The 72,089-nt window shown below is 31.5% G+C and overlaps 2 protein-coding genes across 2 annotated transcripts; both read right to left on the reverse strand.

Moving 5' to 3' along the window:
• Window positions 1–4,077: 4,077 nt before the first annotated feature.
• On the reverse strand, window positions 4,078–9,556 carry LOC132759110 (uncharacterized). The gene is made up of 2 exons (XM_060750832.1): window positions 9,439–9,556; window positions 4,078–8,106 (listed from the first exon to the last, which is right to left on the reverse strand). Exon 2 carries the CDS (start codon window positions 8,103–8,105, stop codon window positions 6,006–6,008), a length of 2,100 nt encoding a protein of 699 aa, XP_060606815.1. The 5' UTR covers window position 8,106; window positions 9,439–9,556; the 3' UTR covers window positions 4,078–6,005.
• Window positions 9,557–21,673: 12,117 nt separating this feature from the next.
• LOC132759119 (uncharacterized) lies at window positions 21,674–26,639 on the reverse strand. The gene is made up of 2 exons (XM_060750842.1): window positions 26,488–26,639; window positions 21,674–23,582 (listed from the first exon to the last, which is right to left on the reverse strand). The coding sequence occupies exon 2, from the start codon at window positions 23,579–23,581 to the stop codon at window positions 21,674–21,676; it is 1,908 nt and encodes a 635-aa protein (XP_060606825.1). The 5' UTR covers window position 23,582; window positions 26,488–26,639.
• Between the last annotated feature and the right edge of the window lie 45,450 nt (window positions 26,640–72,089).

Here is a 72,089-nt window from a genome sequence, read left to right on the forward strand (position 1 = left end):
CCTAACCACATAATGTAGATGGGGCTATACTGTAATCACTTTATCACGTTGGTAAGTCAGGCGGTTTATTCCTCTGTATCCCCCGTGTCCGCTTTATAATTCCTTGACCCCTTGAGAGATGTTATTCAAATTTGACTCAAATATTCATCTCAACAAAGCGATTTGCAGACCTTATTCCACATATTTGCTGGCTTAAGGTAAAGGTCATGTTTTAAGGTCAAGTGACAGACATTTTCATGTCTGCTTTACAGTATATATATCGTTATACCAATATTCTTCAAATTTGGCTCAGATGGAAACATTAACCGTATGGTGATAATAGAAGACATTATATTTGTATATTTAGGACAGACGATGGAAAAAGAAAACGTTTCCAAAAAATGATGACTGACTGCCTGGATTTCCTGCTAAGTATTTAATATGTTCAGTACTTTTAAAGTAAGTCTTGTAATTCTAAATAATTTCTGAATCGGAAGTAAGGACAAATGACCATTAGCCTCAATGCCCAAGATCAATAATATCAGAGATATGTTCTCCTTGCCACACCTTGCCAGGTGATCGAACAAGCGACCCTTTGATTACAAATTAAAAAATAACAACGTAACACTACTTATTAAAAGTGATGAAACAATTTATTCTATAATGGATAAGACAGACTTTCAATATGTATGTAACATGATGAACATGTCATGATTATGTAACCATTATATTTGTTACCTGACCATTTTAAGTTTTTCAGCTTGATTATTTCGATAGATTCGGTAAACTGCTACTTGCTGTCATCTGTAATATTCATATTTTTTATTTCAGAACCAGCGGTATGGGTGATAGGGGAGACTCCACATAGAGAGGGAACTTTAATGATTCTACATGCTTTACAACAACCTAAACTTAACAAACAGGTATATACAGGACAATAAGTTACAACTGGGCAATGTTTGATGTTCTAAATCGTGTAATTATATTGAACATATTGTTGAATGAGTTATTGTCTACATTTGTACTTTAGAATGTGTATAAATTTAAATAAATTCAAATGAGGAGATAAAGCGTTGTTTATTTAGTGTTATGCAGTACATGTCATTAATAAATATACATGTGCATAAACTATTGTACATTAGATTGGGCATTTAAAAACATTTTTTGTTTATTCTGAAACGACATGTAGCGCAATGGAAGGGGGATTATTCAAACTTTTATCTAATTCTTGTTTAGAATTAACATTAGATTTTAAATGTATATGTTATTATTGTAAACCTGTATGGAGTCAATTGTTTATTTTTTTATAATTTCAGGTCAATATAATTTTCCACGGTTGAGCTAAAGTGAATTAGAGGAAAATTATTTTCCATTTGTCGAATATAGTATCCTATTACATAGTTTTGTGCACGAAGTTTTCATGTAATGTGTAGTATTGGTCATTCAGCTTTGGACGATCGACTAAGCAATATCAGCTTAAAAAATAAAAATTGGCAAGAATTGTGTTTTTCAACCATCTAGATGTGCTATATTTTGTAAGATGATTTTATTATCTGAATTAAAGATTATTGTCTATGAATGTGCTAAAATGAATATGTATGTTTTGATGCATTTATTATAGTAACTATGTATTGTTACATGTAATGATTGAAATGTGAATGTATTACACACTACACACTGATCGTCCAAGTGTTCCATACATATAATACTTTTTTTAAATACTTTTATATTGTTTGTTGTTTAAGGATATAGCATGAGTTTCGAGGAAGTTATTTGTTCCTAGATATTTTTTATGACAGAATTGCTTCAAGAGTTAAAGCAATGACCAAATAGAATCTTAACTGAATACTTGAAATTATTATTTGTTTTAAAGGACAATACCATTTTGTACGGTTGAATATCGGTTTTCATATTGTTCAAATATATTTATGATAAATATCTATTTTGAAAGTTATTTTCAAAATTTGTAAATGGTAACATTGCAGCCTCCAAGTCTGTGTTTGTGAATTGCTACCTAACATCAGTCCTCTACTCAATTGGAGGAATTTTCTTGCTAAACCAGTTGGATCAAGTGTCATTTTAGAAGATCAAAATAATTTTATTATAACAATTGTTCTGTAATCAAATTACTATTTAGATGATATTTGTACGAAAGACCGGTGGTGATATTTAAATCTCATGAATTCCTGATTTCAGCTGCACGAATTTACGATTACTAATTCATGAATGCAATTTCACGATTTCAACCGATATATGTTGTTTCATTCATGCAATATATTTTTATATGCTTATTAACTGTGATTAATTATGTAAAGAAATGAAATATTGATTGACTCGAATTCCTATCATAGACACAAAATGAGAAAAAAACTTAAAGTAGTTTAGAAATGGAAATGTCACTGATCCGCTGTTTATCGCGCTGAAACACAGTAGCTTTGAATGCTAATTGATTTTAATATTGAAATACCGTGGGAAGGCTGTATAAGATTTTAATTTATGTTTTGTATTTGCGTAGCTAAAACCCTGAAAGTTGAAATGAATTATTGATTTTAATTCCTATGACAGACACAAATAATGAAACATTAAAGAAGTTGATAAATTTTAAGGTCACCAACCTGTTCTCATTCGCACTGGACCTTTGTTATCAGTTTTTATTCTTAGGAGGAATTATTGTATGAACGTTTTAGAAGGTCACACTGGAAAAGTAGAAGTTTGATGCTGCAATCGACTTGTATCTTAACGAAATATATATTTCACTTAAAATGTTTTTATTCTTTATGGTGTTTTGTAGTTTTCTTCTCACATAAGGATTAATTCAATTAACACTCTATAGAAACAAATACTTTCTATTTTATATTCCAGTACAATATTTTCATTAAGTTTCAACTTTCATGGTTACACATAGAGCAAACATTAAAATTTGATATTGATGGTTTTAAACCAGAAATTGTTTTTTGTCTAACTTTTACAATCTCGTACTAAATATAACCTTAGTATTTCTGCTTGCCCTTGTAGCACTTGGTTGTTGCTGACTAAACATCATTCTAAAAACTTGAAACATTTCTGTACACAAACGATAAATTTTTACAATTCTAAAAAAAGTATTTTTTTTCTTTGTTTTTCATTGATGCATTACTTAACATTGTTTGAAATATGTCTAAAAATCTGCGTTTATTATAAATTGAGATTTAAAAAAGAATGTGAATGGATATATTTAACTCAAAGTAGTGTTCAGTGTAACATTTATCAATGATAACTCAAATGAATGATAATCTAAATAAATGTGCAATATTCATGCTTTATTTCTTTTCAAAGGAGCCCTAAATTAGTGTTGCCGAGGTGTATTCACTTTTAATCAACATGTATCCTGCTTCGAATTTCACTAATTTTCCCTGAACAAAGATCACAACAGTGTAGCCTCTCACTTTTGTTTCTACTTTTGGGAAAATGTTTTTCCTTCGTAATGACTTTTTAATAAAACATTAAACGTTGTTTTCAAATAAAATTGTTGTCATTCCTTTAAATACATTTTTTAACTTTGTTAGAGATGTCATGATTATGTACAGTTTCGTATATAATAATCATACTAACAATTGGTGTAATTCAGAGGTCATTTTCCTTCAACTGGACCCTGCTTTGCGGCATTTGTCTTTTTCCAACGCCAAGACTATTTTATATTTACAAATTAAAAAAGGAGCACAACAACACTTTATCAACGATGGATATTACACGATATATTGTCTGTGTATTACACCAGCAGAGCTGCATCAGTACTAAGGGTGTAGTACTTAAGTACCGGTACCAGTACTTGGCAAATTATGCAGTACCATTACCAGTACCAGTACTAGATTTTAGCTCGGTACTGCAGTACAAGTACTTTTTTGGTGAAGTAATTAAGTATCAGTACCATAACTTTTATATATTCATCAAAGTTTGAATAAATACAGTGGCAAACAAATAATTGCAAATATTATTCAGAAAAGAAATAAAATCATAATTTACTTTAAAGTTAACATAACATGTTTACAACTTTATAGTTTAAACATACTTTTTACAAACAATATTTACAACATATATTCATGTCATAATCTAATTGTTTAGTAACCAGTCAACTGTTTAAATACAATGCAAACATCTTTCATTTAAAACACAACAGTCTTTTGTTGCCTTTCACACCATCACACCTCTGTTCAATTTATACCAAAGTAAATAACAACTTTTTATGGTGCTAACAATATCACTTTTTTCACTTGAAATGGGTTTATTTAGAATAGAGGAAATTAATTAGTGTTGATTTTGCTCTTTTACTAGTAAAGTAATAAAAGATTTTAATAAGGATATTTTAGAGCAAATAGTTATTGAGTCTGTTTATCTTTATTTAATTTTTACTTAAAGTCTTTGGTGTTTTTTATGATGAATACTATGTTAACATTTGAAAGAATATTGCAGCAAATTATCACTTACTTTTCACAAAAATAAAATATAGTTCATGTAATTTACAGCTTTTTTTTTATAAGAAAAAATGATGCTTTTTTAAAATTTTTATCAAAACCAAAAGTACTGGGTAATGCAGTAGCAGTACCACTTTTTAAGACAGTTATGCAGTACCAGTACCAGTAGTAGCAAAATTGTGTAAGAGTAATTCAGTATCAGTACCAGTGCTTGCAAAATCGCTGCAGTACGGACTGCAGTACCAGTACCAGTAATGCAGCTATGTACACCAGCAGACGATGTTCCAACCTGAACTTAATGTCTGTAATAGATATAAATCATTTCGGTATAAATATGCCACTGAAATAGCTTTGCCTTAAACAAAAATGAAATTGCATCTCAAATAAACATGCTCTCAACATTCGTGATTCGAATTTGGGAGTGTCTCTGGATTTGTTCTTATCAAGACTCTTCACACATGTTTTAGATATTTACTTATATAGTTGACAGTGGTTAAAGGTACTAAAACTTGGATCAAATTGCATTTATTTATAATGTAAAGGTATGTCCATTTCCTTCTCAGTAGATAGTCAAAAGTTTCATTCTTTTAATGAATTTATTGTCTCAATTGAAGAGTACGGTGTTATATATATGAATACCAGAATCAAGAGTTCAGAATGAAAAGTAGCATGATGATTTTTTTAACGAGACTTTTACAGTCATGTCTAAGAAAAATGAATCAACTAGCTACATGTAAGTGACGCATTAATAAGTCCATGTATTTATTGTTAAAACTTAATGGTTTGCACATTATTCACAGTATTCGTCAATCTCTTCCATATCACCTAAAGTTTAATCATAGTCTTCACTTTGTTACTTGTTTTGATGAAATCAATAAAACTTTAAAATGAATTTGACAATTTTTGACAATTTCAATGTAAAAATTCAGTTTTTGAAGTACAATACCAGTATCTGGCTCTACTTCTTACTATCTGTATATAACAGGTAGTGTTTATTGCTACCTGAACAAGATGATACTTGATACTACATGTATGTCTCCCTGTTTACAACATCACTAAGAATGATAATATGGACAACTATATGTGTGCATCATACAGATGCATTGTTGACTTCTACTTGTATTATAGAATAATACTTAAGTATAGCATGCAGTGGTCATAGCTTCTTGCACAAAATTTAACCATTAACTACGTATTGCTGCTTTTTCGGAATAGTACGACTATTACATGTTCAATCATTGTATTCAAACTATTTTTTAAAAATGTGAATAAAGATCATCAAGGCAAGGCGAAGTTCCTTCTTACACAGAACTATACCATAGATTATAACTGTTAAACATCCAGTGTTTATTCCTTTTTCAAAGGAATGATACCATCACCTGGCACCTGTACATAACATGCAGAAATGTGATGCATTTTGCAAAGAGTGATTCCACAGACCTCAACTCTTACATCATGTAGTGGTTATTGCTTCTTGAATAATGGGAAGAAACTGAAAATCCGTTTCATACCGACAATTAGTACATAATGTTTTTTAAACTTAAGCCACCACGCTATCCAAGGGTTTTGTTTATTTTACTTGCCAACCAGCATTCCAGAGAGAAGACGACATATATGGTCGTTTGCCACATTGTTTCTTGGCCTTTGTCGGAGAGAAAGCAGGTAACATTTTAATGCCAGTTTTGGTCTGTGTTCTTGTTCCAGGCATTGTCCTAAAATATTTAGAGCTGTTTCTTTATGTGCAATATCTTTATCTTCTTCTATGGTTCTTATAAGTTTACATAGTGCATGTTGTGTGTCTTGATATCTTTGAAGACGCCTGTAGATCTTATATTGTAGGAAGTAGATGAATGGTAGAGAATCAACTACAACCCAGTCCATCCAATAATCCTCTTTTTCTTCTCTGTGTAACAACATGTCATCTTGTGTAGATCTGAACAATTCATATTGTAGCTCTTGAGGAATACATTTGACCTCCTGCTGTGTGAATATGACACAATCTGCTGTCATTTGTTTTACACAGTCCAAACTTTGCTCATTGCATACTTTTTTAAACTCCACTGTTGGTCGTTCTGGACACTTACAACAGCACCTACAGATATGAAAAAGAGGACAAGAGTTGTATTGTCTTTCAGTTTGTCTCAGGATTAGCTCAGTTCTTTTCATATCTCCTTCACTGTAGAACGCTGAAGCCAATTTCAGTCTACCAGATGAGACATCTGAATCCAAACCACTGGAAAGCCATACAAATGCTTGAGGTGATATTTGATTATTCAAACATATATCTGCTGAGGCCAGAGCAGATCCATATGTGCTAAAAAGAAAAGGTGCGAGAAACTTGTATGCATTCTTTTCTAATTTATTGCCACTTTCTCGGTAGGTCAAAAGTGTTTCTACAGATTGCTTCAATGTTCTGGTGTCTTTATCATGTAAGTCTTTTAACAGTACTCTATGATTTGAACTTACTTGACGTGCAAAGTTGACGTAAAGTTCAGCAGACAGATGCTCACTCATTTCAAGAGAAGAATCAAAACTGTACTCTCCTTGTCGTACTAAGTTCAGTTTAACTTGAAGTCTTTGTCCAAGATTATCTCTATTGATTGTAAGTAAACATTGTACATCATTCTGTATAAAATCACTTATATTTTCCAGAAGTTGATGTTTTGTCTCATCGGTAAATTGTCCTGCCATCAAATTGTTTTCTCGGATAATGAAATGTGACAAATATTCCTTTTGTACACAACTGTGCAATTCCATGAAACAGCGTCTTAAACATTCTGTTAAATTGCTCTCTTTCCAAAAACTTGGCTCTGTGCTTTCTATAGTGTGTAATAGAACTGTTTTGCACATGAAACTTGAAATGTTTATTTCCCCTCGAGGATTTAGACAGGATTTAAGAACCATCTTCATCAAGAAGTAGCACCTTAACTGTGTTATATTTGAATCAAACATAAGACATCTTTCTGTCAGGGATGTAGATATCCTCCATTCCAGTTCAGGATTTACACTGACCTTACTTCCAGTTGGAACAACAAAACACCCGCCACTGGCTGTTCCCATCCTTTGTGTTGGCCATCTGCATTTATCTTGTCTCTCTAACCAACATGATGCTAATTTAGGCCACGATTTACAGGGATATGCTATCACTCTGTCTGTGTCACTGAATCCTTGTTGCCCTTCCATTGCAAGTGATGGTCCATGTTGCGTGATATTTTGGAAGTTTTCGGTTTCTAGTGTGTTCTTACGCAGTATTCTTCCTCTCCTATCAACTATATGATTTGCATCAGGATTAACTGTAATAGGAAGAGGTGTATTAACATCAAACAGTTGTAGGAAACAATATCCAGGGGAAGTGTTAACATCCTGTATCATGAGATAGTTTACCTTGCCACGCTCCCATTCTGACATGTCTTGTATTATATTATACTCATTATTACAATACACCATGTCAGTGTCTGACTGTAGTCCCGGAGTTGTTGTTCCTTCACTCTGGCTTCCTAGACAATATAAAGAAAAATTGTCACCCTTTGACTTCCATGCCATATTACTCATGGTTTCTATCAACATGACTACTTTTCTCCTTTTCTTCACCATTCTTTCATTGATACAAATGTCATCTAAAACCTCTGATAACATCAGTGATAAATGTTCCCTCTCCTCGGGTTTTTGAAACATTCTGTAATGTATGTAAAGAGAAAAATGTGTTGAATCATTGATATCATTCAAGAGATTGCCTATCATAATGGTGACTGACCAAAAATAGAAAACGTAAAATGTTAAGGATAAAATATAAAAACTACCAAAATATTAATAAGACTGTCCCGCTCTTTCATAACTTGAACGTTACCGATAAATTCTTAATAATATCTATAGAAATATCCTTGGATTATTGATAACATATTATACATTGGGTAATATGAAATTGAATACAATTATGATAAAATGTCACTTTGACTTTTACCCGAGTACTTAACCTTTTAAGATGGGCAGAGTGTCACTTTAAATACTTTTACTTATCATTTTTGTCCACTATTTTCTAGGAAAGGGATCTGGTCATGATATTATGATAATTTAGTTGCATAATTAAGTTTGGGAAGTGTATTAATAAAAGATACAAATAAATGTATGTAAATGTAAATATATCATTGATGACTTTATTTTATCTATTTGTATCGATATTGTCCATCTTATTTCTTTGATTTTGGATTATGTATGAATTATGACAAAAGTGTTTTACAACAATCAGTTTAGTGATGTTTCATTGAGTGACAAAATAACTTTACATCTTGTCATTTTTTTCAATTTAGAAATTCACGTAAGTAATCAATAGCCCCCGGTAACCCACATAACTATCTATAAATATTCCAGGGAAAATAGAGGTTATGTTCAATTTCACATAAGAGTGGCCATGATTTGTCAGTCTCTTTACACATTAGGTAGCTTTTTTTATATTTTATCCTTAACATTTTGGTATTATTAATTATTGATCAAACACCATTAAAATAGTCAACCTTTTTAAATATGCCACTATAATTATATGATATAACTAGTGTTGTACAGAAAAAGATAACAAAATTCCTTATATTCCTTATATATGTATGATGAATTTATCACGTGATTTCCAGTAATTCGTATAGATTTTCTTTTAATGCATGTAAACTCTCGCATAACCTGTTGTATTCCCATGATAAACATATTTGTTATTTATACTTCCTGTTTGGTTTAAACAAAATAGTTTTGTTTAAAAAACTCATTTTGATGTTTTAATCAAGAATTGATTGAATTATGTCCAATGAAATATTGAAATCTATAGTTACGGAATAGTTTAAAGATTTTATTTATCAGTTTAAATGATTTGATTAATTTACAATGATTAATAATATACTGCATGAAGCAGCAAATTTATATGTAACTTTTTATGAGAACATCAATATAGTAGACACATTAACTAAACACTAAGCTAACATTCAATTTGAAAAAAAGTGTGAAAAATAAAATATTAACTTACTTTCAATGTTGGATTCATAAAAAAACAAGAACATGTACTTTTATCTATCTAGCTAGATGGTAGTCTGGTTCCCGGTCGTACTTTGCTAGGTAAAAGTACCGATAACGATAGTGGTAAGGGGCAGGTAATCCAGACTAGCTATAGATGGTATGTTTATGTCCTATGTAACTACAAATGGGAATAACTCTCTTCCTCTTCCTGTTATTCTAAAAGATTATTATTTCCCTTTACAAATCAGTAAATGATATACAGTTCTATCGATTTTTACAGGCACGGATTCACCGAATGGGTAAAGGCTTAAATGGCTAAAGCTCAAGCCCAAAGACGCTCTGGTCTGTTGATTTTTGCTTATGATGCGAAACTCGTACAAAACTGATTTAATTGGCTTAATTTTAGGCCAGTTGTGTATTTAAGGGGGAGGTAATACTTATATAAACTATTACACAAAATCGTATTCATTGTCTCGCTTTTTCTCTGTATTGTTAAAAAGACATTTCCAAAATTGATAGTCTGCATGAAAAAGACCCTTCTGCAAGTTTCTCTTCTTAGAGTCTCTGAAAGCATTTAATTGCAATTAGTTGATAATGCTTGAAAATGTTTACTTGAAAATTGTAAATATGAAGCTATTATGTACAAATAGAGCTAGGTTTAGAAATTCTTCTAGTCATATACGAGTAGTAGACAAGTTGCTATGCTTTATCAATTCGTGGTTTTTAAACAAATTTAACTGATGATACTCGTACATTACTGAATTTAACTTCTGATATTCTACATTAGTGATATAAATGGTCTAATTTTAGGTCAAAATGTCAAATGGATGTCAAATGAACTGATGAAAGAGTTCAATCGAGCGCTTTTTTGTTTTTCTTTGTTGATCTGAGTTTTAAGAGGGAGGTAATACTTATATAACATTCATTATCTCCCTTTGATGTTTTTCTAAAGGCATTTACAAAAGATCCCCTCTATTTATTTACACTCAATAGACCCTTCTGTAAGTTTGGACATTGTTCCCTGAAAAAAAATGATTGTATTTAGTTTGAAAATGTATGAAATTGTTAACTGATATTTTCTACAGAAAGGACAGAACCTTGAGATATTCTAGGCTTTGAGAGGAGTACTATTAACGCTTCAAAACCTCGACCTGGATAATAACTTACACCATTCCATTTACCCTTTGTACAATTTTCAATTCAAATAAGCTTTAAATCCTTTATATATTCTTTATACAGTTTTTCAATTCATATTTGCTTTTCCTTCATACAGTTTTAAATTCATATATGTATTTATTCTAAAAGGCACATTATATCTCAGAACCCAATTTTTTGGGCTTCTCCAGAAAGAGCAAACATTGTTTTATGGCGTTTAAATAATGTTCAAGAGCATGTTATATGTTAATCAACAGAAGAAAATAGTGCTGAATGTGGAATTATGAAAGTATCAAAATGTCAAGAAAGTCGTATTTTCACATCCATTAAAATACTAAATAACTGCAACAGTTACTGTACTAAACGTCAAAAGGCAACAGAAGAAAAAGATTGTTCAGGTAAATAGCCCATGAGTTACTTTATGAAAACAATAATTGGACATAAAAAAATAAAATATAGTTTTCAAATCAAATAATTATAATTAATCATTGAGAAATATGCCTAGTCTGGCCGGTATATATGATGATGGTGACTGAGGTTAAGGGTATATATTTTTAGCTTATCTGTTTCGGAGAAAAATCTGGCCATTATGATATCGTGTCGTCGTAGACAATAACTTTAACGCTGTCACTTCCTCAAATTATTTTAAGGCACGAAACGCGCTTATTATGACAAGGCGCGGATTGGAAACGGAAAACTTTACTTTTGGAGTTATGTCCCTTTTTCAATTAGAATATTCATTCGTAGGAACTATAAAGATCAGCATGAAACAGGAATACTTGCTTATCATGACATTGAACAGTTGTAAGATAAGGGGCATAATTCTAAAAGCTGTAGTAACAAAGTTATACCGCTTTTTTAAAATCCTGACTTACTTGATTATTAAATGAAATAATTTGAAAACTATCGAAGGTATCAACAAGAAAATTTGAATACTTGGTTTTTATGACATGGCGCATAAGTAACCTGGAAGCAACATTTTTAGGAATTATGTCCCTTTTTCAACTATTTCTAAAAACTGTTTGTCGGTATATTAAAGTGTAAACGTTACACTTAAACTGTACAATTTACACGTTTACACGTCAAAATCTAAATTTTACAGATTGAAGTGTAAATTTTACAGATTAAAGTATATTATTTACAGACTAAAGTATCAGAACAACACATTTTTATAGCTTAAAGTGTACAATTTTACAAAGAAATAGTGTCAATGTAGCACTAAATTGCTTTTGTCAAATAGAAATATGATTATGTTATGCCAAATAAAAATAAAGTACAACTCACATTTATCCTTAACCTCGATAAAATAGGATTGTGTGTGAGTGCGGTCCACATGACGTTGATGTCTAGCAAAAGATCTTGATGCACACTAAGGAGGGAATGTGTAAATTCTTTGTCATACATTGCGTGTTCAAAAGTGTCCTTTAACGATACATTGTTTGATTTTGAAGGAGCGTTACTATTAGTCCCATTTGTTTAAAGTTTACTCATATGAACTGTACACTCTATTTTATAATCATTATAGAAATAAATAGAGCACATTGAATGAGTGGAAGTTTAATACTAAATTTATTGAACGAGTTGAATAAAATTATGTAATGCGAGCCTCTGGCAAGCAAAATATTATATAATTCAACGAGTTCAATAACTTCACTATTTACCTCACACGAATTTAATATTCTTTTTATTACATACCAAAAATAAAGACCTTTTTTTTAAGTGAAAATAAGCCATTTTTTTATTGACGCGCCTGAAGTATTACGCTAACATTATGATATGTTAATATAACGCATATGATATCACGTCGAAATATATGCAAGGCCGTGCAATACCGCTATTACGGAGTCGCAAAACCGTTACTGGTATAAAACAAGTTTCGGATGAAACGGTACATCTCAATTACACTCAAACCAACACATGTAAGTCAAAGAGCTGAGCTTTTCGACATTGATTTGTTCAGAATCAGGTTTAAAAATAACAAATGTTTAAAAATAATTTAGAATACATGAAAATGAAATGAAAAAATATCCTCCAAGAATCTGTTTGGCATATATTTCGAGAGGGAATATGCTATATATATCGCACTGTGAAATGAGAAAGATGCAATATTTTCACGAGCGCGTATAAACAATTTTATACTTTATTTTATGCATCATAAGTAAAACAAGAGCAATTTTCGACTTTTTTTAATAAAGAGCCGGGGTAAAGACACACATAAAGGATGACGTCAGACGTTCAAAGGCTACGCGAACGCTGATAAAACAAAAGTAATTCAATATTGTAGTCATTATTGCAGAGTAACTTTTAACAATTTGAGAAAAAAATAATGATATTTGAATCGAGAAATACGCTTTTTAGAACAAAACGCAGCAATCAACTTTTAAGTAATTTACTAATTCGCGGAATCATAAAAATTAAAACGTAAGCCAAAAAAAGTTCGGCAGAGCTATACACTGTGGATGATACACTGTAGGTGATACGGACTTTGTATTTTTTTACTACGTATGTAATAATTTCAAAAATGATATTATAAAATCATCTTACCAACAATAATTATGTAACACGATAACAAGTATCATTATATTAACAACATAATCATTTTCGGGGGGAAATATGCTATATATCACACCGTCTGGTATATATTTCTTTGGGGGAATATGCTATATATCACAATGTCTGGTATATATTTCATGGGGGAATATGCTATATATCACGCTGTCTGGCATGTATTTCGAGAGGGGAATATGCTATATATCACACTGTTAAATGAGAATGATGCAATATTTTCACGAGCGCCTATCAACAAATTATTATTTAATTTTATGCGTAATAAGTAAAACAAAAGCATTTATCGACATTTTTGAATAAACGCGGGGTAAAGACACACAATGTAGTCATTATATTGCGGAAAAAATTTTTGAATCGAGAAATATGCCCTTTGGAACGAAACGCAACAATCATCTTTTATGTAATTTACAAATTCGTGGAATCATAAAATTAAAATGGATGCCAAAAATCGACAGTAAACACTGTGGATGATATACTGTATATGATACGGACTGTGCATTGTTAACTTCTTATGTAAAAATGTGACAAATGATATTATAAAATCAACCTATCAACTATATGTAACACGATTACAGTTATCATTATATTAGGTTGTAAAACGCCATTTGCTTTGTATAAGCGTAACGAATACATAAAAGTAAAATTGCTATATATGTCTGTTTTACAGTTCGTTGAACTTTAAAGAAATATGTAAATGATATCAAAAATTTGTTCTTTAAAGTGTTTGATAATTTTCTTCTTACATTAGGATTAATTTCACTGTTCACTCTATAGATAAAATATTTTCAGTCTTTGTTCAAGTATACTGTATTCATAAAGTTTTCATTTTTAAGGGTTACATATGAAACAAACGTTGAACACATTTTATGATCACTTTAATCAAGGAATTATTTGTGTTAAACATTTACACTTGCTTTTAAAAAAAACATAATTGTAAAATTTAAAAAAATGTCTCTGAACAAAAGATTTTTACAAAATTATTCGTTTCTTTTTATTGATGAATTGATGCTTTACTGTTCATTTTTAGCTTGACTAGATAGAAATGTTGAATTCGCCCCGGCGTCGGCGACGCACCTCCAAAATACACAAGAGAATTGGCTGAATTTTCAGACACTTATTTGAGAGCTTAATATGAGGTCACTATCTATACAGGACCCATAACTATAACATTATTTTTGCCCTTTTTGAACTTAAAGACAATTTCACATTATCTAGACTCTCGTTTTACTGCCAAGGACTGAGAGTAGTCGAGAACTCGGTCATCAGACAACTCTTGTTACTTTAAATTATCTGGACATTTCATAAGCTTAAACTTCAAGCTATTATGATTGCTGCGGCGTCTTTGTCAACTTTGTTGTTGCCTTTATCGCCGTGTGTAATGTTGCCCATTATTCCACTTCTCAACATAATACTTGCTCATCATGGCAAAGTGCAGTCGTTAGACAAGGAGAAAAGTCTAAAAGCTATATATATGTCTCTTTTGAACTTTAAATTTTTGGAAATTTCTTCTTCAGGTGAATGATGTTAAAATTGTGAAATTAATTAATATGTAAATTTGATTACTTGTTCATAATAACAAGGTCATTTGTCAGACAAGGGTATTATTCTTAAAGCTATTTCTTGTTTAGGTCATGTCCCTTCTTAGCTTAGAGGTTTTGTCAAATTGCTTACTAAACTAAATGATTTAAAAACTATTAAAATCTGTTTGATCATTATGACAATGCACTATTGTAAAACTAGCATTTTAATGACATCCATTACTAGTTTATAAGTTAGATTCATTTGCTCCAATCCAAAATAAGTTTGTATTGTGCTAGGGACAATAATTTTAAGTTATCTAGGAAGCAGTCAGGTAGCTTTATTTCCATTAGTTGCCTGATTTAGCCTGATTAAGTACAAATGTAGACATCTTGACTCTTCCCCCTTAAAGTGACATTATGCTCATTTTGTCATTGTCAATGTCAGCTGATTTGACTACATATTTCTAAAAAAATTTATTTTAGTGATTAACAGACAGTTAATATTAAAGAAAATTGGATAAAGTATAAATAAGCCTAAAATATAAAAAGACTGCCCACTATTTTTATCAATTGAACGAAACAGCTTAATTATGATGGATATTTACGGAAATTTTCTAGGGCCATGTGAGTTCCTTATCTATCATGTGGAGTAAATTATATACCTTGAGGGAATTATAACAAACATAAATTGAATTTGACTTTAACCTAAATATTTCACTAACTAGATCTATATACCTTTGGATGGGCATGATGTCGCTTTAACAATGGAAAAGCCAACTGAAAACTGGAGAAACATAACTATTCAACAGCTAGAGAAAAAAAAAACGCCTGAGTAGTGCAAAGTGAATGGTTTAATTTAGGTTGGAAATAGTTTCAAAATTTCATCTTTTGTATTGACTACATGAAGAATTTCGGTATGATAAAACGATAAAGATAAAGGTAGTGTTTAAAACTTCAGTAATGTAATACTTGTTGTATATTTTTAGTTATAGATGGTGTACTGAATGACATTTTTAAGTTACGTACATCTACACCAATGTTCCGGGTTTATGAACATGTATGAACATGTATATAATCTACTAAATAAAACATTCCTACCGTTATTTCATCAGAGTGAAGAGGTCAGTACTTGCCCAACCTAACTGTGGAATGGTAATGGCCCCAACATATTATTTATAATAGTCCATTATATGTATAAAATATTTCAATATAAAAATACACAAATTTAGCCACCATCAGTACATTCAGCCTAGGTGGATATGTATATAGCATGGGTAGACTACATGGGTTTTCAGACTGACTCTGTACTGATGGCAAAGGTTATTCACTTCTAGTTTTAGAAGGGTGAAGGTTGTAATATTTTACTATGATATAATAGTTAATGGAGTCTGTTTTGTTTCTTTTCATAATGGATATTTAAATATCATTGGTTGTATTGTCATAGTTAATGGTCACTACACCACTTAATTAATATAATGGACTTTTCCAGCATTGATTTTGGACCTGGCAATTTAAAAAATGAGGGATATCAATACCAAATTCTGAGATAAAAGCCATTTAAATTAAGTCTGTTTTAAAGATAGCAAAAAATTCCCCTTAATACCAGTCCTTAGCAATAACCATACTATAGCTTAGTGATTAACAGTTAGCATAGTTAGGTATTTCTGGCTGCATGGTTTTGAACCTAGCTATTTCTGGCTGCATATGTTCAAACCCTGTCAGGGGTAAGTTATTGGTTTCTTGAGCAAGAAACTTTACATAATAGTACTGGACTGTTTCGGGAAGGGATTCAAGGGTGTTTTTATAAGTCACCATTGAGCTAAAATAAATTATTCAGTATGAACGACAATGTCTTTACTTTTATTCTATACTTTCATTTTCATGATATGCTTTGTAAAGGCCTTGATTATTTGTTGGATATGAAAATAATTTACATACAACAATTAACCATGTATATTTGTTTTTTCAGTATTACACACTGTTTTTTGGAGATTGGTTAGCATCACAGTTCCACAAAAAGAATATAGTAAAATAAGTGAAAAGTAGTTCTTTTAACAATATATTTCCCTTTTATAGAAGATGCTATTCTTTTTAGTACAATTAAAACCCACAAAACCAGATCTCCTCAGTAAACCGGACAGGGCTCTGAATTTTCCCCATCTTTTTTCATTGTAAAACCGAAAACTTGATATTCTGGATACTGACAGAATTAATGATAATAATTCTAATAATTTGTCTACGAATTTTACGTAACGAAACCGGATATATTCATCAGGTGTTCAGTTTTTAATGAAACTCAAACAATACGCGTAATAAGATATAAAAGCTTACAAAAACTCGTGCAAAGCGATTAATTCATGTAAAGTAGTGTATCATACATATACGGTTATACCTATCGCATTTGAATTGAAAATTCAATATGATTAGACAAAAAAAAAATAATTTAGTTAAAGGTATAAGGACTTTTGAAGCAAAAAAATGTCCTACAGAAACATTGTTAAACAAGTAGAACAGATGGGACATAAGGTATCTGCTGCTACTGCATGTGCATTGCATTTAACATAATAAAGGTGCTAGTCAAAATAACATACACAAAACAGGTAAAAGTGGTTCTTTTACCAAAAGTCACACATCAGCTACTGCTGACGTCGTATGTAAAATCCGTCATATGATTATGTTGATGAATCCTCCTACACAAGGAGAAATAAAATCTAAGTGTGGGGTGTCTCTTGACAGCACTGTCAACAGAGTAACAGTAAAAATTCTTAAAGCAAAACTCAGGAAAAAGTGCTGTGTTCATAGGCTAAGTGAGGCCCAGACTTTAAAACGACGTGCTAGATAATGACGTCTATATCTCTGTCTTAACTGTGGAAAAGGAAGAATGTTGCCTTCACAGATGGGACTATTATTTAATTTGGGCGGTAGATACAGTCGACGTCATGTTTGCTACGTTCAAACTAGTAAGACAAACATTAACAACTCGAAGTTTGTAAAATGAGATGCATCTGCACCTGGGTTTATTTGATTTGAATCAAGTGATTTTGAATAAGTGTGACAACACAATAAAGATAAGTGTAATATAGTTCTTTTATTAATAACTTCATGTTTACATGTATTTTCCAGGCACACAAAAAGAAAGACTCGAGCATTGCAAGTTTTGGATCTAATTAAAGAATGTCGTTCAACAAACAATCAGGTTTTAATAACAAAATATTCTTGTTCTATTCTTTATATTATATTTTTTTTAGTTTTAGCTCTGGTAAGCACAATATGATCAGAAATGAGCTTTTGAGATGGCCTGAAGTCTTTTGTGCATTGGTACCCACAATTTTTTTCCTAAACTTCATCTTAGATTGTTACCAAACTTTGTACATGAGTATGATCACCTGTATATCACATCAGTAGCCCATGTTAAATCTAGAACAACAAAACATATAGTACTAAGTGCATATTTTTGTATCTCTATCTAAAATAAACTAATCAATATACAAAAAATGTAACATATATATTCCCCAATATAATACCTAGTTAGATTATTATTATTATTATAGAGTCTAGTTAATAATTTCCATAGGATCTAAGCATTAGATTTAAATAATTTCTGATAAGAAATATCAATGCAGCTCAAAATAGCTTTTTGAAATTCCATGTAATTTACATTATTACGCAAACAATATAGACTTTGTGAGAAATCAAAAATTGGGAATAAAAAATGTTTATATTTGGATAGTATTTCGTTTCTCATTAACTGTAAATGAATGGAATTTGCAATTCATTAATTTGTAAAATATGTTGCTGACATGATATATGGGGGACATAACCTCCATTGACCATGTAACACTAAGCTAACACTTCTCATTATATAAATCTCATTCTGGTTACATTCTCCTGTATATTTGATTAGCAATCTATAGAATACACAGAAAATAAGCCCGTAAGATTATCTTTTTTATCAGTAGGATGACCTCAACTGAAACAAGCATTGCATTATAATTAAAACTTTCATGATATATGTGTTTTTGTCAATTATCCTGGTTAACTAGTAAACTAGAGAGAAGCCGGCATATATGAATTCTTGCCACATTGTTTCTTGCTCTTTGTTGCAGAGAAAGCAGGTAACATTTTAATGCCTGTTTAGGGCTGTTTTCCTGTTCCATACATTGACCTAAAATGTTGAGAGCTGTTTCTTTATGCCTCAGGTTATTTATTTCTATGATGATTGCAAGTTTAATAAGTGCTTCTTGTCGATCCTGATACCTATGAAGATGCCTGTAGACTTTATATTGTAGGAAGTACAGGAAAGGTAGCGAATCAACTACAGCCCAATCCATCCAAAAGTCTAGATCTGTATCTCTGTGTTTTATGTCATCTTGTGTAGATCTGAACATTTCATATTGAAGTTCATGAGGAACACAGTTGATCTCTTGTTTTAAAAATCTGACACATAATGCTGTAATATTTTTTACACAGTCCTCAGTTTGTTCATTACATACCCTTTTAAATTCTGGTTTTACTTTTGGTGTAAGCTTCGAATACCAGCAGTTACAGAGAGAGACAACAGGATAAGAGTAAAACTGGCTTTCAGTGTGTTTCAGAATAAGTTCAGTTTTCTCTGTATCCCCTGAACTGTAAAATACTGAAGCTAATTTCAGTCTGCCAGATAAGACATCTGATTCCAAACCATTTAAAAGCCAAGCCAAGGCTTGAGGTGACACTTGATGTTTTGAACCTATACATTCTGAGGCCAGGGCAGATCCATATGTTGAACAGAGAAAAGGCGCTATGAACGTAAATGCAGCATGTTCTAATTGATTATCACTGTTATTGAATGCCATTAGCCTTTCTAAAGTTTGCTTCATTCTTCCAATATCTTTATTATGTGATTCAATTAAATAAAGAGAATGGTCATTGATACAGTCGTTTGAGAATGTTATGTAATTGAAAGTAGAAACACGTTCACAAATATCCAGTGAAGATAATAAATCGTATTGTCTTTTTGGTACTAAGTTCCGTTTAACTCGGAAGTCTTTGTCCAAGATCATCAATATTGATTCTAAGTAAACTTTGTACATCATTCTGTATAAAGTCATTTATATTTTTAAAAGTTGATGTTTTTGGTCAGCTGTAAATTGCCCTGCAATCAAATTGTTTTCCGGTATAATGAAATGTGACAAATGATCATTTTGTACACAACTGCTTTAATTTCATAAAGCAGTCTTTCAAACATTCTAATAAATTGTTCTCTTTCCAAACGCTTGGCTCTTTTTGTTCAATACAATGAAATAGAATTGTTTTACACATGAAACTTGATATGTTTATTTTCCCTTGAGGATTTAAAAGAGATTTAAGAATCATCTTCATTAAAACATAGCACTTTATTTGTGTTATATTTAAATCAAACATTAGACATCTTTCTGCAAGGCATGTTGATATTCTCCACTCCAATTCAGGGTATTCACTGACCTTACTCCCAGTTGGAACAACTAAACACACAGTACTGACTGCTTTTTTTCTCATCTCTTGTGTTGGCCATTTACCAATACATTGTCTCTCTAACCATTCTGATGCTGCTGACTTTGGCCATGATTTACAGGGAAAAGCTGTCACATGGTCTGAGTCGATGCATCCTTGTTGCCCCTTTATTGCAATTGATGGTCCATGAAATGTAGATTGTTCAATATAAAGAACTTCTTTTACTGTGTTTTTACACAATATTCTTCCTTTCCTATCACTTATATGGAATATATATGGAATAACATTGGCAGGAAGAGGATCATCAATGACAGGAAGAGGTTTATCACGTTGGGTATCTTGTAGAAAACAATACCCAGGGGTAGTGTTCTCATCCTGTATCATGAAGTAGTTTGCTTTGCCATGTTCCCATTCTGACCAGTTCTGTATTACATTCAAATCATTTAAAGGACGAAGCTCATCAATGTCTGACTTCAGTCCTAAAGTAGTTGTTCCTTCAATTTTACTCCCTAGAAAATATGTACCCACATTCCTTCCAAATGACTTATCCATGATGTTATGCATAGTCTCTATCAAGTTGAAAACTTTTCTTCCTCTCATCACCATTCTGTCGTTTACACCAACATCATCTAAAACCTCTGATAACATCAGTGATATATGTTTTCTGTTGTCGGGTGATTGACACATTCTGTAATGTAAGGAAAGTAATGTAAGGAAAGTAAACTTGAATTAGCAACACAGATTATTTTGTTAAATACTTATACTTATTACTTTTCCCAGTTTTTTTCACCTATGCATAGAACAGAACTGAACAGGAGATTCTGTCATTTTAATTGCATAATTAAGTTTAGAGAGTGTATGATATCGATTGATAAAAGACATGCTAGTATTTAGTTCAGTTAAGTTCATTTTTTGGGCAATCTGCTACAAGTTTGCTTTTGACCATTTACAATATTATCATCTTATTGCAAAAACAGTAAGTACACTGTTAACATATATATCAAACATTATTGTAACAAAGAAAATCATCAAATAGACCAGGAACTAAATAATATACAAACCAATACAAAACAAGCTCTTGGTGGAACATAGAACTGTTTAATTAGTAAAGTATTTCGTTACAGATCCAGTATTTTGTTTTGATTTCTTTATATATTTGTATTGAAATATTTGTTCTTTTTTCGTTGATTTGAATTGATTATATATTACGGTGTTGGGGTGAAATAAACCATATTTTGACTTACTTTGAATATATATTTTTCTATTTTCATTTTTGGTTTAAACAAAACTCTTTAAAACATAATTCTACTTTCTGTTTAATCTGTTATTAAGAGTTGATTAATCTTGTCCTTTGAAATATTGAATACTTTTTGAATTCCAATGTTACTATAAATTTGAATTATGTTGATTTTATAAAATTAATTTGTACTGACTCTTCAATGATGTGCCCTGAATATATTCAAGAAAATCTTATTACCTGACTAGATTGATTGAAATTTCGCTGTATGCTGTTTATTTTTACTTCCTGTTTTAGATGTGATGAAGATGCCTGTAGACTTTATATTGTAGGAAGTACAGGAAAGGTAGCGAATCAACTACAGCCCAATCCATCCAAAAGTCTAGATCTGTATCTCTGTGTTTTATGTCATCTTGTGTAGATCTGAACATTTCATATTGAAGTTCATGAGGAACACAGTTGATCTCTTGTTTTAAAAATCTGACACATAATGCTGTAATATTTTTTAACACAGTCCTCAGTTTGTTCATTACATACCCTTTTAAATTCTGGTTTACTTTTGGTGTAAGCTTCGAATACCAGCAGTTACAGAGAGAGACAACAGGATAAGAGTAAAACTGGCTTTCAGTGTGTTTCAGAATAAGTTCAGTTTTCTCTGTATCCCCTGAACTGTAAAATACTGAAGCTAATTTCAGTCTGCCAGATAAGACATCTGATTCCAAACCATTTAAAAGCCAAGCCAAGGCTTGAGGTGACACTTGATGTTTTGAACCTATACATTCTGAGGCCAGGGCAGATCCATATGTTGAACAGAGAAAAGGCGCTATGAACGTAAATGCAGCATGTTCTAATTGATTATCACTGTTATTGAATGCCATTAGCCTTTCTAAAGTTTGCTTCATTCTTCCAATATCTTTATTATGTGATTCAATTAAATAAAGAGAATGGTCATTGATACAGTCGTTTGAGAATGTTATGTAATTGAAAGTAGAAACACGTTCACAAATATCCAGTGAAGATAATAAATCGTATTGTCTTTTTGGTACTAAGTTCCGTTTAACTCGAAGTCTTTGTCCAAGATCATCAATATTGATTCTAAGTAAACTTTGTACATCATTCTGTATAAAGTCATTTATATTTTTTAAAAGTTGATGTTTTTGGTCAGCTGTAAATTGCCCTGCAATCAAATTGTTTTCCGGTATAATGAAATGTGACAAATGATCATTTTGTACACAACTGCTTAATTTCATAAAGCAGTCTTTCAAACATTCTAATAAATTGTTCTCTTTCCAAACGCTTGGCTCTTTTTGTTCAATACAATGAAATAGAATTGTTTTACACATGAAACTTGATATGTTTATTTTCCCTTGAGGATTTAAAAGAGATTTAAGAATCATCTTCATTAAAACATAGCACTTTATTTGTGTTATATTTAAATCAAACATTAGACATCTTTCTGCAAGGCATGTTGATATTCTCCACTCCAATTCAGGGTATTCACTGACCTTACTCCCAGTTGGAACAACTAAACACACAGTACTGACTGCTTTTTTTCTCATCTCTTGTGTTGGCCATTTACCAATACATTGTCTCTCTAACCATTCTGATGCTGCTGACTTTGGCCATGATTTACAGGGAAAAGCTGTCACATGGTCTGAGTCGATGCATCCTTGTTGCCCCTTTATTGCAATTGATGGTCCATGATATGTAGATTGTTCAATATAAAGAACTTCTTTTATTGTGTTCTTACACAATATTCTTCCTTTCCTATCACTTATATGGAATATATATGGAATAACATTGGCAGGAAGAGGATCATCAATGACAGGAAGAGGTTTATCACGTTGGGTATCTTGTAGAAAACAATACCCAGGGGTAGTGTTCTCATCCTGTATCATGAAGTAGTTTGCTTTGCCATGTTCCCATTCTGACCTGTTCTGTATTATATTGTAATCATTCATAGAAAGTAGCTCATCAATGTCTGACTTCAGTCCTGAAGTAGTTGTTCCCTCAGTCTTACTCCCTAGAAAATATGAAGTCATATTGTACCCAACTGACTTCGAAATGATGTTATGCATAGTCTCTATCAAGTTGAAAGTTTTTCTTCCTCTCATCACCATTCTGTCATTTACACCAATATCATCTAAAACCGCTGATAACATCAGTGATATATGTTTCCTGTTGTCAGGTGATTGACACATTCTGTAATGTAAGGAAAGTAAACTTGAATTAGCAACACAGATTCTTTTGTTAAATACTTATACTTATTACTTTTTCCAGTTTTTTTCACCTATGCATAGAACAGAACTGAACAGGATATTGTGTCATTTTAATTGCATAATTAAGTTTAGAGAGTGTATGATATCGATTGATAAAAGACAAGCTAGTATTTAGTTCAGTTAAGTTCATTTTTTGGGCAATCTGCTACAAGTTTGCTTTTGACCATTTACAATATTATCATTTTATTGCAAATACAGTAAGTACACTGTTAACATATATATCAAACATTATTGTAACAAAGAAAATCATAAAATAGACCAGGAACTAAATAATATACAAACCAATGCAAAGCAAGCTCTTGGTGGAACATAGAACAGTTTAATTAGTAAAGTATTTCGTTACAGATCCAGTATTTTGTTTTGATTTCTTTATATATTTGTATTGAAATATTTGTTCTTTATTTCGTTGATTTGAATTGATTATAGATTACGGTGTTAGGGTGTAATAAACCCAATTTCGACTTACTTTAAATATATTTTTCTATTTTCATTTTTGGTTTTAAACAAAACTCTTTAAAACATAATTCTACTTTCTGTTTAATCTGTTATTAAGAGTTGATTAATCTTGTCCTTTGAAATATTGAAAGCTTTTTGCATTCCAATTTTACTATAAATTTGAATTATGTTGATTTTATAAAATTAATTTGTACTGACTCTTCAATGATGTGCCCTGAATATATTCAAGAAAATCTTATTACCTGACTAGATTGTGTATATTTTTACTTCATGTTTTAGATGTGAATGGAGATACAGAGGGAAATGATTCACTTAATTTTTCTTCCTGTTTCACTTCATTTCTCTTCCTGTTATATCAAAAATTAATCAAATATTTCCCTTTTCAGTAGTGTACAATATTATACAGCTTTTGATATTATAAAAAGCATTTTATAAGACATCGTTGCATATAGTTTGTTATATCAAACTTGTTAAAAATTTATTAAGACATAACATAATCATATCCCCACCACAAAATGTCCATTGACTATTCTGTAATCACTTTGTCATATTTGTAAGTCAGCCAGTCCGACTTCTCCTTCATGTTCAGCTCTTTAATTCCTACGCCCCTTGTAATATATGGACCTAAATAAATTCCTTTGTCAAAGAGATAGTGGAGTAAACTGTCATTTCTGTGCCTGGTCTAGTAATATTCTCCCTGTAGTGATATTTTAATTTACAAGAAAGATTACTTTAAATAAGACTTGTTTTCATTTTACTCTGAAATTAGAATATATTTTGTAAAAGTTTGTTGCTGTTTCAAAGGTTTTATCGAAAGCTTTGATGTACTCTAATTCGCCCGTTTAAAAACAGGTAGTATTGTAGTCCCCCCCCCCACCGGCGGGTGGGTGAGCCGTGGGGGTGGGGGTTGGGGCGGTGTCCAATTTAGATCAGATAAAACTATGGAAATGTGTATTTGGATCTTTAAGTCATCATTTTGTGGGATTGAAACACAAATGGTCATTAATATGACTACGGTTGTGAAACATGAAATATAGGTTAACATATGAAATGGGAAGGTCACTGAAGGTAATAAAATACAGAGATTTTATCTAGAGAATATCTTCTAAACATATATAAAACTTCATGGAAATGTTCACAACTTTAATAGGCAGTGTCATGCGCATAAACGAGGTCTCTAGGTAAAAGGTCAAGGTCACACTTAGAGGCCATTGAAAAACGCTTGTTCGGAGCAAAAGTTCTATATGCATAGAGGGATTTCGATTTAACTTAGCACAAGTGTTCACCATTGTGACGCGGAGTTTCGCATGTAAAATTTAAGTTCATGTGGCCAAGGTCAAGGTCACACGTAGTGGTCAAAGTTCAGATAAAAATATGAAAATGTGTATTTGGACCATTTAGTCATCATTTATTGAAGGATTGAAACATAAATGGTCATTATCATGATAACGGGTGTCAAACATGTAATTTAGGATAATATATGCAAGGTCAAAGTCACTAAAGGTGATTAAATAAAGAGATTTTGTCCAGAGCATATCTCCTACACATATTAAGGGATACTAATGAAGCTTTATGGAAATATTCACCACTATAAGAGGTCATTGAAAAATGCTTGTACAGAGCAAAACTTCTACATGCATAGAGGGATTTCAATATAACTTGGAACAAATGTTCATCCTGGTGATGCAGAGTGTCGCGTGCAAAATTTAGGTCCTTGTGGCCAAGGTCAAGGTCACACATAGGGGTCAAATTCTGATAAATATATGAAAAAGTGTATTTGGACCATTTGGTCATCATATTAAGGGATCGAGACACATAAATGGTCATAATCATTGTGAAACTAAGTATTGTGCACATAATCCAGGTTCCTGCTAGCAAAGTCACATAGAGAGGTAAATTTGTGTATGAGGATTATTTAGTCATCATTTATTGATGGATTATAACACAAATGATAAACATCATCACTACAAGTGTGACACATGTAATTATGTAGATATTTGCAAGGTCAATGTCATTTGATATGATAAAATATTCAGATATTATCCCAATATTTTATATTGATATTGTTTAGTTTCAAAGTCAAATCATGTCCTTTGAAATATTGAAAGCTTTTGACTTCCAATGTTAAAGAATATTTAAAACGTTTTCATTTATCTGTTGTAATGAATTTCCTTTTTTGTCAGTGTGTTTTTATCTTCAATAATAGCACATTTAATTTCAATAAGAGCAGTTAGGGAGGCATTTGACCGTAACATTTTACTTATACTTACTTATGATTTTGCTATGAATGTTTGAATTATGTGTATAAAATTAACTTGTGACTCTTCAATGATATGTCATGAAAATAATAAAGAAAACGAATTTATAATTACCTGACTAAATGGATGAAAATTTTTATATCTATTTTTACTTCCTGATATGGTAATGAGTGGAGATACAAAGGGAAATTACTAACTTCCTCTTCCGGTTATAATAAAAGTTTATTGCATTATTTCCCTTTTCAGAAGTGTGCAATAGTATGCAGCAGCTTTTTATATTATAAAAAAATCATTTTATAAGACATCATTACATATACAGTAGATCTAGTTCTATTTATTAAACTTGTCAAAAATATTATTAACCCTTTCACTGCCATAGGGACGGCTTAAGCCGTCCCTTTTATTTTCGGCGTATTTGCCATATGGACGGCTTTAGCCGTTTCTATAATAATTATAGTAATAATAATAAAATAATAATAATAAAAATAATAATAAATATAAAGAAAATTGTACCATCGACAATAATTATTATTATACTGAAAGAATTGGAAACATATATAATTATCATAATACTAATAACAAATAATAATAATTATATTTATTAATAATACAGTAATTTCTTAGAAAATCCTCTGGCAAATAGGTGAACAATAAAACAATAACCCTCTGGCAGCGAAAGGGTTAAGACTTAACATAAGCATATCCCCACCACAAAATGTAGAATGGGCAGATCTGTAATCAATTTGTCATATTGTAAATCAGTTAGTCCGACTGTCTCCGCTGCGTCCGCTCTGTAATTCCTCCACTCCTTAAAATACATGGTCCTAAATAAACTCCTTTGTCTAAGAGAAAGGGGAGTTAAATGTCATTTCTGTGACAGCTTTAGTTATATTTTCCCTGAAGTTTGAGATATTCTAATTTACTACTAAGACTACGTAAGACTTGTTTTCATTTTACTCGATAAGTAGAATATTTTGTATAAGTTTGTTTCTATTCTAAAGGATGTATCGAAAGCTTTGATGTATATCTTTTTTTTCTTTTAATTTCATTTATATTGATATCGTTTAATTTCAATGCCACATGTTTTATTATTAATTGTAAGTCATTGTTATGCTCCCCAAAGGGTGATCATATAGTCGCAGCTTTGTCCGTCTGTCCGTCCGCTATTCTTGTACGGGACATAACATTGAAAATCAAGATGTATCAACGTGCAACTTGGGAGGTATATAGATCTCATTGGGTAGAAGTGCATACAAAAGAACCATAGCTCTATCTTGCCTATTTTTGGAGTTATTGCCCTTTGTTCATTTTTACACTTTGAAATTTGTCCAGGACGTTACTCTAACACTGTCTAAAACTATAAGAAATATCAGCATGAAACTTTGTAGGTAGATAAATCTCATTAAGTAGAAGTGCCGTGTAAAAGAACCATAACTCTGTCTGCGTTTATTTTGGAGTTATTGCCTTTTGTTCATTTTTACACTTTTAACTTTGTCTGGAACATAATTCTAAAACTATAAAAGATAGCAGCATGTAGGTAGAAACATTTAATTGGGTATAAGTGCATTTTAAAAGAACCATAACTCTGTCTTGTCTAGTATTGGAGTTTTTGCCCTTTGTTTATTTTTACACTTTGAACTTTGTCCGGGACATAATTCTAAAACTTTAAGAGATATTAACATGAAACTTTGTAGATAGATAGATCTAATTGGGTAAAAGTGCAGTGCAAAAGAACCATAACTCTGTCTTGCCTAATTTTAGAGATTTTGCCCTTTGTTAATTTTTTACACTTTGAACTTTGTCCGGGACATTTTTATAAAACTATTAGATATATCAGCATGAAACTTTGTGGGTAGATAGATCTCAATAAGCAAAAGTACAGTGTAAAAGAATTATAATTCTGTCTTGCCTTATTTTGGAGTTATTGCCCTTTGTTCATGTTTACACTTTGAACTTTGTCTGTGACATAATTCTAAAACTATAAAAGATATTAACATGAAACTTTGTAGGTAGATATATCACATTGGGTAAAAGTGCAGTGCAGAAAAAACATAACTCTGTCTTGCCTAATTTTGGAGTAATTGCCCTTTGTTTATTTTTTACACCTTGAACTTTGTCCGGGTCATATCTCTGAAACTATCAGAGGTATCAACATGAAACTTTCTAGGTAGATAGATCTCATTAGGTAGAAGTTCATTGCAAAAGAATCATAACTCTGTCTTGCCTAATTTTGGATTAATTTCCGTTGGTTCATTTTTTACATTTTGAACTTTGTCTGTGACATAACTCTGACACTACAAGAGGTATACTTTCCTGTGTCCATAACCTATTCAGGGAGCATCACATGGTTCAACCGGTTCTTGCTTAATACATTTACTAAAACGTCCATCATTATGATTTTTTATTTCAATCTTTAAACAGATCTTGGTTGCTATGATAACATAAAAAGTTAAAAAAGACACAGGATTATCCCAGAATAATTAGATATAGAAGAAAATTGGTGAACCATCTTCTGCACACAAAGTTATTGATGCCTTGTTATCAAGTACAGAATTGATTTGGTATATTGAGCGTCCATTTTCGGTTGGTTAAGGTTGTTGATTTCCAACAACTTGCCCCTCACCTCTCTAGGATTGAATTCCGCCAGGGACTTTTGCTGCTTCATGTTAGGAAACTATACAGTTTGCTCACAGAACTTTGGTTGTGCTAATAACGTTTCCACTCGTGGCTGAAATAATGCACGGGGACACCTGAGGTAAAGCTGAAAGGTTGTCATATAACCCCTCGTATGTAAACGCGTTGTAAAACCTAACCAAAACCAGTTTGTTACGAACTATTTTACAAATTTTATTCTTCCTGATAAAATTTTGCATCTTTCTGTCAGTTTGCCTTTTGTTTAAAAAATATATTTACTTTTGAATTTAAGTCAGCCAGTTCATTAGAAGATGATGTACAGTTTGACGATCTTGAGCACACGCTAGAACAGTTTACACCCCATGACCTTACAACATGGAGGGTCACAATACCAAGATTAGGAGCGAGACCTGACCCTGAAAATCCTAAAAAACAATTCTTTGTATTTATAGTGGAAATAAGACGTCTTGATGTTACAGATGGTAAGAATGATTAAAAGCTATGTTATTATATACTTAGTAACAAAATCTAGGATATTTCAAAGATATTATGGCATAATCGTAATCAACAAAGTTTAACATTGTAGATCTATATAGAAAAATATCCAATTACTGTGCTCAAGACAAAACATGACCTTTAGAAATTCCGTAAATGACTTCAGATTGACGATAGATCTACTGTATAGACATCAAAGAAGAAATTGTAAAGTCAATATTAAAGTGAAATAAAAATATCTGGTCGTGTATATCATGTTAATCTAGATACAACTACTGCTAAAATATTTTTTTTTAAAATATCGATAAAGTATTATTTAAATAGAAAAATGTTATAATTTTATTATTCTCAATGTGTTCATTCTCTTCGAAATAAAATAAAAGTCGGATCTATTGGTGTTATTCTGTTTCATATATAAGCGAAAACTCAGGGTGATCAGTTAGAACTTTTTGTTCAGTGTATATATATATATAGCTCGATGTGCTAAAATAAGGGATTTAGGGGACATCTAAACTAATTGTACTTCTATTGACTTTATCTATAGTTATGAAAATAACATCAAGTACATGCATTGAATGTAAGAGAAATTTCACGAAGTCTAACATTGACAATGTTTTAAAAAGTTCAAAAGTTATTTACTATTAGAAAAACAAAACATAGCAAGGTGTCACTCTATTGTAATTAAAATGTTTAAGAAGTTTTTTCTTTGTTATTGTTCTTTTGTTTCATCATAACTTAACATGAGATACAATCAAGGAAAAATTTGCTTTAAAATTATCTGTATGACTTTAATACAAACACAACAGCTTTAATGTTTAGTGTACAAAATTTAATCGTATTAATCAGCTAAGATGTAGTATTGTAAGATCATTTAGGTCCCTTAAAATATTTTTAAATGCGTATTATGTCAATGTTGAAGACAACAAATATTGTCTTTAACAGTTTTTATTCTCAACTCTACTCTTTCAGTTTCCATTCCAAATATTTAACGTATTTCATCAGGAAGTTAAATGACACACGCACATAAAAGGATGCTCGCCAACTCGTTATCTAAAGTTGTTGAATATAAAAGAATTGGGACGTACATAATGTGTCTTATATGGATATACATTGTTTTCGTTGTATATTTGTCTATGTTTAAAATATGTATAGATGAGACTATGTATATGTAAGAATATATAATATGTAATTGTTTGCACAAGTATGCAACATTTTTCTAAACACAATAAAATAATACAGTAGAAACATCTTTCTGTAGTGATATATTTTGGAAATACATGCATGTATTCATTTTAACGGTCAAATAAACAGAAGTTAAGTTCGGTTTGTAACGATAGATGCTTGCAAAGATCTGATTTATAGGGCCCAAACTATTCTACACAATTTGAAATGAATATAAGATGAACGAATGTTACTAAATTAACAAATAATATATAGAGGATATTGAATGAGTGTAGTTTAATACTAAATTTATTGAACGAGTTGAATGAAATCATATTATGCGAGCCTCTGGCGAGCATAATATTGTTTTATTCAACGAGTTCAATAAATTAAGTATTGAATCTGCACGAATATAATATTCTTTTTATCACATATATAAAATAAGAACAGTAAACTGTTAAAATGAGTAATTTTTTTTCAATGACGCGCCTATAGTGTAACGCTATCATTAGCGCGCTTTAACGCTATGTTTCTATATAGCGCAAATGACGTCACGTCAAAGTGTTATTACACAAGTGTAATATCGTTTTTATTTAAAGGCTTTATTACACTCCTGTGCCGCGTTTTATGTGATAAACTGACTTATAGCTACAGGATAAATTCCATAGAGCTAACTCCGCAAACTCCAAGTTGCAGACAATATCTTAGTTTTGCATATAGATGTAGACGTAACACATGAAATAAGTGTTTAGTTTTCACTGATTTTGATTCTTCTGAAAAAATGATTGTAATATTTTGACAAGGTTTATTAGCATTATAACATTGATTCTTTAAAGCTTAACTCAATCTGAAAAAAAGAGAAAATTCCAAGGAAAATTTTTATATCATATTTTTACATTGTCACTCCTAGTTTCTGTTGAAAGGCCGAATATTTTGTTTTCTGAGTTTCAAAGTCTCATCTTTCGCATAGGGTGGTATAAACTGAAATTTTAAAAATAATTCAAACCATACCCCCTTATAAACACTGATGTCTCGGATGCGAGACAGACACAACAATAGCATAATTCTCTCTTACATGGCTTCCCGTTGATATACACAAGCAATTGTTTTATTTTGATTTGCTCACATGTGCTTACTCCCTTTACTTATAATTGATATCTGATAGTTAACGTATATTCAAATAAGGTAACATCCTAAGCATACCTATAGACTCAATTAGTAGCTACGAATATGTTTATCAATCTATGCCCAAATTATTGATTTCATTTTTGATATTTTCGAAACTCTTTTCTTTTTATACGCCCGTGTGTATTAACGTATCGGTAGGTACGCCCCTGTTTTATATAGCAAAACATCGAACATTTTGTAATCATATTTTCATTTTTTATACAAAGATCTTTAAAATAAAACAGTTATACTATACCTTCTTTAATAATCAATGATCAATGCAAGTGTTAATTAAATCAGGTCTTTTGAAATAATGAAAGCTTTGTGTATTTCAATGTTACAAAATTGTTAAAAGAGTTTGAATTATCAGTTGTAATAAATATGATTTTTTATCGGTGTTTATATATACAGTAACAGCACATTAAATTACGAAAAATATTAGGGATATTACACTTAAACCCTATACTTTAACTTACATATTCATTTTACTCTAAATTTGAAATTGTGTGTATAACTACATTTCTACCGACTTTTTAATTATATGTCATGAAATTAATCAAGAAAACGTAGTTTTATCTACCTGACTAGATTGACGGAAAGTTTGTTTTTACTTCCTCTTTTCGTTTTGAATGGAGATACAAATGGAAATGACTCACTTCCTCTTCCTGTTATAATAAAGGATAATTTAATTATTTCCCTTTACAGTAGCGGACAGCTATATATTACTATATAGGAAAATATACTACTATACCGTAGATAATTTATATGTGATTCAGACTCAAAGATGTTCAATACCCAGAGTAAGAAATTAGTTCCGGACTATTTAAGCATTTACTGTCCATTGTTGTATATATAAGTCGTCATACTTTTGCACATATTCAGACAGACACACACACACACAAAAGTCACTAAAAACAACATTTGACAGGTTTTTTAATGAAATAAGTTACTAGATAAACTATCGAAATCGACTGTTATCGAAAAAAGCTGCAATGCAGGCGTACTGTGGCACAGAAAGAAATCCTGTATATGTATAATTATTAGTTTGCTCCAGGCAATCGTGCTTTTGTAAACCACAGTGTTCTGAATTGGAACACCCTTTTTCCAAATATTTTAAAGTAACAATCCTTTTTTATTGGCATCAAATCATAACGTGAAGTCAATAGTGAGAAACCAGTACATGTACTGGCTTCTCTTTATAGACATAGATTATGACATTTTATGACGAGACTATGTTGGGGAAAAGTAAACTTCGATATAGGTATAAAATATTTACATTAGTTCATTATTATTTAACCATTTTTCGTACTCGTGTTCATAATTTGGAAGCACAACAGTTTTTGTTACATTAACAGACAATTTCCAAATTTGTTGTATTTGAGTCTCAAATTCGAAATGGACAGTTACAGAATGGACACCTCTCGGGATGATATAGAATGCCTTTAACGAAGACATTTTGCTTGTAGCTGCACCTTGTTGTCCAATACAAAATTTAAATAAAGCATGATCATTTGATCAAAATTGACCTTTCCCGAAGGGTCACAAAGTTTTTTAGACATATATGGGAAAACACATTAAATCCTTTGTATCCAGAATTTTAGTTTGTTTTACATTTAGTATTACTTTGCAGAGCTAAAGATATTTTATAAACTATGTAGGGGGAATCTCAGATGACGGTTTTCATTTCTCTCGTTTTGTTATTTTTGAGCTTTACTCAATACAAAACTCATTGTAGTGTACAGAAAGACGTTGGATGTCGCAACAGATGTTATAACGTTTGTTGTCAAATTTTGAAGTAATTGCAGTTGTTTTTATCGTAAAAATATTATACTTCTTTAATTTCACAGTAAAGATATGGCCACTCAATTAAAAGATGGGTGTACAGCAATACAATGGTTTAAGATAGAACCTACATTTTGCGAACCATTGAGTAAAATCTTTAGAATATGCATGTAATAATTTGACCATATTTCAGCTTGGATTCCGTTAACTTTATTCTATAAGGTTTGGCAACGTTTTGTACATATGACGCCATGATTGACCACCAAAGCCCACTTTGGAACATCAATTGGGAGTTAAGACAGATCTTTGTATGCCAGTCAGCATTTTTGTTTGTTTTTACCACACTTTAGACTATTCTTTTATTTCTTTTTAAAAATATCTTCATGCCACTTATTTTAAACTGACGATACCTAACATGCATACCCAGTACACGAAGAGCCGTACAGGTAAAATATATTTAAAATCACCCATCTTAACACTATATGTGTTTCTTCATTAAGCTGATTGAAAGCATACAAATAATTTTCAATAAATCATCTTGTGAATTCTTAAATATTTAAATTAAAATTTATGACTAATAAATCACCTACTAAAGTCGAGAAAAAAGTATAATTATCCCCTATAGACAAAAGTTTGAATTAGCCTCATAAATATAAAATAACCATGAAATATTCTTTGACAAAAAACATTAGTGAATTTATTTATTACCTTTCTGTGTAGCTATCCGAAATAAATATCGTACTTTATTTGTAAGTCTGTATTCAAATATATTTGATTTTCACTGTTTTCAGAGTATTTCACAATAATTTGAGATAATGCTATCGTTTCATGTTACATGTTTTCGTGTGCGCTTTGAAAGCTTAAGCTATAGTATTGATTCATTACTTCCTGTACGCCACCTGTTATAATTATTTCTACTGACTTCCTTGCAATAATGGATTCCATTTTGAAATTTGTAGAATATTGAGTCTCAATTTATTTATCTAAAACGAAATATAACTTATTCTATAATATTGTTGTAGTTGCAACATAATAAATTCATTCTTCTTGTTGTTGTTTTTTTTGTCATTCCTTTGCCACAACCTCGACTTATTGCGTATATCCATGATTCAGCTTAAATCTATATTGATCTGGTCTACATGTTTTTCAGATTCGAAATGAGATTTCAGTACCATATTGTCCAAGGCTTTCTTATATAACTGGGGCGGGAACACTGTGAAAATAGTGCATATGTGATACAAACACCATAAAGACATCAAACACAAAGAGGATCGTATGTCCGCTCACTTAAGATAACCACCATTTTGAAAATGGCCGCCATGTAAATGTCACGTATATAAGTTTTACATTTCAATAATTCGTTACAGTGTACGTATACATGTACATTTAATGTTGGAAGTCTTACTAATAGCTTTTGAAAATTGATACAAAATTTTATAAAATAGATATCTTTAATCTTTTTGTAACAAAATGACATCAAATTTCAAAATATCCGGTCTTAAGTTAAAAAAAATTAAAGGTTTTGTAGTGGCAGTCTGCATTTCATTAAAACGTTTTATGTATTTTGATATTTATAGTGTATCCTAAATGTTATTGGATATTATTCTGTCATCATATAGCTACACATTGTTAAACGAAAATGTAGTCAACCAAGCATCGTTTTCAGCGGAATAAAATCTTCAAAATGTTTGTAAAATTTAGGTATAATACTCAATTATAGGAGGATATTCAGTACACATCCTATCTAATATAAATAAATTTCAATCATGACATGCCCTCATTTGTGGTGGGATATTTGGAAAATTTAAATAGTTATGTACCAAATCCACTTGTAATTTTATAATGGCCAGGCTTCTTCTTTTTTTTTTTTTGATTATTTATATGGCAAAAGTGTAAAAATGATTCAAAATTTGGTGATTTAAACCTATACTTTCTGAGGCAAGGGCTAACTGCCCTCCATTTGGCTGCAAACTACAAGTTGCGGACAAGATCTTAATTTTGCATATAGATCTAGATGTAAAACATGAAATAAATGTTTAGTTTTCACTGATTTTGATTCTTCTGAAAAAATGATTGTAATATATTAGACAATTTCTTATCGTTATTTTGATTTGACGATGTTTATTAGCATTATAACATTGATTCTTTAAAGCTTAACTCAACCTGAAAAAAAAGGAGAAAATTCCAAGGAAATTTTTTATTTCATATTTTTACATTGTCACTCCTAGTTTTTGTTACAAAGTATATTGTTGCCTTGTTGATGTGAAGTGACGCAACAGGGAAATGTTTTGTATATTTTTTATCACATTAATTTAATGATTACAGATATAGCTCTTATCTTTCTTGTTTTATTTAAAAAACAGCAACAACAAAACCACCAAGAAGCAAATCTGTTATTATTTGAATGCTTATGAAAACATTTCATCAAGAACAATGAATGTCGATCTTCAAATTTTTGGGAATTAAATATTTAAAATTAAAAATTATTTTTTTATGAAATTTTTTGACGTTTATATGTTTTTAGACGCCCTTATTCACCCAAATAAAAAGTTAATATTTACTTATAATAAGGAAAATTTTATGACTTTTTTTGCAAAAAAAGTAAATTTTTTTTTATTTTAAAAAAATTTATGCAAAAGTTAAAAAACCCCGGGGAAAAATAAAAAAAACTTTACTGGGGGAAAATACTTGGACAGACAAACCCTTTTTTCAATAATCTCAAAAAATCCTTTAAAATTTTAATTTTAAGATTTTTTTTAAAATTTTTTTTAAAAACCAAAGAAAAAACCAATCCAATTTTGGTTGAAAAAAAATGTAAATTTGGGGTGGGGATTTTTTAAAATTTCCCGAACGTTAAAAAGAAAGCGGCCCCCTTTGTTTAAAAGTAAACGGCCGCCAAATTTTTAAAATTGGGTTTTAATTTTTGGGGGGAAAAAAAATTGTGTTTGTTCAAAGGGGAATTCCAAAATTTTTGGGTTTGTTAGTCATTTTTAAAACCCTTTTTAAAGAAAAAAACTTTTTTGGGATTGGGAAGAGAAAATATTTGGGCTATTTTGCCAATGCGATTAACCCCCAAAGAATGGGCCTTGATAAAAAAACACTTTTGGGAAAAGGGGGTTTGGGGAAAAAACTTTGGGGACAAATAACTATACATAAAAAGAAAATTTTCTATGGGGGAAAAAAAAGACAAATTTAAAAGTAAAAAAGTATAAAAAAATTTTAAATTTCAAATTTATTTCGAAAAAAAATTTCAAAAAACCTTTCATTTTCCAAAAGTACTTAAAAAAAAAGGGATGAAAATTTAAAAAAATAAACATAATTAGACAAAGTAATTAAGAAACCCAAAAATTGCATTCAACTTACTTGTTCTGGGGGAAGAAAAATTAAAAGTAAAAAATTTAAATACTTAAAAAAGGATTAAAATTTTTTCCAAAATAAAAATACAAATTTTCCCCCTTTTTTGTTATTGGGAAATTGACCTGCAATATTTACTTGCGACCTTCGTATATATTTTAAGTTTTTAAAAAGATTTTTCTGTAAATATGTAGGAAAAAAAACAAGTACATGTTAAAATTTCAGAACATTTTTAAATCCCCTTTTTTTAACCCTTTAAGGTTGCATTTACCTTTAAATTGGCCCCGGGTAAGATGGGTTTTCACATTTCCCAAATTTGGGGGGAACAATTTTAAAAATTTTTTGAAGAAGTCCTTCCCCTTTAGTATAAGATTTTTAGAGCAGGCACGGTTTTAAATTTTCTAGTTAAAAGAGTGTATGTAAAATTTAAGGGTTTAAAAAGGGGGGTAACTTTTTTTCCAAACGCAAAAACAGAGTTTGAAATTGAACCCACATATCTTACTTATGTCCCCCAATAAACCTTTTTTTTGTTTTAAATAAAAAAACTATTTTAGTTCGAAAGATTCAAGGGACATAAATAAAATTTTAAGGGAAAATTTCCCAAGTTCAAATTTTTTCCTTCAAAAATGTGGCCTTACCCTTTAAACCGGCACAAAAAAAGGGGATGGGTTTTGCACATAAAATTGTTGAGGGGGAACAAATTTTTAGTAAAGGGTTTTAAGAAAAATTTTATATGGAATATAGAGCGGAAACGAATATTTCCCAATATTTTATTTTTATGTTTATTTGAAGACTAAAAGGGGCATAACTTTTCAATAATTTCAATACAGAGTTTTGACCTTTACTTGATTCTTTAAATTGGAAAACCCCCAAAATATTTTTCAAGGTTTTTAACCCAAAAACCTTTTTTAGTTTCCCAGAAATTATTCAAATACATGTTTAAAGTTGAAAGAACTTTTTAGGTCATTGTTTTGACCTTTCTAAAAGTATTAGACTTTTGAACCTTTAAGCGACACAAAAGGGTAAATGGGTTCTGCATCTTGTTGAGGTGAACATTTGAGTCAAGGGTTGAAGAATTAAATGTCTTTCAATTAGTGTTAAGGACGTTACAGAGCGACACGGCATACACTGTCTAAAAAATTTATGTTTGATTATTGAACCTTTCAATTTTGACCTTTTTGACCTTTGGAGCTGGACACTCGGACAAACATGAGTTCTGCACTTTTCCTTTGTTCAGGGTGAAAGCAGTTTAGCCAAGTTTGAAGAAAATCCTATACAACTGGATGGGATTATAGAGCGGACACGATACATGACGACGGACGGACCGACCAAACGACGCGACAGAATCGAAGCATATAGCCCCCCCCTCCTTACATTTTGTGGTGGGGGTATAATAAGTGTTGACAGAAGTGTAAACATTAAAAAAAGCGGCTAGTAAATTGCAAAACTTGGAATTGTGAAAGGATGCTAAACAGAACGCTGGCTGTTTACTTATTCTTGGGCTGATGACTGCTTTTTAATTTTCAAATAAAGCATACGGTCGGATAATAAATAGGCTCAAAAATAATATCCAAGAGGCAGTTTTACATGTGGAAGGAATGGTATTTTTTTCAGAACTGAAAAAATAAAAAAGAGACGATATTTGGTTGATTGGTAATTTAATGAAAATAGAAGTACGTTTTCTTCTATTTATTACATTTGACATTTAAAATTATTTATCAATTTCAGCTTTCCTTTTCTTTGAACAGCCTGACAGTGTCAGAATTGTCAGCAAAAATAAAATTGAGAGGTACCACACTATGGGGACAATCTTAAGAAAATAGTTTTGTCATGTTTGAAAAAAGTGTGAAATTTATATTTTGATAATTTTTCATTTGTGTAATTATCAAATATGAATTTTCAACGGATAAATCAGTTATTCACTGAAAAACATAAATTAATAATTATTTCCCTTTATCTCTTAATTCTATTCTGTATAGAGCTTCATTGATTTGAATATTATAGTAAAAAATAAATGATGTCAGTTGGTAATATACATGGTCTTAACTTTTTTTTTAACATATCACATGTATCGGGGGCATGCTATTTTTAAACAAGCTAAATATGTTTTACAAGATCAGCATCCGAGATAGCGACCTTCCAGCGAAACGGAAAAGTACATGAACATTGAAGTTTAACTGGTGATATTTTTCTTATTTATGAATATATTTTCTCGATTCGAAAACCATTTTAAGTGAAAATTTTATTTATATTTTTAAAATAAAAATTTAATAAGTTTAATAAGGATAATTTGATCAAAGCCAGAGACCCCCTACCAGTCCGCTATTTCTAAATCAGGATTATCGGTTTATCTGGGTTTTGCTACTTTTTAAGTTAAATGTTTTAGACAATTTTGTGTCCAGACATAAATGAACTTTTTTTGAATGATATTAACCTTTTTTAAAAATTACCCCACATAAATATCGTTTTAAAAGAGAAAGTGGAAAGGTAATTGTGCTTTTCTGAGACATCTCTTAGTTTCTATTCTTGTAATTTGAGATATTTTAATTTACAGACATTGATAGTAAGATTGTTAAGATTTTGAATTAAAACACAATATTTAGTTAGTTTAAAAGATAAAACATATATGCTCTTGAAACAAGAATAATTACGGATAGTACCTTAATATATGGATTTTGTTTTCATTTTTTAACCTGAAAGCAGAACTTTGTGTATGTAAATTTGTTGCTATTTTAAAGATTGTATCGAATGATCGAAAGTATTGTATTTCTGGTTGTTATGAATAGCATTAAAAAGTTAGATAAAACATATGTGAAGAAAAGAGAACACGTGAAGAAGTGTTCGCCTTATTGTTAAAAACAATAAAAAACTTTTTCAATGTGATTTTCTTCACCCGCTGCAGGTTTGAGCTTTTAATTAACGTTAATCAGAAAAATCAAAAATCTCTACATTGTCAATTCACTGGCTAAATTATGTTTAATTCGTATCACCACACACGATAGCGTCTACATTTATCGGTCAAACATTATGGTATAATGGGTTTGGCAAGTTTTCAGTTATTACATTTTGCACTTTTACTGCAATAAAAGAAGAATAAATAATTGATATAGACATCGTAATAATCCGAGTAGCGTAGTGGGGTTGAATGTATTTGATTTTTGAACATTCATCCAAACAACTGCACAAAATTAAATTGTCAATATTAATTCTATTTTTAAAATTCTGATTCAGTTTGCTTACATTTTTTACACCAAATTTCGGCTCATTAGTAATACAATATTTTATTTCCCTAAATTTCTATTCCATTTCAAATTGAATCACTATAAAAGCCCTTGCTCTAATTTGCTTTTTAAAAGCGATTGTTTGTTGGTAAAACGTAAATTTTCTGTAAAATAATTGTGTGATTATTGGAATTTAACTTGAGGAACTAAAATTCCCAGGTTTTTTTGAAAATATCTAAAACAAAAAGAAAAAAAGAAATAACGCCTTTTTTCCTAGAATCGAAACAGACGTCCCTACACTGACAAACCAACACCAACGAATTCTATTAACTCCTGAACCCGGTTAAAAAAAATTAATTGTTTAGGTAAGTTAAAAATTTTAGACAATAAAAGGTTTAATGATTTTAATATAAGAATTAATCGAGACTATTGGAAATTCGAGCTTAAACAATAGAGCTCTGTAACACCGCAACTTTACGGGGTCAAAGCACATTGGGGTCGCGGCCAAGATTGCGTTATTCACTTTTGGGTCCAATTTTGAACCCAAATTCTTGTTTTGACCCCAAATTTTGACTATTTTTTATTTGTCCAAATAAATTTCACAATTCATCGATACTTTAAATTCAGGTAAAAGCATTGCTTAAATATTTATCTGAATCATTTTTTAAACAATTATAGAAGATTTAAATTTGGCTCTTTCTAAGAATAGAGGTAAGATTTCCCCTTAAAAAAAGCCATGGCGGAAGCGATATTACGGAGCTAACAAAAAATCCCCTTAATTTTTAAGTTTATTTTTATTTCCGATCGAAAAAAGAACTTGAATGTCACCAGAACATTGCAATGAGTATATTTATAGTTCTTTGAAAAAATATATTAACTGCATTTTATTTCATCCCCATCACATTTTAAATGGGGCTCAATGTGGCACCAAAAGTTATCAAGTAAATGACTGACAGAAACGGGATATTTTTAGCGGCATCTTTTAATTTTAGGAATACATCCACAATTTATGTACTAGAGTACTTTGTTTATATGAATACAATTTTTGAATATTTCAAATGGTAAAATTAATGAAAACTTTTATCACTTAAGCATCAAACAAGGTATCGACCGCCATCTTGAACTTCACCTCAAATATTTCAATGTCGCAGATCGAAAATAAGTCAGTACTCAGATTTAAGCAGAACTCAGATGACACTTTTAGACCTTTGGAACCCAAAGTGCGTTGATATGTAAGCATACTTTTTACGACTAAGGTAATTTTTTTCGAATTTTACCCAAAAATGCGTTGGGGCCCCAAAAATGCGAGCAATTTAAAGCACTTTTTGGGTCGGCCCAAAATGAATTGTATCCCATAACGTAGATGTTACAGAGCTCCATAAACAACTAGTTGATCGGTTATCCGAAACAATGATGACCGACTCATAAGCAATACATGAATACGATATATCAAATAATTACAAATAAGCAAACATATTACAATCATTGCAAATCAAAGTTAATATCCATTTAAGGTATTACAACCCAAACGGGCAATATATGGAACTGAAAAAATTATATCATAGGTCAGATATATACCTTAAAGTACACCTGTATGCAAAATTGAAACAAACTTTACCGTACGGAAATCGAGTTATGGCCACTTTTATGAACTAAAGCTAGGGTGTATGAGGGCCTTTTTCAGAAATAAGTAACCTTTAAATTATCTGCAATAACATTCTAATAATTAATTTTTGGTAAGAAACAAAAAGTACTATTCAGCTAACAATCAACATATTAAACAAAATTATGGTTTCTACTCAAAATTTAAAAAAATTTCCTACTTAGGGAGCCTTATTGAAAAAATCCTTAAAATTTACCAAAATGAGTGCCTGCTTTTCAAAGTTTCCATAAATTTTTAAAAAAATATATTGGTTGATCTTGTAAAATATTCAATACATCTACCGTCTAGTTATGATTTTATTACACTTGAAAATATCAGGTACCATATTTATTACTAGATTTAGCTTTATTTAGCCAATAAATACCTATATAAATTAAATAATAAAAAATAAACACTTTTTCTACCCAAAATGGATGGAGAGATACATAAATAATGTTAAAAGAAAAAAAAGAAAGAAAAAAAAGTTGACCCATCTGAGGTTTGAACCCATGGCCCTCAATTTTAATGTATCTAGCCTTTTTGAAAACTCTTCAAAGCGGAAGTAAGGCATAAGGATGGTTATACCTTAACACAAAACAAAAATATTTGTCTCTTGACAAAAAATATAGTAAAATATTCTATAAATATTTGATTTATGTCATAAACATTGAAATAATATTGTAATTTAGCAAAAGAATAAAATATAAACTTACTTTTCACTGCTTTCTTATCGCAAACAATTTAAAGTAAAAGTATCAATTTTAACAATAAAAAGTTGAACGTGCTTCGTTTACTAAGTCGTCCTCTCGAATGGGTAAACGGAAAAAAGGATTGCCTTGATGTGTAATTTGAATATTTGACACGCCTACGTAATTCATTTCCGAATATCAAAACCGTCGTCCTCGTCCTCGTCATCACATCGCACCTTACCACAACAACACATGGACCAATATGGCCGACCATGCTCCTAACCCTCCGCCATGGGAGAAATATTTTATTTCTACAACTTCTCCGTTCAATGGAGGATTTCAAGATTTTAGATAATTTCCACTCTTTCGTTTGTAAGCTATCGTAAAGAGGGCAATTTTGGAAACAACACCGGTTAGATTTAATATGTTGGTAGATCATAGAATAGATGATTTGTTAGTAATTTTACAATTCATTATGCTCCCCTTCAAAGAATTGGGGTTATATTGCTTTGCATTTGTCTGTCGGTTCGTAGAACAAATGTTTTCCGATCAATATTGTTCATGATTTTTGATAAAGATGTCAAAGATGATGGTCACATTGCGGGTTTTTCCAAGGATTTTGGCAACATGACCCATACCCATGAAATTGGGAATTTTAGCAATGTTTTGTTAAAAATTGGGGAAAAATGCATGACTTAAATTTTGCAGTGATTAAATGAATGCCATGAATCACTGTCTGGGATAGCATCTTCAAACATTTGAGCAAAATAACAGTGAAAAACTTCAAGAAGCCCTTATTTTAAAATTTTTAGAATTTGTTATTCGATAGATTTACTTTTTTTAACTTTCAATATGGAATTTTGTCCTGTGGATTGGGAAGATTATATACTATTTTCAATTGGGAATATGATCGAATATCGGCTATAAAATCAGCAAAAAATCCCAGCATTAACCTTGCAGGTTAAAACAGTTTGCGATTAGCATTACAACCCATGGGCACTTGGCGCTGAAACTGATAACCCCCATTGATTTTGGGGTCAAGAGGGCAAAGGTCGATGTAACATTGACATTGTTGGTGAAAATGGTTTCCCATCCATAACTTGACAACCCATGGACCCTTGGTCCTCAAATTGCAAAGGTGCGTTGGCCTTGGACAGCAAATGACCCCTATTGATTTTGGGGTCAATGGGTCAAAGGTCAAGGTCACATTAACCTAGAAGGTAAAAACGGTTTCCTATCAATAACTTAACAACTCATCGGAACTTGGCCCTCAAACTGCATAGGTGAATTGGTCATGGACATTAGACCATTTTGAGTCAGGGATTCAAAGGTTAAGGTCACATTGACCTTGTATGAACATTTACCTTGTATGCCAAAACAGTTTCCTATCAATAACTCGGCAACCCATGGACCCTTGACCTTCAAACTTCACAAATGCATTGCTTTTGGTCAATAGATGACCTCAATGGATTTTTGGGGTGAAGGGTGAAAGGTGAAGATCGCATTGACCTTACAGGTAAAAACGGTTTCTGATCAATATCTAAACAACTCATGGGTACCTTCAAACTTCACAGATGCATTGGTCCTGGCCAGTAGAAAACCCCTATTGATTTATGGGTCAAAGGTCTTGGTCACATTGACCTTGTACATAAAAATGGTTTCTGACAAATAATTCATCAACCCAAGGTGCCTTGTTTGAACTAAAAATGCTATTGGTTAACACATTTCAAGGTTTAATTTAATATAACAAATTGACTGTCATTAAGGAGGGCTACATTATTCATACAATTCATGCATATATTATTTGGTAAGATTTGCGATGAACTTTGTCATGAAATTTCTACACACAGTTTTTATGGTCACAATGACCTAGTGACTAGTCATGACCAGTAGATAACCCTTATTGATATTTTGGTCAGTGCTTAAAAATTAGTCACAATAACTTGGCCACATGATTATTTTGCTGCCGCTAGTTGGCATACATGTTTTACAAACATATATTGTTTAATAAGAAAAGGAAGAGCGCTTGATATACTAAGTGCATAATGGGGAAAATATACCTTTTCGGGCTAGGGAAAACAGTCTGTATTCGGCTTAAAATCACATTTTACAAATGCAATTTTGTTTTCAACAGAAAAGGTTAATTCCTGTTATTTAAATTTTACTCATCTGTTTCTGAATACTTATGCATTAAAACTTGTAATAGCTTTTTGTATAATGTGGGAAATAAAAGTAATAGACAACATAAGTGTAAATAACGGTATTATAAAGAACGGGCTGACTTGACATAGGGCTGAGATGACCCAAGTTATTTTAGCACGAGTTGACTCTTAATCCGAAAAAAATGCCCAGGGCTGATCAGCACTGCTCTAAAAGTAAGAGTTAAAATATTTTTTTTAAACAAAATTAAAACGAAATTTACCATGCTCCTTCTTTACTTTAGAACTAAAATAGAATTACAAAATCTGTTTCCTTGAAACCACTGGCACCAATCCGTTTTGGAATCTCCTTTGTTATACAAGCAACCTATGAAAGAGCTTATATGTTTGGGCCAAAAAAACATAAGAAACAGAAAAAATGAAAGGGAAAAACAGCGCCAGTTATTACTTCTGGTGATATTTTTATGAATAAAACATTATTTCCAAAAAGTTGTTAGTTACAAATGATGTAGAAGGCTATGTCCATATGTCCTCTCAAAAGAGAGGGGTCATATTTATGTATGTATTCTATCCAGAGGATAAAAATTTGAAGTGACAGGGTATCAATTAAAGTTGGATCTTTGGTGTACATATAGCAGAACAAGATTTATTTACATCATCATTACATAACCTGAAGTAAAAAGGATATACAGATGTATATGCATGTTGTATTATATAACGTAACGTGTAGGATGAAACTAAATGGATAGTATAAGCTATCATATATACGTACAGCTAAGAATATACTATCAAGCAGTAAAGAGGGGATTACCGAAATGGGTGTACTAGGGGATCATATATATGTTCAATAGAGAACATACTATCAAACACACAGGAGGGAATCATATGGGTGTACTAGAGGATCATACAGATGTACAATAGAGAACATACTATCAAACACACAGGAGGGAATCATATGGGTGTACTAGGGGATCATATAGATGTACAATAGAGAACATACTATCAAACACACAGGAGGGAATCATATGGGTGTACTAGGGGATCATACAGATGTACAAAAGAGAATACATTATCAAATATATCACAGAGGATCAAATAGATGGACTAGGGGTCATATAGATGTACAACAGAAAACATACTATCAAGCATGCAGGAGGGGATCAATTTGGTGGACTAGGGGATCCTATCAAACACATAAGAGGCGATCAAAAGGGTCTACTGGGGGATCGTTATAGATGAACATGCAGATAATTTACTATAAAGCATCATATACCGGTATATGAACTCAAGTCCCAGAGCTTTTAATGCCTTTAGAAAATCTAAGAGGATATTGTAATCATTATGAGATGCTGCTCATTCATTAAACAATCCCTTATGAAAGAAATCATAATAGTTGTTAAAAATTTGCAGTGTGGCTACCAGAAACCGTCTAAAAATAGAAACATGTACAAAAAAGCTGCTCTGCCAAAATTATTGTGAAAGAGGTCCTATGCTTTCCTGATTTTTGGGTAGGTAGGTGCAAGACTCTTTAACAGAATTCTTTTAATATAATAAAGGATAGTGAATGTAAATGGATGTGATACGTACCGCACCAATGATTACAATGGCGTACCTGACGATATGCACGCACGTATTTAATAAATAGAGTTTTAAAAAAAATTAAATTTAAAAAAATGACGTGAAAAAAATGATGTAGATCGATCTATATTTGCGTAGCTGCTTATTGATTCCATAGATATGCTAACGATGTAACCTTTGTCAAATATATGTTCATACAATCATAGAAGAGTAAAGCACATACATGTAAGAAAAAAGAAAACGGGGAGAAATTTTAGCGAGAAATTTTCTATTGTGTTTTTTATTTCTAATACAAAAAATCAGTTATTAAGTAGGTTATGTTTGAATTAACAAAAATTCAATTTCTACAACCCTATGCGGATTTTATTAAGGATAATCGTCTTTAAAACCTAAAAAAATGTTTTTATGCTTATAAACCTCATTGAACTTTACGTTTGTCTGGAACCTTTGTTGTACAAAGGAATACGTGTCAGCCTTTTCATATTTTATCCTGTAGTTGTTTGTCAATGTATTAGTCTGTCACATTCATTTCATTGGCGATGCCGGTGAGCGGCGTCGTCTCTTATGGAATGCTTTTTATTTTGGCCTATGGAAGGAGCTGTTATTATAAGCAGTTGATGTCATGTTGTGTTAATTAGTTTTATTTTGATTCGTGAAAATCAAGTAAACAAATACGTTGTTATATTTGTATTTAATAACTTTATGTAAAAAACATGTGAATTGTGATATTATTTTAACGAAATCGCAGGCTCAGATTAACAGCTTGTCCCTTAGCTTTATTGGCAATACTAAAACCCGGATTTCGAATATCGTTGTGGTCTACATTGATGCCGTATTATATATATTTTCAAAACTTTCCTACAAGGAGAACGTTCACTTGCAAATGAGTGTTATGATAAGAATGGAACTGTTTTTAAACGATTATCCTATTGATTTTATCCATATTACGTTAATCTATTGCACAGAATGATTATTTTTACAAAGTGTACCAGTATCCGGATGTTGAAAGCTATCCGATTTTCTGCAATTACTGCAGTCACTGACTCACTTCCATCTAACTTTTTATGAATACTTACTATCATTACTATACATGGCTTAATAAAACTGAGCCTGCAACATTTCATAATTTTGCTGTTTAGGGTGTTCTTTTGGGTTTCAGGTTGTCTTTATTTTAAGGGGAAGTAATTTCATGTTTTTTACTAAAATTATTTGTACTTTTCTGTCTAACTTAGGTAGAACTTACTATTTTTGTTGTATAAAATTTACCAGTTGTAAGGTCAAAAGCATAGAGACCCTGAGGAGTAAATATTGATATATTTTTAATTTTACTGGCTTATAGACTGGATTTTTCTAGTTTATTCAGTTAGAACATACCTACAGGTATTCTGCTACAGGAGTCTTCTAATCACTATGTGAAACTAATTATAATGTGTTTGTATATAAATTGTTTATAAAATAGCCTTTGGTAAAAAAATGTAGAAAATTAAAGCTATGCATACAGGTACTCATGTCCATATATTAAGGCATTAATTTTTACTGCGTAATATATAACTAAAATATATCGGATTAATTTTAAAGAGTAAAATCGAGGAAAAATTGTCAAAAAAAAATTATTCTTTAATATTGACATAATACACTTCTAAAATTATCAATTTTTTATGTACCTAAGTGATCGCGTATCAATGAATTTTAAGGTGTGGTTTTGATGCTATATAGATTATTGTTACACTAAAACAGTTTATCTGTTGTGTTCGTTTTATTGTCATACAGAGCGTTTTAAAAGCGATATTTTCCTTGTTCCTTGATTATATTTCATGTTTAGGTATGTTGAAATAAAGAAAAAATGAAACAAAAAAAAAAGAGATGTCTGGCTATGTTTTGTTTTTCTAATGGCAAATACGTTTTAAAACAATATTTTCCTTGATGATATCTCATGTCATCCTCGGTAACCCAGGTGTTTTACAGTATACATGTAGTATATTCGGAATGTGTACCGTGGTTTTCGACGATGACCTCATGTCTAGGTATATTGAAAAAAAGGTTAACAATCTTGATTACAATAGAGGTATCTGGCTATATTTTGTTTTCCTAATGATAAATAACTTTTTTTAGAAATTATTTAATAAAAGCAAGTCTTCACGTCAGACTTCATGCAAATAGGACACTTTGGTCAAAGGGGATGTAATTGGCATATACTCAAAATAAGCCAAGGTATACGGTGTTCCGTTTGGACACGTTTGGACAATCGTGACATTTTATTTATTCTGTACCCGCGATGCACGATGGTACGATGGTGAAAACGCGATGGCACGATGGTACGATGGTGAAAACACGATGGTACGATGGTGAAATCACGATGGTACGATGATGAAATCGCGATGGCGCGATAGTACGATGATGAAAACACGATGTTACATCGCGTTTTCACCATCGTACCATCGTGATTTCACCATCGTACCATCGTGTTTTCACCATCGTACCATCGCACCATCGCGCTATCGTGTTTTCACCATCGTGCCATCGCGCTTTCACCATCGTGCCATCGCGATTTCACCATCGTACCATCGCGATTTCACCATCGTACCATCGCGATTTCACCATCGTACCATCGCGTTTTCACCATCGTACCATCGTGTTTTCACCATCGTACCATCGTGCCATCGCGTTTTCTGTATTCTGTACCCGCGATGCACGATGGTACGATGGTGAAAACGCGATGGTACGATGGTGAAATCACGATGGTACGATGGTGAAATCGCGATGGTACGATGGTGAAAGCGCGATGGTACGACAGTGAAAACGCGATGGTGAAATTGCGATGGCACGATGGCGAAGGTGGAAATGCGATGGAACGATGGTGAAAGCGCGATGGCACGATGGTGAAAACGCGATGGCACGATGGTGAAAACACGATGGCGCGATGGTGCGATGGTACGATGGTGAAAACGCGATGGTACGATGGTGAAATCACGATGGTACGATGGTGAAAACGCGATGTAACATCGCGTTTTCACCATCGTACTATCGCGCCATCGCGATTTCACCATCGTACCATCGTGATTTCACCATCGTACCATCGTGTTTTCACCATCGTACCATCGTGCCATCGCGTTTTCACCATCGTACCATCGTGCATCGCGGGTACAGAATAAATAAAATGTCACGATTGTCCAAACGTGTCCAAACGGAACACCGTAAAGGTACGCCCCTGACCAACATGCTGTTTGAGCATATATCAGCAGGCAGGGCAATATACACCCAAATGAAAATTTGTTGGACTAATCTAGTCAATTTGATTAATTCATATTGCTTTATTAGAGGTCTACAAGGCAATGATACACATGTTTACTTATACATCAATCTACATAAGGCATTATGACCCCAAGTTTGATGTCAGGGTCATTGTTAATGTAATTAATGTAACTTTTGAAGAAATCTACAAATTGATGCTATATGCAATATAAAAGTTCTAGGCTTAAGCATTTAGCCAAAGTTTCACACAATAAGACTTATGAGTGTTTTCCAATATAATTTCAATAAAGATGTTTTTCATTTATATGGAATTATCTGCCTAATAAAATAACACAGTCCATTGTGGTGACTGTCTCCCTTTTGTCAATGTATGCTGATTATTCTTCTACCTGCATCACATAATGTGACCCACAATTATCAAGTCACTAAATGATCACTCAATAATAAGAAACTTTATATTTATCATATTTGTTTTAAATCTTATATAATTAAAATCACCTGAGAAATCATTAATCTCTGTGGCCAACATAAATGTCTAAACATAAGTAGTAACTTTCAATCTATCAAAAGATTGAATTGATTTGAAATTGAATTGTCAGGATATCTGTATACAAATGTATATTTTTAAGCAGATTTGGTATTTAAATTGTCCTTAATTTTAGTCATTACCAATTCTTTGTCAATGACATTATTATAGTCAATCTTTTTAAATATATAGGTATTTTGTCTCAACTTGACAGTGAAACAATTAGCATAAGGCCACTTAAATGGTGACCCAAACTAGATAAAAAGCTCAGCATTAAAATACTCTGGAAATTGAGAGAGACAAATATTAAATCAAAGGGCTGCAGCTCTATGGTATTTTCTGATCTTTGCAATCTAAAGCATACTGACTATCTGTATGTACTTTCCTGTATAAGTTTATTTTTATATACTATATTACATCTTACGCAGCGACAGCGTTTTGATTTGCTTCTATAACAGTTTGAGATTTACATATGGAATTTTGCATGAAAAAAATAGAATTACCTCAACTAGGATTTGAACCATATGCCTCTCACACCCTCAACGAGACCGCTTACCTCTGCACTATACATATGAACCTTGAATAAAAACGAATACATTATGTAATTCTAAATTGAGAATTTCCATTTCGTGTTTGTAATCCTTATTAATTCCGAGGTATTTTGTTCACGATAAACGTGTTGTTTAACACTGATGAAAATAATTTATCGAAAATCTTCTCGCCAAAACAGTCCGACATGTATATATTCCACTACTCGACAGTCAGATTTATTTGTGTACTACGCTCTGGAGTATTCGGTAATCGGCATAGCTAAAAATAGCATTTCATTGATTAAAATGATATTCATGATAATCCGAAGCTTTACGGAAATAGCCGAACATTTTTCATTGGGTAAAAAAGATATTCATCCGCGAAATTTGTGATTGTAACCTCATATTTCTATTGACTAATCTAAACTTTTAATGCACTGTAATTCGTTAAATGCCTACATTTAAAATTATTCTTTCTTTTAAATTGCTGGTTTTTAAGCAGTTTTGAGTGAGAACTACTTTGCGTTGTTAGGACTGTTAGGAAATTTTGTGTTAGACCGTGGATGTAAGCTATGTATTTACTGATCTTACGATCAGAAAATACAAAAAGGACTAAGACTATGCATAGAAACATAATAAAACAAGAATTTCAGGCAGTTTACAGGCAGTTTACAGGCTTGCATTTCTGCATCAAACATTTCACTACTCCCTCTCCCCAAATTTTACAGTAATACAAGAATTTATACATGACTTGCCTTTGCTTATAAACAAATAAACCCACTTCCTGGTTTACAAAGTTGAAAAATCTAATACAGTGAACTTAACAGTTCCGGGTCAGTAACGAAATTACCGAAGAGTGACTTTTTTGAAACGAAAGTTGAGAGAAACTAAACTGCATAAATTGTGCAACAAATACTTCATACTGTGATATAATTCAACAATTCTAATAATTTGGTAAACTTTTTTTTCAGTGTCTATATCTGCTTGCTGTATATTTGTCAGTTTCGGGTCGCACGTGCCATTTCCGGGTCACGTGACAAATGTTTATATTTGTCTTCGGGGAGCATCTCAAGCGATGTAATATTCAACAAAACAGCTGTCATAATAACAACACTTTTATTGAGCATTTTTTTTTGTTCAATATAAAAAATAATATGTAAATAAAAGTACTAGAATATATCACTGGCAATGAAAGAACAAAAATCACCTGCAATTACTTATTGCATATAAAAATACAAAATATTGCATACAAAAACATGGACTGTAAGACATGTAATAAAACCATGAGTGGAAAAATGAAAGAACAAAAATCACCTGCAATTACTTATTGCACATTAAAACATAAAATATTGCATATAAAAGCATGAAAAGAAAAAATAGACTGTAAGACATGTATTAAACCATGAGTGGAAAAAATGAAAAATCACAGTAAAAACAACTGATACTGCTGGTAAACTTCTGTCCTTTTTATGTTTGGGGTCCGCCTGGGCTCCTTGCCATTGGTTCTTGTTGCTGGGTCATATTGGGGTTGTGTTCATTGAACGCCGCCTTTCCTTGTTGATCTTGTTTATCATATTCTATCCTTTCAATTGATTATGAAGGTTATATATATTGTGATTTTGTCTGAAGATTTTGTGATTCAAGTACTGTCTAGTTTCAAGATTTAAATTTTGATGGTACCTATAATTATAACTCATGAATAATCTTTCCCGCTTAAAAAAAACCTTGTACTATATTCTTTACACTTGGTAGTAGATGACATAATGAGTTAATTGATACAACTATAACAGTGTTCTTACATGTATAAATATATATTAAATACAACTGTTGTAATAATTTATTTTATGATACTTAATTTAAGCAAATTACAATTGATAGCACACGAAAGATTAAAATGCAAATTAAAGACTGAAGATAATTAAATAAAATATTACTCATTAGTCAGATGGGCATAAAACAATATTTAAAAGCTTAGTTATTATATTTCACCAACATCATGGAGAACTCCATATTTTTCTATTCAAAAAAATCTAGAGACAATTTTCTATCAGGGACACACAACAACAGACTAGGACTACTGTAGTAGTACAGTATGTTATAACAACAACAACTTTTATATTGTAATGGTGAAATACAAACAAATAGACCATCCTCATGAATAAAGCATGTAAGCAATGATTATAAGAATATTCACAATGGAGACCACCCCACACTTAAGAACACTTAAGTTCAGGACCAATGTTGGTCTTAATTGAAGTTGTTTACTGTAATAAATACCAGTTCTAATGCAATCTTATAAATCATTACTCAGATAGGAAAACTATTATACACATTATAGCCATATAGATTTGTTCAATTAATGTAACCATACAATTAAAAAAAATTAACACAACCCTATTCATGTAGCCTTATACTTCATATATGTATACATTTTCACAAATTAAATCCAAAAATGGTGATTGTATTGGTTAAAATTTAAGAGTGAAAAGATAAAGTACTGAGTTATCAGTTAAGCTTAATATAATTTTACTAAAGATATATTAGGACACTATAATATAACCAATTTAAAACACAGAAAACAAATGTTTATATTCATAATTATGTATATTAAATTAATCATTAACATCCCCAATGATGAAAATAATATTTGAAATTAGATCTGTAAAAAAAGGAACATTTAATGGTTAAAATTTTGCATGCAACATCATATTTCATCAACCACTAATGATTTTTGCTTTTTAAAATTCTTTGTTAAAGTGTTGCATTTCAAATCTATCTTTGAAAGAGCTGTAACATTAGATACCCAATGCAGATACACCTCCTTTAAGAAGAGTTTATATGATGGGTGACTGGGTTCAAGCCCTCTTTGTTGCAATTTTAGAAAAAAAAATGTACATTAATTTTTTATACGTTTTGTTTGGTCAAATTATCTTATCTTTTACTGCTGAAAAGACATGTGTTGTTGTTGTTCAATATACCATTAACTAATACAAAAATTCATCTTAAATCATCAATATTTAAAATAAAAGAAGGTGGTAAACTTTTGTTATTTTTGTGTATGTGTCAGGAATAATATTGATAAAGTTTATTTAAATGTAAAGTTTAAGATGATGTTTTGAAACATTGTCAATTATACATCTAATGCCTTGATGCAAGTTTGAGGGATCTTAGTTGCAAGTCACTATCCAAGGCCCATTACATGTATTCCTATTTGGGTTTTGTTTGAATAACTTTGTCATGTTCATTATTTATACTTTGGTAAAAATATATTAATTTTTACTTTGACTTCTTCTATTTCTTTTTTTTCTATGACCAACAATGGCTTGAAACGTTCTTCCAACAACAAATTGCTAGTGCATGCATTATTCTAGTTACAGAATATATTTTTCCTAATTTGATCCTTCATGTTTTTCTGGGGACGGAGTATCTGGGGACATGTTGAATTCAGTGCTCCTCTTTAGAGTAAAGGGACTCCAATGAGTTTGAAAATGGAAATAATTTTTCAGTATTATTGTTCAATAAGATCACGCGAATATAAAGTGATTTACAGTAAACAAAAATCAACAACATGCAATTACAACAAAATTGCAGAATATTAAGCCGCAGAAATAAGTACTTATACGGTACACTTCATGATCATATCTAAAATTTGAATTCATTTACTAGTAATAAGGTCATTGCATTTTTTAATGTCCCTGACTCATATTAACAATGCTTCTATGTCAGCTTAAACTTTATCCTCCAAATATTTTTTATGCATCAACGAGAGTTGAAATGGTAAGATTTCCTTTCTCCTAATAGGCCTTCATTTAAAAGTAGAGCTTGTTAAGGCAAAAATCAAAAGGCAGTGACTTTACAAATTTCGTGTACAATCAGTTTGGTAACAACTGAAGATACATTACTAAAGCTCTATATTGATTGAATACCTATAAATTTCTTACCACAAAAGTACATTGTTCTGTACCTTGTTATGTGATACTTATTTAAATCTTCAGTTGCAGTTTTAAAAGTCAAATCATCAATGCCATCATTTGTTTATTTAAAACAATTCTTATACTTTCAAAAACACTATTACAACTCGTCTATAAATTCTGAAAGATGGTGAGATGGAAAGATGGTAATTTGAAAAGTTGCGATGTGTCAATTCGGTACTTCTGACAAAAGTTTTCAAAACCATCACTATCTAGCTGGAACTCGCGTAACCATAAAGCTCGCTTTTGGAGGCGGCCCTTAGACCAAGTTTTAAAATTTAATTTTCAGAATGAGGATAGGGTCTAGCGAGCATTTTTGGTGAATAATAGCGAGCTCGAATATCTGGCCCGAAGGACCTGCTCGCAAAGCGAGCTTTAAGGTAATGCGAGTACCTGCTAGTGATGGTTTTGAAAACATTCGTCCAAAGTATCGAATTGTCACATCGCCACTTTTCGAATTTAAAATAACGATAACAGCCGAGGTATTCTGACTGAAAACGGAAGCGTAGAGACTGGTGTCCTGCACACTTATATGGGAACTATAATACGACAGTGAACCAGAATAAACGGAAGCAGTGTATAAAATACCAAATCACATTTTAAAACGGAAAATGTAAAATAAAATTTAACGATTATTTTATCAATCGCAACTACTCGGCCCTTTCCGTCAGTCTTCGGATTAGGACCTTGAACACAATAGTATGAATACACAGAACAGATGCGGTATTCCGGTCTAACCTCCGCTAAGAAACTAAACATGTAAACAAAGAGTAATTTAATGCTGGGAGTTGTTGATTTAGTTTATTTCCAATATATGTAGTTAAAGTCCACCTAAAATAAGTGAATTTATAAATACAAAAGCAAACAATACATTATTTATATATTTACTAATATTGCTGTAGAAACCGAAAGTACAAAAAAGACCAACCTGTTGACATTTACTAGTAGTCGGATTTGTTTAAAATTGAATATCAGTGGGCATATTTAAATTCCAAATTGTTGTGAGGCATATTTTCAAGCAGAAGAGTACCGGATCTGACATAAGATGTCTAATTAATACATTCGTTTTACCTTATCTCTGTTACTGTTTACATATTGTTATATTGTTTCCGAGGTTATTATAGATAATAGCCGAGGCAGTTCCGAATGTTATTTTATACTATTTCACGGTAAAAGAAAATCGAGCTTGCTTTGAGGCTCTGCCTTTTTCATATTATATAAACAAGAGAGCAATTACTCTTGTCAAGCGTCGTGATGGATTTTACACTTTTTTATTGTCCCTCATATATAGATTTAATATTTAATAGAGAGAAAAAGAATATCTAAAGAAAGTACAATACAGCAAAATTTAAATGGTTGCAGGCTTGATTAAACCTGTTTATGGACAGTACTGGCAATCGCAAATAACTGCAACCGAGTCTGCAATTTTAATGTAATTTTGTTGATTTAATGCTTCCGAGAGATCACCCATTTTCCAGATTTGTTTTCTCTGACCATAACACGGGAGTCCTTCCTTTGCATCCTCCAAACTTCACAAGTACATATATTTTGATGCGATCTACCAGTTTGAGAGGTTACAGGGTAAAATTGTTAATGTCACCCGATGTAGATACGGTTTTCATTAGGATGTAGCTCTTGTTTTAAAATAAAACCTTAAACGATTATTACACTGTGTTCCCTTAACCTTTTCCCTCATATAAGCGTGTTTCGACGGCTTTTTGCCCCCCCCCCCTTTTGAGGCCTCAAATAGTAAAACAAATGCCCTATTTAGACCCCAAACACTGGTTTTCGATTGAGCAATGTTGCATTCTTGCATTTACTTACAAGCACATTTTCTCTATACTACATATGGATCTGTCCTGGCCTCAACGAGTATAGGTTTGAAAAATCAAGTGTCACCTCAGGCATTGGTTTGGCTACTAGATGGTTTGGGTTCAGACGTCTCATCTGGCAGATTGAAATTGGATTCAGTATTCTACAGTGCAGGAGATATGGAGAAAACTGAACTAGTTCTGAGACAAACCGAAAGTCAGTATTACTCTTATCCTGATGTCCCGATTTGTGTCTGCTGGTATTCAAAGCCTAGACCACAAATAACAGCAGAATTTGCGAGGGTATGTAATGAAGGCATAGCATACTGTGTCAGATTTTTAAAACAAGAGATCAACTGTGTTCCTTATGAACTACAATACGAAATGGTCAGATCTTCACAAGGTGAAATGAAACACAGAGATCAAGATGTAGATTTTTGGATGGACTGGGCTATAGTTGAATCTCTACCTTTCCTCTACTTCTTGCAATATAAAGTCTACCGGTATCTTCAAAGGTATCAGGATCAACAACAAGCACTAAGTAAACTTTCAAACATTATAAAAACAGATAAAAACTTAAGACATCGAGAAACAGCTCTTAACATTTTAGGGCAATGTATTGAACAGGAAAACAGACATTAACAGGCATTAAAATGTTACCTGCTTTCACTGCAGCAAAGAACAAGAAACAATGTGGCAAACATTCATACATGCCGCCTTCTGTCTAGTTTACTAGTTTGCAAAATGACAAAAAATCCCACAAACATTGCAGCATGAAATGTTTAATCTTAATGCTATATTTGAGAGATAGGGTTTATATGACTGAAAGTGCTGGCTGATGAATGAATTTAATCAGATTGAGATTAATATGATTTAGCATGCTAGCTTTTGTAAGAATATCACCAGAATGAGATCTATATGACAGGGCGTGCTGGCTGATGAAACAATTTAATCAGATTTAAATCTTTATGACTGGAGGTGCTTGTTGAAATGTATAATGATAACAGATTAATATTTATGATGGTTAGGATTTATGATATTGTAAATTTCTAACATTGGTTTTTAAAACAATACAAATAAGAAATCATTGAACATTTAATTAAACTATTTTGAGTTTTCATTTTTAGTGATTATTAAATTCTAATTTTTATATCATTTAAAAATAATTTTCTAACTTAACTCATTACTTCATGAACATTTTGTGAAAAAATGGCTGTTTGCATGGAAAAGTCTCACGTTACAAGTTCAAATTGCTATAGGACTATAAAAACTGCTTCAATACAAATCAAACGTGACACAAATGTTGACTGGACCATTGCCTTTGTAACAACATGCTCAGTCTTAAATTTGCTGTTACCATGACAACGAGGGGACATCTCAAAATTGCCAAATATCACTATTTTGCGGTGATTTTTTTCCAAAGTGGTGCAACTTCTTAATGGATGGAGATATAGTAAAAGACTTTTCAAAGGTGGTTACACGTTACTTATGTATCTTTTGGATAGAGACGGCACCGAAAAAATGGTCACTTTTTTAAACAACATTTCTCAAACAAAAACAAGTGTTGGGCGCCTAAATAACGCATTTTTTTCACCATTTGAAACAACAAAGGGGGTGAAAAGGGCGTTAAAAAGGCGTGTTTATATTGTAATGGGTTAATACAAGAATAATTATCTAGATCGGTATTGTATTGCGGAATATGTCTTAACATGTTTCCTATTGTTTTTTTTTACATATAATACCAATTTTATTGCATCAAATGATTTAAATGTTATTATATGTATTCTGGTTTTTGGTGCATGGGCTAGTGGCTTTATTTTTCTCAATTGTTTCGAACTGGAATGTACAAATAATAGAATTCTTATTGCATTAGATGATTGTAATGTTATTATTCGTATTCTGTTTTTTTGTGCATGGGCTAGCTTTATTGTCGATCGAGATTGAATGAGGTCCATTTTTGGTACTGCTTCTCTATCAAGAAGATATGGAGAAATACCAGCACGTTTAAATCCAGACTGGTGATTTTCAGATGTTAATACTTGAAGATGTTCCGTACAAGCAAGAAAACAAATGTTGTATCTTGTGATAGATGCAGCAGTTTCACGCATTAATTTGTGACACGCATTTTTGTACATGCGTTGAAATGGACCATCTAAAGCTAAGTCGAAAGGTTGAATTATATGACTTGCATGGGCTAGGAGTATGAAAAATACAATATTATCTTGTTTTTCCCCAGTCAACTAGTCCTACAGATAACTGTGATCGATGTTCATCTAAGATCAAAAGAACTTTTTCCGCATTGCAGCCAGGAATGTACTTTACAAAGTGTTTCTACAAGAAATCCTTGAAAATAGTGTCATTCGACCAACCAGTCTCACTTATAGTGCCTGTAAGACCAGGGGCAGAACTATTAAGAAGCTCCAGCATAACTTTCTTATCAGGGAAGACAAAGTATGGTGGCAAATCATGACCACTTGCACTTCCACGACTATTAATTGTGCTTGTCTTTCCTATTCCTGATATCACTGCAGGAGGAGGATGGTCAGATCTTGCAAAAACAGAGGGAGGTGTATGGTCACATGTAAGGCCCTTTTCATCAACTTTGAGAATAAGATGAGGCTTATCAAGAAGGTTATGTTTCTTTACACAAATTTTCAAGATGATAAAAATAATCCATGACAATGTACTCCTTAGTCATTTTGGCACGGGCGTATTCTAAAGATCTAGGATTCAACATCTTCATTTCAGGCTACCTACTTCTGAAACCCTCCAACCAATGAAATGATAAGGCCTGAGACTAGTACCTTTTGCCTTGGACAAAAGCATATTCGGTTGCAATATAAATACATTCCTGGCATGTGTAAAGATACCCATAATCAGCCATAGTCTGAAAATGTTTTACTAGACTTTTTTTCCAACTCAACTCTTTTATTTCATAATCAAAGGCCTCCGGGCCAAAATATATATCAAACAATAAAATAGCATTTGAATCAGGTTATGTCAATATGATATAAGTATTTATGACATTAATTTAAACATAATAGCAGTATCTATTTATTTCAATATAATAATATTACATATATCGTTATACCAATAGTCTTCGAATTTGGCTCAGATGTAAACATAAACCGTATGGTGATAACAGAAGAAATAATATTCGTATATTTTTGACAGACGATGATAAAATAAAACGTTTCCAAAAAGTGATGACTGACTGCCTTGATTTCCTGCTAAGTATTCAACATAGTTAATATGTTCAGTACTTTTAAAGTAGGTCTTGTAATTCTAAATAATTTCTGAATCGGAGGTAAGGACAAATGACCATAAGCCTCAATGTCCAAGATCAATGATCTCAGAGATTTCTTCTCCTTGCCACACCTTGCCAGGTGATCGAACAAGCGATCCTTAGATTACAAATTAAAAAATAACAACATAACACTACTAATTAAAAGTGATGAAGCAATTTATTCTATAATAGATAAGACATACTTTTAAAAAGTATGTAACATGATGAACATATCATAATTATGCAACAATTATTTTTGTAACATCATTTTAAGTTTTTCTGCTTGTTAATTTCGATAAAAGGATTTCGTCACCGCCTTGGCATTGGTGATTGTGTTCTTAGGGATTCGGTAAACTGCTACTTGATGTCATCTTTAATGTTCATTGTTTTATTTCAGAACCAGTTGCATGGGTGATAGGTGAGACTCCACAAAGAGAGGGAACTTTCATGATTCTACATGCTTTACAACAATCTAAAGTAAACAAAAAAGGTACATATAGGACAATAAGTTACAACTGGGCAATGTTTGATGTTCTAACTCGTGTAATTATATTGAAAAAATTGTTGAATGAGTTATTGTCTACATTTGTGCTTTAGAATGTGTACAGATTTGAATTAATTTCAAATGAGATAAAGCGTTGTTTATTCATTGTTATTCAGTACATGTCATTAATAAGTATACATGTGCATAAACTATTGTACATTAGATTGGGCATTTAAAAACTTTTTTGTTTATTCTGAAACGAGATGTCGCGCAATGGAAGGGGCATAATTCAAACTTTTATCTAATTCTTGTTTAGAATTAACATTGTATATTAAAGGTAAATGTTATTATTGTAAACCTGTATGGAGTCAATTGTTTATTTTTTTTTATAATTTCAGGTCAATATAATTTTCCACGGTTGCGCGAAAGTGAATTAGAGGAAAATTATTTTCCATTTGTCGAATATCGTATCCTATTACATAGTTTTGTGCACGAAGTTGTCGTGCTAATGTAATGTGTAGTATTGGTCATTCAGCTTTGGACGATCGACTAGGCAATATCAGCTTAAAAAAATAAAAAAATGGCAAGAAATGTGTTTTGCATAATCAATTTCAACCATCTAGATGTGATATATTTTGTAAAATGATTTTATTATCTGAATTAAAGATTATTGTCTATGAATGTGTTAAAATGAATATTATGTTTTGATGCATTTATAATAGTAGCTATGAATTATTACATGAATTATTAAATGTAATGATTGAAATGTGAATGTATTACACACTACACAGTGCTCCATACATATAATACATTCTCAAATACTTTTTAGCTCGACTATTCGATAAGAATAAGTAGAGCTATTGTAGTTACCCGAGCGTCGGCGTCGGTGTCGGCGTCCGCCTCTGCGTCGGTGTAACCACTTATGTTAAAGTTTTTGTAATAGTTTTAATATTTTCAAAGTCCATTGACATATGGCTTTGAAACTTTGCACACTTATTCACCACCATGACCCTAACATGTGGACAGGAGGAGGTAACTCTATCAAGCATTTTGACAGAATTATGCCCCTTTTTCGACTTAGAATTTACGTTAAAGTTTTTGTAATACCTCAAGTATTTTCAACATTCATTGACATAAGGCTTTGAAACATGTTGAAATTTTATACTTTTCTTTGAGAGCATAATAAGACTCTCTCCAAGGCATATAACTGTAATATGGATTTAAAAAAAATGCCTTTTTCTTTACTTAGAAAATTTGACCTTTTAATCAAGGCTTTTTTTACTATCAAGCACTAAGAATAGTCGAGCGTTGCTGTCCTACTGACAGCTCTTGTATATTGTTTGTTGTTAATTGTAAGGATATAGTATGAGTTAAGAGGAAGTTACGTGTTCCTAGATATTTTTTATCACAGAATTCCTTCAAGAGTTAAAGCAAAAATAAATAAAAATAAAAATAAAAGATAAAGTCTTAACTGAATACTTGAGATCATTATTTATTGTAAAGAACAATACTATTTTGTATGGTTGAATATCGGTTTTCATATTGTTCAAATATATTTATGATAAATATCTATTTTGAAAGTTTACATTAAAAATTTGTAAACGGTAACATTGCAGCCTCCAAGTCTGTGTTTGTGAATTGCTACCTAACATCAGTCCTCTACTCATTTGGAGGAAATTCCTTGCTAAACCAGTTGGATTTAGAAGATCAAAATAATATTATTAAAACAATTGTTCTGTAATCGAACTACTACTTAGATGATATTTGTACGAAAGGCCGGTGGTGATATTTAAATTTCATGAATTCCCGATTTCAGCTGCACGAATTTACGATTACTAATTCATGAATGCAATTTCACGATTTCAACCGATATATGTTGTTTCAGTCGTGTTAAATAATGTTAGAATGTAGTTAATATGAGTGCAATATATCTTTATATGCTTATTAACTGTGATAAATTATGTAAAGAAATGAAATATTGATTGACTCGAATTCCTATCATAGACACAAAATGAGGAAAAAAACTTTAGTAGTTAAGAAATGGAAATGTCACTGACCCGCTATTTATCGCGCTTTGAATGCTAATTGATTTTAATATTGAAATACCGTGGGAAGGTTGTATAATATTTATGTTTTGTATTTGCGTAGCTAAAACCCTGAAAGTTGAAATGAACTATTGATTGACTTGAATTCCTATGATAGACACAAATAATGAAAATTAAAGTAGTTGATAGTCACCAACCTGTTCTCATTCGCACTGGACCTCTGTTGGTTGTAATCCTGAATCTTGTGCAATGTGCAATATTAATGCTTTGTTTCTTTTTATTTGTCAAACAAGCCCTGAAACAGTGTTGCCCAGATGTATTCAATTTTATTCAACATGTATTCAGCTACGAATTTCACTATATTTTTTCGTAAAATTGGGAAAAAATCACAAAGGGTCCCCCCTTTTTTTTTTCACCCAACCTTTTTGGGGAAAAAAAGTTTTCCTTTTTTATTTATTTTTTTAAAAAAAAATATTAAAAAATTGTTTTCCAAAAAAAAACTGCGTTCCCTTTCCCTTTTAAAAAAAAACTTCTTTTTTTTCCCTTTTAAATATTTTTCCACTTGAAAAGCCTTTTCCTTTTAACAAAAAAGAAAAAATTTCAAAATTTAAATAAACATTTTTCTAACATTGGGGGATTTTTGGGAAAAAATTTTTAGTGTTTTTTGGGTTTGATTTTTATCCAAAATTTTTAAAAAACATTTTTAAAAATATTTAAATTTTAGTTTGGGCAAATTGGGGTTTAAAGGGAAAAAAAGAATTTGGGGGCCCAAATTTCAAATTTGTTTTGGGGGGTTTCAATGGTAAAAAGGGTTTTTTCCAAATTTTCCTTTTTTAAATTTGATAGTCAAAAGTTTAAAATTCTTTTAATGAATTTATTGTCTCAATTGAAGAGTACGGTTTATAATTTAGCCAGAGGGGGCTTTTTCCACCGTAAAAGTTTTCAAAAAGTTTCCCCCTTTTTGAAACCTTTTTTTGTGCCAGGGGTTTATGTAAAACCTAAAACAAAAAAAAAAAATCAAAAAAAAATTTTTAAAAAACAAAATTTTTTTAAATTTTTTTAAATCATTGTTTTTAAACATGGTTTTTTTTAAAGAAAAAATAAAAGAGGGATTTTAAGGCAAGGTGATGCTTTTTTTGGTTTTAAAAAATTTTTTTTCCCCTAAAATTTTAAAAAATTATTCCCCGTTTTTTATTAAATTTTACAAAAAAAATTTTTTACCCAAAACCGCCCCGGGGACTGTACAAAAAACCCTGCAGGAAAAAATTGGAATTTTCCTTTTTTTAAAAAAAAAATCATGTCCAAAAAAAAATGGAAAAACAAATTTTATTTCAGGGGGGAAGGCAAACAGTTAAAAAATAATTTTTAAGCTTTAAAAAAAAAAAGGGGGAAAAATTTGGGGGTTTTTTTTTACTTTTCCCAACCCGCAAATTTTCCAAGGAAAGGGGAAGGGGCCGGGGCAATTTTTATGGGGGCGTTTGCCACATTGTTTTTTGGGGCCTTTTTTTTGCAGAGGAAAAAAGGTAAAAATTTAAGTTTCCTTTTTTGGGCTGTTTTCTTTTTCCCCCCGGGAATTGGTTTTTCCCAAAAATTTTGAAAAACTTGGTTTTTCCCCTTTTTGTTGCAATTTTTTTTATCCCTTTTTTAGGTTTTTTAAAAAATTTTTTAGTGCATGTTGGGGTTTTTTTGATAAAACTTTTAAGACCCCCCTGTAGATCTTTTAAATTTAAGGGGAAATGAAAGAAAGGAGGGAAATTTTAATACAAACCCCAAGGCCATCCCCCAAAAATTTTTTCTTTTTTCTTCCCCTTTTTTAACAAAAAAAAAATTGGGGCATCTTGTTTTTGAAACTGAAAAATTTATAAAATTTTAAGCTCGGGGAACCAAAAAGGGTTGGGCCCCCTGGGTGGGTGAATAGACCCCCAAAACTTGTCATTTGTTTTTAAAAACAGCCAAAATTTTCTTTTGCCCTACTTTTTTAAAAAACCCAAATGTTGGGGGTTTCCTTTAAAAAACCCCTAATAGCAAATGAAAAAATAAAGGAAAAAAAAGGACAAAAAAGTTTGTATTGTCTTTTTAGTGGTTTTTTAGAAATTTGTTCAGTTCCTTTTCCCTTAAACTTCCCTTTTACCCGGTTAAAAAAGGGTTTAAAGGCCCAATTTTTAGTTTTAACCGGGTGAGGGCAATTTTTTGAATTTCCAAAAAACCCACTTTAAAAACCCATAAAAAAAATTTCTTTGGGTGAAAAATTTGGGGTTTTCCAAAAAATTAATTTTTTTCTTTCTTTTAGGGGCCCGAGGGGGGAAAAAATTTTTCCCTTAAAGTTGGGTTTTAAAAAAAAAAAGGGGGCGAGGGAAAATTGTATTTATTCTTTTTTTAATTTTTTTCCCCCCTTTTTCCGGTAGGTTTAAAAGTGTTTTACAGGGTTGCCTTTTCCCAAAGTTCTGGTTTTCTTTTTCAGTAAGGGCTTTTTAACAGTTTTCCCCTATGGGTTTTCCCCTTCTTGACGTGCCAAAAATTGACCGTAAAAAAATTTTAGCAAAAACAAAGATGGGTTTAATCAAATTCCCCAAAGGGAAAAACCCAAAAAAAAAAGTAAATTTTCCCTTGGTTTGTTTCTATTTTAGGGTTTTTCTTTTAAAAATTCCCCTTTGGTTTTCCCCCATTATTCCCCCCTTTTTTATTTGTTTTGGGGGAAACATTGTTTTCCTTTGGATTTTAAAAAAAAACCCTTATTATTTTCCCCGAAGTTGAAAGTTTTGGGTTTCCCTCCGGGGAAAATTTTCCTGGGCCAATTCCCCAAATTGTTTTCCCCGGATAATGAAAAGGTTTACAAAATTCCTTTTTTACACCCAAATGGCAAAATTTTTTGGGAAAACGTCTTAAACATTCCCGTTAAAAATTTCTCTCCTTTTCCAAAAAAAATTGGGGTCTGGGGCTTTTTATAGTGTGTAAAGAACTGTTTTGGCACATGAAACTTGGGAAAAGTTTTAAATTTTCCCCCGAGGATTTAACCCCGGGTTTTTAAAAACATTTTTATCAAGGAAAATTTGCACCCCAATGTGTTTATATTTAAAAAAAACCAAAAAAATAAAACCCCTTTTTTTTTTCTGTCAGGGATGTAGATTCCTCCATTTTCCCCGTTCAGGGGTTTCATGGGCCTTTCTTCCAGTTGGAACAACAAAAAAACCGACCTGGCCCGTTTTCCCTCCCCTTTTTTTGTTGGGCCATTTTGCTTTTTTCTTGGGCTTTTCTAACCCAAAAAATGATGCTAATTTAGGGGCCCCGATTTACAGGGATTGCCCATCACTCTGTTTTGTGGGCACCCGAATCCTTGTTGGGCCCTTCCATTGCAAGGGGAATTGGGTTTTTTTTTTCCCGGTTTTTTGGGGTGATTTTTTTGGGGGAAATTTTCCCCGGGGGTTTCTAGTTTTTGTTCTTTACGGCCCGGTTTTTTCTTCCTCTCCTTTTTCAAAAATATATGATTTTTTGATTGGGATTTAAAAAAAAATTTGGAAAAAAAAGGGGGGGTATTAACAAACAAACAGGGGTTTAGGGGAAACAATATCCAGGGGGAAATGTTAACATCCCCGTATCATGGGGATTAAATTTACCTTTTCCACGCTCCCATTCTTGACATGGGCTTGTATTATATTATACTCATTTTTTAAATACCCCCATGGGGGAGTGGGCTTTCTGTAAATCCCCGGGGTTGGGTTTTTCCCCCCTCTGGCTTCCTAGGGGCAATATAAAGAAAAATTGGGCCCCCCTTTTTATTTTTCCCTTTTCCATATTACTCATGGTTTTTTTATCAACATGGGCTTTCTTTTTTCCTTTTCTTCACCTTCTTTCCCTTGATACCCAAAATTTATCTAAAAAACCTTTTGATTTAAAATCAGTGGGGGAAAAAGTTCCCTCTCCTCGGGTTTTTTAAACTTCTGTAATTTTATGGGAAAAAGGAAAAAATTTTTTTGAAACATTGGGGTATCATTCAAGAGGGTTGGGCCTTTATAATTTGGGGACTGACCCAAAAAAAAAAAGGGAAAAAATTTAAAAAGTTAAGGGTAAAATATAAAAATACCAAAAAATTAAATTAAAAACTGGGCCCTCTTTCATAACTTGAACGTTACCGATAAATTCTTAATTTAAAACTAAGAAATATCCTTGGATTATTGGGGTAACAAAATTTTACCCTTGGGGTTTTAAAATGAAATTGGGAAAACAATTATGATAAAATGTCACTTTTGGAAATTTTACCCCGAAATTTCTTAACCCCTTTTTAAAATGGGCCCCGAAGGGGTTTAAAAATTTTAAATTTTCTTTTAAATTATCATTTTTGGGGCCACTATTTTCCCAGGGAAAAGGGGTCTGGTCATGGGTATTAAAGATAATTAAGTTTTCATAAAATTTAAGGTTTTGGGGGGGTTTTATTAAAAAAAGATCAAAAAAAATTAGGGAAAAAGGGAAAATATCATTGATGACTTTTTTTTTATCTTTTTTGTATCGATATTTTTCCATCTTTTTTTTTTTGATTTTGGATTATGTAAAGAATTATGGGCAAAAGGGGTTTTAAACAATCAGTTTTGTGATGGGGGATTGAGTGACAAAAAGCTGTTTCCAAAAGTAAAACAAAGGGGTGTTGAGGATGAGGTTTTAAAACAAAAAAAACTTTTCATCTTGTCATTTTTTTTTTCAATTTTTGAAAATTCACGGGAAATAATTTAAATTTGCCCCCGGGAAAAACCCCCATAACTAAAACTATAAATATTCCCGGGGAAAAAAAGAAAGGGTTTTGAAAGTGGGGCCAAAGATTTTTCAGTCTCTTTTAAAACATTAGGGTTTGGGTTTTTTTAAAATTTTTAAACCTTAAAATTTTGGTATTATTTTAAATTTTTTGATAAACCCATTAAAAAAGTCAAAACCTTTTTTAAAAATGCCACTATAATTAAAATGATATAACTAGTGTTTTTAAAAAAAGTAACAAAATTCCCCTTTTTTCCTTATATATGGGTTTATGAATTTTAAACACATGATTTTCCCGTAATTTTGGGATAAATTTTCTTTTTAAAGGGATGTAAACCTCCGCCTAAAACCCATTGTTTTTCCCCTGATAAACATTTTTTGGGGTTTTTTTATACTTTTCCCGTTTGGTTTCAACAAAAAAAGTTTTGGGAAAAAACTCCCCTTTTGAAAGTTTTTAATTTAAGAATTGGGTTGAATAAAGGGCCAATGAAATATTGAAATCTATAGGTTTCGGAAAAGTTTTAAAAAATTTTACTTTAAACAGGGTTTAAATGAAATTTGATTAATTTAAGTGGTTAATAATATACTGAATAAAAAACATAAAAGGGGTAAAATTTTTAAAATAACATCAATTTTGGTTTTGAACAATAAAATAAACACTACCTTTCAGATTCCCTTAAAAAAAAGTGTATGAAAATAAAATATTAACCCCTTTCTTTTAATGTTTTGGGGTTTATTGAAAAAAATAAAAAACATGTACTTTTTTTTCTACCCTAGCAGAAAGGTATTTTTTACGTCCCCCATGTAGTTACAAACGGGGAAAAACTCACTTCCTCTTTCCTGTTATTTTAAAAATATGTATTCCCCCTTTTTCAAAACAAGGACATCAAAAAACAGGGGGAATTAACGTATAATGCATTTATTTAAAATAATAAAATCAGGCAAAACCGGGTTTTTGCCAGAATGGCTCAAGCCCAAGGCGCCCCTGGTCTGTTGATTTTTTCTTTATTTTATTTCGAAACCTTGGGACAAAACTGATTTAATTGGTTAATTTTTGGCCAGTTTGTTATTTAAGGGGGGGTAAATAATTAAATAAACTATTACACCCAAAAAACGGGATTTCAAAATTGGGCTCGCTTTTTTCTTGTATTGTTTTTAAAAAAATATTTCCAAAATTGGAAGTCTGCATGAAAAACCCCTTTGCAAGTTTCTTTTTCCCTTTGAGGGCTTTTGAAAGGGATTTAAAATTTAAATTTTTTGATAATGGCCCCTTTAAAAATGTTTACTTTAAAAATTTTATAATATGAAGTATTATGTAAAAATTAAAGCCCAGGTTTTAGAAATTCTTTCTAGTCATATACGAGTAGTAGACAATTTTTTATGCCCTTTTTAATTCGTGGTTTTTAAAAAAAATTTAAAATGATGATACTCGTACATTACTGAATTTTAAATTCCCGATATTCTACTTAGTGATATAAATGGTCTTTAAATTTTTGGTCAAAAATGTCAAATGGAATTCCCAAAAGGGAAATGATTTAAAGGGGTTTTTAAATTTGAGCGGGTTTTTTTTTTCTTTGTTGATCTGGGGTTTTAAAAGGGAATTTAAAAACTTTTTATAACAATTTTATTATCTTCCCTTTGGGGTTTTTTTTTAAAAGGGATTTTCCCAAAAGATCCCTTTTATTTATTTACACTCAATAGACCCTTCTGTAAGTTTATCTTTTTAGTCTGGACATTGTTCCCTGAAAACAAAATGATAGCAATTAGTTTGAAAATGTATGAAATTGTTAACTGATGTTTTTTACAGAAAGGACATAACCTTGAGACATTCTAGGCTTTGAGGTGAATTCTATTAATTAACACTCCAAAACCTCGACCTGGATAATAACTTACACCATTCCATTTATCCTTAGTACAGTTTTCAATTCAAATAAGCCTTAAATTTTTTTATATATTCTTTATACAGTTTTTCAATTCATATTTGCTTTTCCTTCATACAGTTTTTTAAATTCATATATGTATTATTATTCTAAAAGGCACATTTATATCTCAGAACCCAATTTTTTGGGCTTCTCCAGAAAGGGCAAACATTGTTTTATGGCGTTTTTTTAAATAATGTTCAAGAGCATGTTATATGTTAATCAACAGAAGGCATATAGTGCTGAATGTGGAATTGTGAAAGTATCAAAATGTCAAGAAAGTCGTATTTTCACATCCATTAAAAATACTAAATAACTGCAACAGTTACTGATACTAAACGTCAAAAGGCAACAGAAGAAAAAAGATTGTTCAGGTAAATAGCCCATGAGTTACTTTATGAAAACAAATAATTGGACATAAAAAATAAAATATAGTTTTCAAATCAAATAATTATAATTAATAATTGAGAAATATGCCTAGTCTGGTCGGGTATATATGATGATGGTGACTGAGGTAAAGGATATATATTTTTTAGCTTATCTGTTTCGGAGAAAAATCTGGCCATTATGATATCGTGTCGTCGTAGACAATAACTTTAACGCTGTTCACTTCCTCAAATTATTTAAAGGCACGAAACGCGCTTATTTATGACAAGGCGCGGATTGGAAACGGAAAAACTTTACTTTTGGAGTTATGTCCCTTTTTTCAAATTAGAATATTCATTCGTAGGAACTATAAAGATCAGCAATGAAACAGGAATACTTTGCTTATCATGACATTGAACAGTTGTAAGATAAGGGGCATAATTCTAAAAGCTGTAGTAACAAAGTTATACCGCTTTTTTAAAATCCTGACTTACTTGATTATTAAATGAAATAATTTGAAAACTATCGAAGGTATCAACATGAAACTTTGATATACTTGATTTTTATGATATGGCGCATTGGTAAGCAACACTTTCAGGAATTATGTCCCTTTTTCAACTATTTGTAAAAATTGTTTGTCAGTAGATTACACTTTAAACTGTACAATTTACACGTTTACAAGTCAAAATCTAAATTTTACAGATTGAAGCGTAAATTTTGCAGATTAAAGTATATAATTGACAGATTTAAGTACCAGAATAACACATTTTTATAGCTTATGGTGTACATTTTACAAAGAAAAAGTCTCAATGTAGCACTTACTTGCTTTCGTCAAATAGAAATATAGTTATGACATGTCAAATAAAAAGAAAGTACAACTAACATTTATCCTTAACCTCAATAAAATAGGACTGTCTCTGAGTGTAGGCCACCTGACGTTGATGTCAAGAAAAAGATCTTGACGCACACTAAGGAGGGAATGTGTAAATTTGTTGTCATACATTGGGTGTTCAGGAATGTCCTTTCACGATATATTGTTGGATTTTGAAAGAGCTTTACTATTAGCACCATTTGTTTAAAGTTTACTCATATGAACTGTACACTCCTTTTTATAATCATTATAGAAATTTATAGAGGATATTGAATGAGTGTGTGTTTAATACTGAATTTATTGAACGAGTTGAATAAAATTATATCATGCGAGCCTTTGGCGAGGCATGTATTTCGAGAGGGGAATATGCTATATATCACACTGTCTGGCATGTATATTGAGAGGGGTATATGCTATATATCTCACTGTCTGGCATACATTTTGGGGGGGGGGGAATATACTATATAGCACACTGTATGGCATATATTTCGAGGGAGAATATGCTATATATCACACTGTCTGGCATACATTTCGGGGGGAATATACTATATATCACACTGTCTGGCATATATTTGGAGGGAGAATATGCTATATATCACACTGTCTGGCATACATTTCGGGGGGAATATACTATATAGCACACTGTCTGACATATATTTCGAGGGTAGAATATGCTATATATCACACTGTCTGGCATACATTTCGGGGGGAATATACTATATATCACACTGTCTGGCATATATTTGGAGGGAGAATATGCTATATATCACACTGTCTGGCATATATTTGGAGGGAGAATATGCTATATATCACACTGTCTGGCATATATTTGGAGGGGGAATATGCTATATATCACACTGTCTGGCATATATTTGGAGGGGGAATATGCTATATACTCGTATCTCACTGTCTGGCATATATTTCGAGAGGGGAATATGCTATATATCACACAGTGAAATGAGAATGATGCAATATTCTCACGAGCGCGTGAAACAATCTACAATGTGTTACTTTATTTTATGCATAATAAGTAAAGCAAGAGCAATATTCGGCTTTTTTAATAAAAAACACATAAAGGATGACATCAGATTTTCAATGGCTACGTGAACGCTGCTATAACAAATATAGTTTAATATTGTAGTCATTATAGCGGAGTAACTTTAAACAATTTTAGAAAAAATAATGATATTTGAATCGAGAAATATGCTTTTTAGAACAAAACGCAACAATCAACTCTTATGTAATTTACAAATTCACAGAATCATAAAATTAAAACATACGCCAAAAATAGTTCGGCAGAGCTATACACTGTGGATGATATACTGTAGGTGATATGGACTTTGCATTTTTTACTACTTATGTAATAATTTAATAAATGATATTATAAAATCAACCTATCAACAATATGTAACACGATAACAATTATCATTATATCAACAACAGAACCATTTTCGTAACATGGTTATTGTAAATATGACATGATAGAAATATTATGATCATTTGTTTAGCTTGGCCATTCCATGAGTAGCGCGTCAGCATCCACTCCATGTATACATTTATGATTGTAGTCAACCACAACGTCCGGCCTAAGATATTTTTGTACTTATTGTCTAATCTTAACCCTCCGCCTAGGTTATCATTGTACGTGTTGCCATCCTTAATGCTCGGCCTAATATATTTTTGCAATAATTCTCAAATTTTAATCCTCTGTCTAAGTTATTCTTGCCTTTGTTGCAATCCTTAACTGTTGACCTATGTTATTCTTGCACTTGGCTTCATCCATAACCCCCAGCCTTAGTTATTTTTGCATTTTTGTACTTATCCTTTTAGTTCGGCCTAAGATATTTGTTACACTTATTGTTATCCTTAATACTCCGTTTAAGGTATTTGTTTCACTTGTTATCATCCTTAACCGCCAACCTTAGTAATTCTTGCACTCGTTGCCATCCTTAACCCTCGGTCTAAGTTATTCTTCCTTTTGTTGCCATCCGTGACCGTCGGCTTGTGTTATTCTTGCACTTGTTGTCATC

Source organism: Ruditapes philippinarum, unplaced genomic scaffold, assembly GCF_026571515.1.
Source record: "Ruditapes philippinarum isolate M1 unplaced genomic scaffold, ASM2657151v2 ctg5637_1_1_1_1, whole genome shotgun sequence".
NCBI classification, from domain to species: Eukaryota; Metazoa; Mollusca; class Bivalvia; order Venerida; family Veneridae; genus Ruditapes; species Ruditapes philippinarum.

Coding starts and splice junctions, on each gene's coding strand:
- LOC132759110 (XM_060750832.1), bottom strand. CDS start 8,105: ATGTTTCAAAAACCCGAGGAGAGGGAACATTTATCACTGATGTTATCA.
- LOC132759119 (XM_060750842.1), bottom strand. CDS start 23,581: ATGTGTCAATCACCTGACAACAGGAAACATATATCACTGATGTTATCA.